This window comes from Muntiacus reevesi, chromosome 12 (genome assembly GCF_963930625.1).
Source record: "Muntiacus reevesi chromosome 12, mMunRee1.1, whole genome shotgun sequence".
NCBI lineage: Eukaryota > Metazoa > Chordata > Mammalia > Artiodactyla > Cervidae > Muntiacus > Muntiacus reevesi.
Genome location: NC_089260.1, coordinates 67,880,935 through 67,953,023, shown reverse-complemented (window position 1 = coordinate 67,953,023; position 72,089 = coordinate 67,880,935). Strand labels below are relative to the sequence as shown.

General features: G+C 43.2%; 1 long non-coding RNA gene and 1 pseudogene across 3 annotated transcripts; both read right to left on the bottom strand.

Moving 5' to 3' along the window:
* Positions 1-30,032: 30,032 nt before the first annotated feature.
* On the bottom strand, positions 30,033-30,438 carry LOC136144690 (small ribosomal subunit protein eS25 pseudogene; annotated as a pseudogene).
* A 9,600-nt stretch (positions 30,439-40,038) lies between these two features.
* Positions 40,039-62,837, bottom strand: LOC136145173 (uncharacterized). Of its 3 annotated transcripts, XR_010658713.1 has the most exons (4): positions 62,759-62,837; positions 59,230-59,396; positions 41,981-42,099; positions 40,039-40,162 (listed from the first exon to the last, which is right to left on the bottom strand). It is a non-coding gene; the product is annotated as an uncharacterized lncRNA (long non-coding RNA). The 3 variants fall into 3 exon arrangements; XR_010658711.1 differs by lacking the exons at positions 40,039-40,162; positions 41,981-42,099 and adding an exon at positions 56,622-57,639; XR_010658712.1 differs by lacking the exons at positions 40,039-40,162; positions 41,981-42,099; positions 62,759-62,837 and adding exons at positions 56,622-57,639; positions 61,469-61,581.
* Positions 62,838-72,089: the final 9,252 nt, after the last annotated feature.

Here is a 72,089-nt window from a genome sequence, read left to right as displayed (position 1 = left end):
GCCTCGGAAGATTCCACATGCCATGGAGCAGCTGCACCTGAGAGCCACAACTACTGAGCCTGCACACTCTAGAGCCGATTCTCTGCAACAAGTCAAGTCACTGCAATGAGAAGGCTGCAAACCACAACCAGAGAGTAGCCCCAGCTAGCCACAACTAGAGAAAGCCCGAGTACAGCCACGAAGACCCAGCACAGCCAAAAATAAATAATAAATAAATCAAAATCAAAATCTTTCCACCACAGTACTTTGGGGAAATGACAAGGGCACCCAAGGATTAAAAGGGATCTTGGGTTGGGGGAAGGAAGAAGGAGTCTTCTGATTGATCCATCTGCTTTTTGCAAGGACCCAAATTATGCCCTAAACTCAGAGGTTCTAGCAAGTTTCCTTTTCCCTAAAGGAAAAGCATTGCTCTTTAACATTCTGGCCCCCCAACACCTCCTGGGTAATGAGTAATTGCACTGTAGTCCAACGCCAAACTCATGACAACGTGCAAAGTGCTTTGAAGCAGACAGAACTGGGTCCAAATCTAAGCATCATCCCTGACAAGCTGAGGGACTCTGGGCAAGTAAGTTATTTAAGTTCTTACTTCATTGTCAGCCAGGAGACTCTCTCCAGTTCTGTCCCTGTAACTGTAGTCGCAGCCTATCGAAGGGGTGCTGTGAGGATAGTTTCAGCACAGCATTTGGCACAGGATCTCAGTAGATGGTGGCTATTATAGTTTAACTATGTAAATGAGTAAGTAGTGAATGTATTCCCCACCCCTCCCTGCTGCTAAGAGAGACTCGGGGATCACCAAGTTTAAATAGAAGGCACATAAGGGACTTCCCTGGCGGCCCACTGGCTAAGACTCTGAGCTCCCAATGCAGGGAGCCCAGGTTCGATCCCTGGTCAAGGAACTAGACCCCACAAGCTGCAACTGAGAGTTTGCATGTCGCAACTAAGACCAGGCACAGTCAAATACGTAAATATTTTTAAAGAAAAGAAAAGGCACAGACATCTCCTCCCTGGTGGGGCCTGTCCCTGGGGTGCTTGTCCTGCACAAGGGAACTTGGCACCTTTTATTTGGAGGAAAAAGCAAATAACATTATGGGAACTGGAAAATGCTTGAGAGAAAGCAGGCTTGCCATGACTTTCATATTCTCCTGTTTCCACATGATGAGATCACAGGACTAGATGGGATCCAGTAAGATCTTCTTGTTTAGAATCTATGTCCAAGGAGATGAGACATAAACCATCTCTAGTGACCAATTATTACATACCTGCCATATGCCAGGCCCTGGGCTGAGAGAGAATCACAAACCCTCAGGATGAGGAAAAGAACAAGGGCTTTGGAGTCAGGGGGAGATTGATTGAAATCCTGGGTCAATATTTTCTCTCTATGTGATCTTGGGCAAGTTGTTCTTCCTCTCAGAATTTCTGTAGCAGGAAAATAACATCCTATGAACTATTTCAATTAGATCAAATACAGCACCTAGGACACTCTTTGACACAGATGAGAGTCACAAGGAGTGTTAATTCTCCTTTTTATTCACTCTGCAAAGCTGTTATCCTCCTACTTTGCAGGTGAGAATGTTGAGAACTCTGGGGACTTGCCCAAAATCACAGAGAGAAGGCACAGAAACAGAATTAACCCGCTTCTCTTGCATCCAGTCTATTTCTGTTTCAAGGTGCGATAAAGCTTCCCTAAGCACTTAATTGGGGCTTCCCAGGTGGCGCTAGTGGTAAAGAACCTGCCTGCCAATGCAAGAGACTTTTGTATTTCATGCAATAGGGGAGAGGCTGGACACTTCTAGAAGAGCCAGGATCCCAAGGGGCTCACATTTCAGTAGGAGAAACATTTACTTGGCAGATTTTCATCTACACTGCATTTTTAGAACTATGGTTAGATGGGAGAAATGCAGCAGTGGACTTGAGAAGCACAGCTTTGTCCTCACCGAGCACAGAGTATCGAGCACAGACATGACACATGTAATGAATGAAAGGTGATAAGTGTCTCTATAGGGTTTCCATCCTGCAGCACAAGGACTCACAAAGGATGCAGCACATCAGTATTGCTGATGTCGGTCAGGGAGGGAGCAGGAATTTCCAGGATTTCCTAGGCTAAGAGCTTGAGGAGAGAAACCATGGAGCCTCTGAAGAACTGGAAGAAGTTAACTGTGGATGGAGTAGCAGGTGGGACGGGGCAGTGGTCTTAGGTAAGACAGGACAATTAGGGCTGAGTCAGAGAGAGTCTTGCAGGACTGGTTGAAGAGTCTGGATGACTTCCTAGGTGGTGCTAGTGGTATAGAATCCACCTGCCAATGCAAGAGATACAGGTTTGATCCCTGGGTTGGGAAGATCCCCTGGAATAGGAAATGGCAAACTACTCCAGTATTCTTGCCTGGAAAATCCCACAGACAGAGGAGCCTGGCAGGCTGCAGTCCATGGGGCTACAAAGAGACACGCCTAAGCGACTAAACCACCACCACCACCAGTGCAAAACCTTCAAAGGAGTAAGATTCACATTTCAGAAAGATTACTCAGTTGCAATTTGGAAAAAGGATTTGGATGAGAGACACAAAAGCAATCACTGGTAAAGTAAGGCAATTGATGTGATTGCCTTGGAGGTGGGAGGCTATTCAAAATATTTAGCAATAGGTACCAAATGGCCATCAACCAAATAGAATGGAAGGTCACTGAAGAAAGTCATGCCATGTCCAGCACCATCTCTAAGGGTCCTAGTAAAGGGCTGGGCTGCTGGGTGTCAAGAAGGGAGCATTCATGGGAAAGGCCTTGATGACGAGGACAGTGGCTCCTGACCCATTAACCTAGATTTTTTTCCATTATTTCAGCCATTGTGGATGTCAACTGGGTGAGGGTAAAAGCCAAGTGTTTCCAGAACCTGGAAGACTCAACAGGGTCCACACATTTCACCTGTGAGCTGGTAACCAAGGAAAGGACTTTCCCATGCTCCTGATCTGAACATCTTGAATCTGGGAATTCCCGGTGAAAAAAGTATGAGTTCGGAGAAGGAGTGTCATATAGAAGAATGGGGACACTGCCACTTTAAGAGATGGGGTCTCATTGTGAACGGATGGCAACCACAGCTGGAGAACGTGTTCCAAACCACCCGCTGTGGCCAACCAGAATTTGTCTTGGATTCACCCAGACAACTCCCCCTCCTGAGATTCTTGGCGTCCTACCCTTTGTCCTGACCCTAATGAGGTTCTCCGTGAACATGACCATGTTATTAATTTTTTTATTCTTCTTGATTCTTCTGTTCTTGTTTTGTATTCCCCGCAAACACCAGACCTTCCCAGCTCCTTTTCCACCTCTGTCCGTTTCTTGTAGTTCCTTCTGCTTAACCATCCAGTTCTGTGCCTACTCCTCACTCTCTGCTGGTACCCTGACTTTATAGTGGGAGAAGCCGTGCTCCAAGGAGATACCAGAATTGAGTGTGGTGTTTGCTGCTTTGCAAACTAAGATAGTCACTTCAGCAAAGCAATGCACTTCCTCATTCACTCAACCATTCAAGTTTTCTTACTCTGCCAGGGCAGAGTAAATGCATGTGTCCATAGCCCCAAGACACTGCCTGGACCTACTGTGCACTTAGGAATGACTGATGAATGGCTGACTGTGTGAATTCCTTGAGCAGCTGCTACATGCCTGTACTGAGCTAGGAATGCTGAGGATTCAAGAATGAGAGAAATACAACCCTGCTCTCAGTGACTTTTAGTCTATTAATTCATTCATCAGCAGGCATTTAGGAGCACCCACTTTGTGGAGCAGTTTCTGAATTCAAGCAAATCATGGTTTAAAGGGGGAGACAGCTGGGGGGAACAACTACAGTGAGAGAGGTATCGCGAACTGAAAGACTGTGTCACCCATTAAAAATGAAGTTGGGAAATACAACCAAAGTTCCTGATGCTCTTTTGGAATTAAGTATTGACTTTGGCAAGAGGATGGGGAGTGGGTGGTCCAATTTGAATGATGAGGCCCTAAATTGTATGCAAGGGTTTTCCAAATCCACCTCACCTCAAAGATTTAAGTCTAACGGGGGGGGGGGGGGGAATGCACTTGGATAGCTCACTGCGAGCTGAGCTCAAGTTCATATGTGAGACTCACATTCCATAAAGGGAGTGGCCAGACCCTTGGCGGTTCACTGCATCAGTGCTCTTCTCTGGAGAAACACAAAACTCTGAACAAGAGAAGGTTTTCCCCCAGCACAGTCCTGCCTGAACAGGCAAAAGGATGAAGCATTAGCTTTCAGGAAGCATGAATGAGCATCAAACCCCTGCATTCCTCTTTCATTCCAAAAATATTTATTGAACACCTGTGAGCACCAAATACTGTGTTAAACACTTGATGCATGGTAGTGAGATCAGTCCCTGCTGCCACAGACTTCACAGATGGATGGGAACCTCAGAATGTGCCAAGCAGTGTCCTGAATAAATCATTTACAGGTACATGGAACTGAGGCCTGCATGTGTGCGTGCGTGCATGCTCAATTGCTTCAGTCCTGTCTGACTCTTTGCGACCCCATGGACTGTAGCCCACAAGGCTCCTCTGTCCATGGGATTCTCCAGGCAAAAAGACTGGAGTGGGATGCCATGCCCTTCTCCAGGGGATCTTCGCAACCCCAGAATCGAACCCACGTCTCCTGTGTCTCCTGCATTGCAGAAGGATTCTTTACCCACTGAGTCACCTGGGAAGCCCAGAAAACTGAGGCACAGAAAATTTAATTAGCTTGCTGTGAGAAAATAAAGAATAGATACTGGTCTCTGCCCCCTGGTTCCTGGCACAGAGTTCCTTGTCATTTCCTAAGTTATCACTTAGGAAATATAAGATAAGTGTTCTTATCAGAACACTGGGAGCATCTTTTGTCCTGACAAGATGACTCTGGGTGAGATGCAGGTTGGTCATCAGAAAGACCAAGCCTTGATTAGGAGCTTGGAAGTTTCAACCCCACATCACCCCCATCCTCCAGAGAGGGAAGGGCTGAAGGTTGAGTTAATGATGGATCATGCCTTTGTGAGAACACCTCCATAAAATTCCAAGAGCACTGGGGTTTGGAGAGTTTCCAGAAGGTTGATCACTTCCACACTGGAAGGGTGACGCACCCCAACTCCATGAGGACAGAAGATCCTGTACTCAGAACCCTCCCAGACCACAGCCTACCTACGCTTCCCTTCATCTGGCTGCTCATCTGTATCCTTCATCACACCCTTTAAAGAACTTGTGAGCTGTTTCCCTGAGCTCTGTGAGCCTCTCCAGCATATGAATCAGGTCCAAGGAGAGGATTGTTGGAATCGCTGATCGATAGTTGTGTGGTCAGAAGCATGGGTGACAACCTGGGCTTGCCAGTGGCATCTGAAGGGGGCCGGGTCCTGTAGGATGGGACCCCTCACCCGTGAGCTCTGACACCAGCTCTGGGTAGATCGCTGAGTGGAACTGTAGAGCAGACAGCTGGTGAATTACTTGGTGTGGGGGGGAACCTCCACACGCCTGCTGACGTGAAGGGTCAGAAGTCAAGGGTTCTGTGTGAGCCGAAGAGGAGACACAGGCGGAGAAAAGAGAGACACAAGGTGGCAAACGCTGTTTCCTTTACGCTCGCTCAGCGGAGCATTATCGGGAAAGGAAGAGCTAGGACTTGAGAGCACACGTGAGCCAGGGGAGCAGAGGAGACTTTACGAGGTGCCGAGAGCCACAGGCGAACAGAACTGGGAGGATGCCCGTGCTGGGAGAGCAGGGAAGAGAAACGCTGAGAGCGGCCGGGCAGGCATCTCGAGAAGGGAACCAGGGTGGGGTGGAGGCCGTCAGCCACACGCCAAGCTGAAAAATAGCACCCTCCAGCAAGATGGGAAAGGTGGGGATGGAGGTTTCAAGGGTGGAAGACGACATTGAGAACCGAAGGACAGGCGCGCAGAGCATGGGATGAGTGATGCGAAGGGACGCTGTCAATGGAGGCAGGGGCAGGTCACCGGGACCTTGGCAGTGAAACAGGAGTCTGGAGTTTGGATGAAGAGGAGACGTTCAAGGCTGACCGGACCTAACTTGTAACTGAGGATACGGTAAAGACAGGGACAGGGAGCGGATCAGAAGCTCGGAGCAGCCTGGGTTCACACCTGGATTCCCCCCACCATGAGCATGTGCTTTATCCTTCCCGACTCTCAGTTTCCTCCATCGATGAGAAAAAAATCACAACACCTTCCCCAAAAGACTGCATGGAGGATATAAGGAGAAATTAAACGTGACGTTCTCAAAACAGCAACAGCCACCTAGTCAGCATTTTACTTTTATCTCTCGGTCCCCCTCAACCTTCGCTTCCTGCTAAATATGGCTTATGGCAAGAGCCTTCCGGCAAGCCCTGTAATTAAAAGTAATACGTGCTCAGTACAGGGAACTGTAGTCAATATCCTGTGACAAGCCATAATGAAAAAGAATGTGTATGCCTAACTGAATCACTTTGCCGTACAGCAGAAATTAACACACCACTGTAAATTAACTACACTTCAGTAACATTTTTTTTTCAAAGTACTATATGTTCAAAGCAGGAAACTCAGCAGAGAAAAGCACAGAAAGACAATTATTCATATTTACATCACCAGGACGGAGAAGGCAATGGCACCCCACTCCAGTACTCTTGCCTGGAAAATCCCATGGACGGAGGAGCCTGGTGGGCTGCAGTCCATGGGGTCGCTAAGAGTCGGACACGACTGAGCAACTTCACTTTCACTTTTCACTTTCATGCATTGGAGAAGGACATGGGAACCCACTCCAGTGTTCTTGCCTGGAGAATCCCAGGGACGGGGGAGCCTGGTGGGCTGCCGTTTGTGGGGTTGCACAGAGTCAGACACGACTGAGGTGACTTAGCAGCAGCAGCACATCACCAGAAGAAAGTCATCGTGTATATTCTGTGGCTTCATCCTGTCTCTTTTCCCACATGGCCTCACATAAAAGAAGCAAATACTGAGACAGGGGGGTGGGGAGGATGTTTATCAAGGATCCACAGGTGTGGTGGGGGTGCAGGGGTAGGAAGCAGAGGGGGGCAAACTTTAATACAGGTGCTAAGTTTATATATATATATACAACATACAAACATACATACATGTATGCATATATTTGTAGATGGATATTGATGTAGAATGAAGATGTATAAAGAGAGATTCTAGTAGGAAACATAGAATGTCTGGTTGAGAGAACAGACTGCTGCTCTGCTGCTAAGTCACGTCAGTCGTGTCCGACTCTGTGCGACCCCATAGACGGCAGCCCACCAGGCTCCCCTGTCCCTGGGATTCTCCAGGCAAGAACACTGGAGTGGGTTGCCATTTCCTTCTCCAGTGCATGAAAGTGAAAAGGGAAAGTGAGATCACTCAGTCGTGTCCAACTCTTAGTGACCCCATGGACTCCAGCCTACCAGGCTTCTCCATCCATGGGATTTTCCAGGCAAGAGTACTGGAGTGGAGTGCCACTACCTTCTCCGAGAGAACAAACTGTTTTTTTTAAAAAATGGAAGTACCATGGATTTATAATATTGTGTTAGTTTCAAGTGTACAGCAAAGTGATTCTAATATACATATATATATACACACCTCTTTTATTCAATTCTTTTCCATTATACTTTATTATAAGATATCGAGTGTAGTTCTCTGTGCTCTACAGTGAATCCTTGTGGCTTATTTATTTTATATACAATCATGTGCATCTATTGGTCCCATACTCCCCATTCATCCCTACTCCTTCTTCCCCTTTGGTAACTATACATTTGTTTTCTATGTCTGTGAACCTGTGTCTGTTTTGTAAATAAATTATTTTGTACTATATTTTAGATTCCACATGTAAGTGATATTGTATGTGTGTCTTTCTCTGTCCAACTTATTTTGCTTAGTATGACATTCTCTGGGCCCATCCATGTTGCTGTAAATGGCATTATTTCATTCTTTTTTGTGGCTAAGTAATATTCTATTGTAAGTGTGTGTGTGTGTGTGTGTGTGTGTGTGTGTGTGTATTTATCACACTTTATCCATTTATCTGTGGATAGGCACTTACATTGCATCCATGTATTAGCTACTATATAAACAGAGCTACTATGAACATAGGAGGGTGTGAATCTTTTCAAATTAGAGTTTTTGCTTTTTCCAGATATATGCCCAGGAGTGGGATTGCTGGATCATTTGGTAGCTCTAATTTTAGTGTTTTTAGGAACTTCCATGCTGTCCTCTGTAGTAGCTGTACCAATTGACATTCCCACCAACAGTTTAAGTTCTCTCTTCTCTATACCCTTTCCAGCATTTATTATTTGTAAAATTTTTGATGACACTCATTCTGACTGGTAAGAGGTGGTACCTCTTGTAGTTTTCATTTGCATTTCTCTAATAATTAGCGGTGAAGAGCATCTTCGTATGGGCCTGAGAACAGACTGCTTTATAGTCACAGAGCATATTAGCACCAGTTTCCCACACCCCAGTCCCCCCAGGACAAAGCAATGAGGGCCAGATGTTACTCAGTGCATTCATTAGGACCGCACCATAGGCTGCAACTCCAAAATTATGAAACTAGAGCTTAAATAGGGTGGCCAGCCCATCTGCCCATCCTCTCCTCTGGACAAAACGATATCTTTACTCTAGAATATAAATATATATCACTGCAGGAGAAATGAAAGCATCTCCAAGCTTTTTACCCTAGAATGTAAGAACATGGCTTTAGGAAGCTCAAACCCTAAATCACATTGGAACAATACACTATCTCTAACTTGCAGGGCACGTTAGCAATTCTTTGTTAAAAGTCATCTTTAACCAATTGTGCCAGCACTCTTTGCTGAAAAATCTCAGACTAAGAGGAAAATATGAAAATATTTATGAAGAATTATTTCCCAACAGCAGGTTTCCCTGGTGGCGCAGTGATAAAGAATCTGCCTGCCAAAGCAGGAGATGCAGGTTTGACCCCTGGGCTGTGAAGGTCCCCTGGAGGAGGAAACGGCAACCCACTCCACTTTCTTGCCTGAAAAATCCTGTGAACAGAGGAGCCTGGTGGGCTAAAGTCCATGGGGTCACAGAGAGTCAGACACAACTGAGCCACTAAGTGTGTATGCATCTCCTAACAACAGCCTTGACACAACCGGGGCCAACTTCATGGGGGGCTCTGGAGCATAAATGGTGTACCATGATGTTCTGTGCTGGGTGGAAACGGGGTTTATACCCCTGCTCCAAACAGTCACTGGAGGTGGGCCAGCTGAGAAGGACGTGTCTTTGGCTCTCCAAAGGAGACACATACCCTGAAGGAGCTAACGTGGGAGCAAGCCCTTTCTGCGACTTGGACCTAAGGACTCCATCTCCCTGTGCACCATACCAACACGCTGGGAACGTTCTCTCCCATCAGTGATTCCCAACAGTTACAAGGAGTTCATGGTTTTGATTTATAAATACCCCATGGTTGAACATTGGATTGTTATGAACTTTCTTCTCTTCTAAATCATGTTGTTGTGGGTTGTTGTTGTTGCTAAGTCGTGTCCTACTCTTTTGTGACCCCATGGACTGTAGCCCGCCAGATTCCTCAGCCCACAGGATTTCCTAGGCAAGAATACTGGAGTGGGTTGCCATTCATTTCCTCCTCCAGGGGATCTCCCCGACCCAGGGATCAAACCCGAATCTCCTCCATTGGCAGGCAGATTCTTTATCACCGAGTCACCTGGGAAGCTCTTATGCCCTTATGCTCTTATCTGTGACTTCTTCCCTGATTTTTCTCTTCTTAGGATAAATTCCTTAAAGTGGAGCCCCAGGGCAAGGTATTTGGATATTTTTCAGACTTTTGATACATACTACCAATCTGGCCTCCGTTAAGTCTGTCCTGATTTATGCTCCACTCCATTGGCTGAGCCTGTGTGCTTCTCCTGAGGCCTCCTGACACTATCTATCATTGGTCCTTTAAATCACTGTTAATCTGGTAGGCGCACAAAAAAGTACTCCACTTTTATTTTTATCTGTAATTTTAAATACTGTGGGTAAACATTTTTCACATGCTCTTTGACCATTTTGATTCCTTATTTTCTTAACTGCCTGTTTACATTCATTCTTCATCTTTCGAATGGAGCATTTTTCTTCTCCTTAATGATTTGAAAGATCTCTTAAACATATCAACTCGCTTCCATGATCATATATGTTGTCATTATTTTTCCCAGTTTACTGTTTGCCTTTTCATCTTGTTTATAGTGTTTTTGGCCTGCACATGTTTTATAGTTTGTTGGAGCCAATTAGTCAATCTTTTTCATCTTAGATTCTGTCTTTGTCACTGTGTTTGCAAAAACTTGATTCTTTTTATAATCTAGATGCAGGGCCTTGATTTTTCCTATTAAATTTGACCCAGTTAATTTCAATTCATTGTTCCTTCCTGCCTAGATCTTTTAGAATCTTGATTATGTCACCCAGCCTTTCAGCTCGCTCTCCCAGCTTCGAGTCAGAGGCAAATTTGATCAGCGCTCTTTCTGTGACTTCATCCAAGTCGTCCATCACCCTTTTACATTTCTCTAATGATGTTCATTCAACTTGTCTGAAAGGGAGCCAAATGGAGCTTTCTCTGTCACCAACAGGCAGCCAACTGGCACCAGGCACTGACGTGGGAGAGGAGACAGTTCCTGCCAACTGGACCCCTGGCCTGGTCCAAGACGGGCATTTGGATCAGTGTTTCCCCAGCACCTGTCACCCTTAGAACCATCACTTCAGGGTCACAGTCGTTTATTTACATTTTCTCCTCCCTTCAGCATATCTTTTTCTTTGTGGAATGACAAGGGACATAAACATGGAAAATCATCATCAAGTGTTAGATGAACATGACGAGGCATGGAGGGCAGTGCAAACTGTCCAGGGTCACATCAGAAAAGTTCAATTCATTTCCTTGGAATCTTGGACAAGACATTAAAGACTATCTGGTTCCCATCTTCTCACCTGAACCCATCTGATGCTAAGATCCTTTCTGTAGCATTAGGGTTAGTTAGAGCCATCATTTATAAAAAAAAAATTTTTTTTTTTTTTTTTTTTGGTTTTTATTGGCCACACCTCACAGCATGTGGGATCCTGGTTCCCTGACCAGGGAATGAACCTGCCCCCTTGCAGTGGAAGCAGGAACTGTTAACCACTGGACTGCCAGGAAGTCCCTATAAAATCTATCTTGAAATATACAGTTTTCTTACATGGTCTCTAATTCTAAAAAAAAAAAAAAAACTTGCAAGACAGGTGTTCTCTCTTTTCAAACAGGAGGAAATAGACATTCAGAGAACTCAAGACATTAGTCCAAAATCACAGTTTGAAAATTTTGCAAACAAACTTATCCACAAAACAGAAAAAGATTTATAGACATAGAGAAGAGACTTGTGATTGTCAAGGGAAGTGGGGGCAGGGGAAAGTTGGATTGAGAGTTTGGGACTGGCAGATGCAAAATACTGTATATACAGAATGAATAAACAACAAGGTCCTACTGTTGTTTAGCACAGGGAACTATATTCAGTACCCTGTAATAAGCCATATTAAACCATAATGGAATAGAATGCCAAAAAGAATGTATTTGTGCTTAGATATGTGTGTGTGCTTAGTCACTCAGTCATATCCAACTCTTTGCAACACTCTGGGCTGTAGCCCACCAGGCTCCTCTGTACTTGGGTGTTTCAAGCAAGCAGACTGGAGTGGGTTGCCATTTCCTCCTCCAGGAGTTTTTCCCAACCCAGGGACTGAACCCATGTCTCCTATGTCTCCTGCATTGCAAGTGGATTCTTTGCCCACTGAGTCATTGGGAAAGCCCTATATATACGCAAAACTGAGTCACTTTGCTGTACACGGAAACTAACACAACATTGTAAATCAACTCTACTTCAATTTTTAAAAAGAAAGGAAGTGCTGCAGCCTGGATTTGACCTTGTATCTATCTGGATACAAACCCCACACCAGTTGCCTCCGCAGCTAATGTTGGGGCTCCCACATTCTCTGAACACCATCGGGGATGGGAACTCCCTCCTGAAGATGATGCCAGGAATGCTCTGAGGGGAACAAGTCTGGATAGTGTCCAAAATTTCCCTTTCTGTATCTTCTCCTCCTAGAAGACACAAAAAACTGATCTTCTCACCATTCCTCAAGATGGGTCTTCTTAAGGTCCTATTCTCCCTGTCTCCTCTCTCTTCTCAGATCTGTCACCAGTCCCTCAAATGACAGAGCTGGGAGACCCTTCATCTGACCCTGCCCGAGGGTAGCCACATCATCCACATTGCACAACTGACCTCCATGCTCCAGATGGGCTCTGCTGACAGCAGGACTTGACTCCCTGGGGGCCCACCAGGTTCGCTCCTCCCCTTCCAGGAAGCCAAGGAAAGAGGAAACGCCTTCTTCTCCCACTGCTTACTCACTACTTTCTTTGACTCCATTCCCAAGGGGGGAGTTTGGGAGCAGATGTCTGCCTCTTCTGTTCCTGCTGGCCTGGTCACTGAACCCCCTCTCCCACTGGCTGACTTTGTCATCCCTGCTTTTGAATCGAGCTCCTGCCCTTCCCTGACCACTCTCTCCCCTTTAGTATTTACTTATCTGGCTGTACCGTGTCTTAGCTGCAGCCACACAGCATCTTCATTGTTGCCTGTGGGATCCTTCAGTTTTGGCACACGGGATCTATTATTGATTGTTCCCAGGCCAGGGATTGAACCCAGGCCCCCTGCAAGTGGAAGCATGGAGTCTTAACCACTGGACCACCAGGGAAGTCACCCCCTAACCATTCTTTTCTCACCTCCTACTCTTACCTGTCATTCCTTCCTGCCTTCCTTGAACTTTTATTTGTGGAGATGCAGTCTCTGGCCTTTGGAGCCTCAAAGGATAAAGGGAGAGACAGGTGAGCAGAACAAGGAAGCAGACTTCCTGATCAGGGCTCCTAAGGTGAGGAGTCATTCAGCATAGAACCAGGAAGAGCTCTTTGAAGAGTGGCCAACCTTTTCTATTAGTGCATAGTGGATGGAGTCAGGAAAGTAAGGTTGGGAGGGTGACACCCAAAAAAGGTAGTAGGAGTAGGGAAAGGCTCTTCCGAGTCCTTCCATGGTTCTGTCCCAGCTCCTCACCACTGAATTACATCTTCTTTTTGTGTTCTGAGACCCACAGGCTTATATTCCTCATTCCTAACATGAGGATAATAATATTATCCTCCTCATGGGCTTACTATGAGAATTAGTGATAATAACAGTAAAGTGCTTACAATAATGTGTCCTACAAATGGTGGCTATGATTATTTTTAGCCTAGCCCTAGATTTAATTATCTTAATTAACAGAGAATCAGACAGTGTGAGAGAATAACATCCTCACTTTGTCACCTCTTGACTTTGTTGTTGCTGTTCAGTAGCTCAGACCTGTTTGACTCTCTGTGACCCCATGGACTGTAGCACTCCAGGCTTCCCTGTCCTTCACCATCTCCCAGAGCTTGCTCAAACTCACGTCCATCAAGTCGGTGATGCCACCCAACCATCTCATCCTCTGTCACCCCCTTCTCCTCTTGCCTTCAATCTTTCCCAGCATCAGGGTCTTTTCCAATGAGTTGGCTCTTCACATCAGGTGGCCAAAGTATTGGAGCTTCAGTTTCAGTATCAGTTCTTCAATGAATATTCAGGATTGAGTTCTTTTAGGATTGACTAGTTTGATCTCCAGTCCAAGGGACTCTCAAGAGTCTCCAACACCACAGTTCAAAAGCGTTGATTCTTCAGTACTCAGCCTTCTTTATGGTCCAGCTCTCACATCTGTACATGACTACGGGAAAAACCATAGCTTTGACTATACAAGCCTCTTGACTTTAGCCCTCTATCATACACTGAATCCTCTGAGCTCTGCTGCAGCCCTGAACAAGGGTGCACCACAGGCCCTTACTGACCTTTGCATAGTGAGGATGCAGTGAAGACTAGCTGAGTGGACAGGCAGTACCAGTTTATCTGTCACTCTCCATCACCATATTTCCCCCACCATGCTATTTTGATTTTAATACAGGTTGTTAACCAGCAATAAGAACTGACTGAATTGAGTCTTTAACTTTTGTCTAGCAGCCCCTACCTCCATTTTATTCTTCCTTTGTCTCCCTAGGGCTTCCCTGGTGGCTCAGTTGGTAAAGAATATGCTTGTAATGAAGGAGACGCAAGTTCAATCCCTGGGTCAGGAAGATCTCCTGGAGAAGGGAATGGCAACCCACTCCAGTATTTTTGCCTGGAGAATCCCATGGACAGAGAGGCCTCGCAGGCTACAGTCCATGTGGTCGCAAAGAGTCAGACACGACTGAGTGACTAACATGCGTGTTTGTCTCCCTCAGGCCCTTATGGCAGGACTCAGCAATGACCCCTAGGTTTGAGGCTGAAGTTTATCCCAGTGCCTGAATGCTGAGGAAAACGGCAGGAAGTTACTCAGCCCTGTAGGTTGTGTCATTATTTTGACCTTCACTAGCAATTCTGAATTCAGCCTAGCCCTCAGCTCTGGACTCCCACCTTGCAATAAGAACTGTGCAAGGTCTACAGACATGGGGAACAGACTTGTGGTTACTAAGGTGCCGGGGTGGCGGATAGCATTGAGGAGGGATGTATTGGGAGCTCAGGATTAGCAAATGCAAACGATTATATGGAGAATGGATGAACAAGATTCTACTGTATGGCTTCTCTGGTGGTTAAGGGACACCGGTTCTATCTGTGGTCTGGGAAGATCCCACATGCCATGGAGCAATTAAACCCGTGTGCTACAACTACAGAGTCTGCACCCTAGCGCCTAAGAGCTGCAACTACTGAGACCATGCATTGCAGCTACTTCATCCTGAGCACTTAGAGTTCATGCTCCACAACAAGAGAAGCCACTGCAATGAGAAGCCCACACACAATGAAGAGTAGGCCCCACTCACTGCAACTAGAGAAAGTCAGCATGAAGCAACAAAGACCCGCCACAGCCAAAAAATAAAATAAAAACAAATGAATGTCTTTTTTAAAAAGCTAGCTGATCCGTTTTTTTTTTTCTAAAGGTCCTCTTGTATAGCACAGGGAACTATATTCAATATCCTGTGATAAATGAAAATAGAAAAGAACATGTAAAAGAAATAAAACTGAATCACTTTGCTATACAGCAGAAATTAAATCAACCTTCCAAATCAACTATATTTCAATAAAATTAAAAAAAAAATAATAACTGTGAAGGGTCTGGAATTTTACCCTACCTGAAATCTAACAAGTTACCCTACCAAAATTCATGGATGCTGGCAGAAGACAGAAAACTCCTGGTGAGAGACCAAAGACAGCTTATGACTCATAGTAGCCACAATATCATCACTGATACTGGCTCCGATGCCCAGTTCCCACCAGACAATGCAGGGAAGGGCAGGCAACTCTTGCAAACATAGTGGGTTGTATTAGAGGAGAGGAATCATGACCTTAAGAAAGTCAAATCTTTTAAAGAGGCTATAAGCAAACCTGCCTAACACTGGCCCTGGAGAGAGACATGAAAGGTCAGCAAACAAACCTGCCTTCTGCTCCAGAGACAGACACCAGCTGTGTGTTCCAGGGCTATTTGCTTTACCAACACCTTTGGAAATATAACTGCAAAGTGAACCCTCTGTGACTCTATTCACAAGATGTGCAGAAATTTGAAAGACTCTTGGGTAACTGATTCCCAAGACGTTCTTCCTCTAATCTGTGGTCTGTCCAGTTATTCGGCTCATGTGTTCTGGGACACTCTTAACAGGCATGACCTTCCTGGGCCCATCAAATCAAAGTGATGCTATAATGTCATCAGCCAGGAGATTTTCAGAACCTTAATGTTCTTTGTGCTGCATGCTGGCATCGTGGATACAGGCAGTGCATCTTAGATACTTCTAGAGGAAAGATGAAGTGTGATCCAGGACTTCAAAACCAGTATGGACACGAGTACGAAATCAGATAAACAAGGGGAGACTCTGATATGAATCTATACTGATGTCATCACCCATTTCTCTAATGATGAAGGCAATTAACTGCTTGTGATTATTTAACCAACGTGGATTCTCTTGATGGTTGTGGTTTTCACTTGAAGTTTATTAAGACAGGTGAACAAACACAGAGCTGGCTCAAATCCAGAGAAGTTCACACCAGTTGAGCTAACCTCTGGCTTCTGTGGCTCATCTAAACATTCTTTCATCCTTTTAGCCCTCAGACAAAGATTTATTGTAGTGCTACCTGGGGGCTGGGTTTTTAAGCTTGCACACTGGATGCCAAGGTGTAGACTGTGCAACACTGTTAGTCTGGCTGCTCTGAAATAACCTGGCATGAAGTTTCTATCTGGCTGCCAAAGCTTTACAAACACGCACACCCTTTTCTCTCTCACTTTCATGTCCAGTGATTTATCCTAGACAGAGAATCAGAGATTAACAAACTGATTTTCTGAGTGTTAAGTAAGCTAATACAAAGTGCTAGGAACAGTATCTTGTTCAATATACTCCATGCTCAGTACTACTTAACAGCGAATAGAATTTGTGTGTTGGTCACTCGGTCAAGTCTAACTCTTCACAACCCCATGGACTGTAGCCTGCCAAGCTCCTCCACCCATGGAATTCTCCAGGCAAGAATACTGGAGTGGGCAGCCATTCCTTCTCTAAATAACCAAAATTCCCAACAGTAAGAGGTTCTTTAAGTAAATTATAAAGTCACCTACAATGAATTGCATAGCATGTTAAAACCATATTGCATTTGGGTTCTGTTTATATTTAGGATGTGGAAGGTAATGAAAAATGAGTGTACTAGTTATAACAATAAGAAAACATTGATAAACTAAAAAATATGATAAATATCTAGAAATAACAACAGATGTGAAGACTACTACAGTGAAAACTATGAAACATTGCTAATATAAATGAAATATGATAACAAAGAGATTAAAAAAAAGAAAGACATACTATATTAATAGACCCAAATATTTAATTTTGTTAAATTAATTATGGATCCCCAAATTATCTGTAGATTCTATGAATTCTAGTCCAAATCTTCAAAGACTTTCTCTGTAAATATTAGTAAACTGATCTAAGATATATATGGAAATGGAAAGAACCTAGAATAGCTAAAATAATTTTAAGAACAAAGCTGGAGGATGTACATTAACATATTTCAAACTTTACTATGAAGCTATAGTAATTAAATAATGGTTAATTACAAGTACACAAAGAAATCAATGGAAATGAATGGAGTCTAGAAATGAGCATATATATATATACACCTCACCATACATATATACATCATATATATATATATGCATATATATATGTGTGTGTGTGTGTGTATGTGTGATGATGTGTGTTTTGACAAAGATACCAGTGCAAGTCAAGGGGAAAAGGAAAAGAAAGTCTTTCAGTAAATGGTGGTGGAACAACTAAATATACACAGGAAAAAAATAAACTTTGATCTCTGTCTTATACCATAAACAAACATTAATTCAAGATGAATCATAGATCTAGATGTGAAAACTACACTATAAATCTTCTTAACGAAAACATAAGAAAATATCTTAAACTTGTGGAAGGCAAGGTATGTACATGCGTGCACACACACACACATACACTCTCAATGGAATATTATTCAGCCTTAAAAAAGAGGGAATTCTGCTATTTGCATCAACATGAATCAACATAGTACTATCCTAAGTGAAATAAGCCAGACAGAGAAAGACAAATAATACATGCTATCATTTACACGTGGAATTTTTTTTTAAGTCAAATTTATAGAAACAGAGGAGGAGAAAGGTTTACTAGGGTTGGAAGGTAGGGGAAGTAGAGGCTGGTAAAAGGATACAAACTTTCAGCTCTGAAATGAATAACGTCTGAGTATCTAATGTAAAGCATGGTGACAATGGATGGTAACACTGTATCATATAATTGAAATTTGCTAAGAGAGTAGAAAGTGTGTTCTCACACATACACAAAAAAAGGTTAATGTGTGAGATGATGTACCTACTAACTATGTGGATGGTGGGAATGTTTCCACACTGTATACATATATTAAGTTATTACCTAGTGCACTTTAAATATGCTACAATTTTATTTGCCAGTTATATCTCAATAAAGCTAAAAAATAAATGAAGTGAGCAAGTCATTTCAAGAAAAACATTTGTTGTCTATAATAACATTCAGTTTTCAAAGTGAAAATTAGAATTTCAAACAGCTTCCTAATGCTGGGAATAATCATGAATGTGACACTTTGATACTGTATTACAAAAAATGTCAATAATTAGGAGATCTATATAGCTCATGGAGGCAGTATTTTCTAAATAACCAATGTGTGTTGTTTAAAACAAAGCTGTGGTACATATACACCATGGAATATTACTCAGCCGTTAAAAAGAATTCATTTGAATCAGTTCTAATGAGATGGATGAAACTGGAGCCCATTATACAGAGTGAAGTAAGCCAGAAAGATAAAGAACATTACAGTATACTAACACATATATACGGAATTTAGATAGATGGTGGCGATAACCCTATATGCAAAACAGAAAAAGAGACACAGAAGTACAGAACAGACTATTGAACTCTGGGGGAGAACGTGAGGGTGGGATGTTTTGAAAGAACAGCATGTATATTATCTATGGTGAAACGGACCACCAGCCCAGGTGGGATACATGAGTCAGGTGCTCGGGCCTGGTGCACTGGGAGGACCCTGAGGAGTCGGGTGGGGAGGGAGGTGGGAGGGGGGATCGGGATGGGGAATACGTGTAACTATATGGCTGATTCATGTCAATGTATGACAAAACCCACTGAAATGTTGTAAAGTGATTGGCCTCCAACTAATAAAATAATATTAAAAAAATAAAATAAAATAAAATAAAATAATCTCAAAAAAAAAAAAAATAAATAAAACCACAGATGGGTAAAAGATCTATTCAAGGTGCAAGACACACCCATAGATTTCAAGGGAACAGAAAACAAAAACACTTAACGGCGAGGTAGCTGAGTTTTCTATCTTTTGAGCACTGGTAAGAATCTGGCTTTAAATCATTAAATCCTGACAGCGCTAAATCGATCGTCCCAAATTTTATGCTTTGTTCAAGACCAAGGTGGCAATTTTGGAGGGGCTAAATTTGGATTCATGTAAATTGTTCACAAACTCAAGTCATGCTCTGTGATGTGGCCCCAAGTTGAATCTAGACTGTTTAAGTATATATGAGGGATAAACCGTCACTGAGTTACTTTCTTTGGCCAAAGTAACTCTACAGCAAGATTCCATTGAAACAGTGACTGGGGAGAAGGACCATGCCAATAGTCAGCTGGTTCTCATCAGGATGGCGTACTGGTTGTTTATGGTGAGCCTCTGTTTCAGTTGGTAAGAATCACACAAGTTAGTTGCTCAGTCATGTCCAATTCATTGCAACCCCATGGACTATACAGTCCATGGAATTCTCTAGGCCAGAATACTGGAGTGGGTAGCCATTCCCTTCTCCAGGGGATCTTCCCAACACAGGGATCGAACCCAGGTCTCCCGCATTGCAGCAGATTCTTTACCAGCTGAGCCACAAGGGAAACCCAATTTATTCATTCAATAAACATTTATTGAGCTTCCTACCAGTTGCCAGGCAAGGGCAGATTTACTATGAACTAATCAAGCAGATAATCACAATGGTGTGATCACTCACCTAGAGCCAGACATCCTGGAAAGTGAAGTCAAGTGGGCCTTTTGGAAGTATCACTATGAACAAAGCTAGTGGAGATGATGGAATTCCAGTTGAGCTATTTCAAATCCTGAAAGATATGCTGTGAAAGTGCTGCACTCAATATGCCAGCAAATTTGGAAAGCTCAGCAGTGGCCACAGGACTGGAAAAGGTCAGTTTTCATTCCAATCCCAAAGAAAGGCATACCCAAAGAATGCTCAAACTACTGCACAATTGCACTCATCTCACATGTTAGTTAAGTAACGCTCAAAATTCTCTAAGCCAGGCTTCAGCAATACATGAACTGTGAACTTCCAGATGTTCAAGCTGGTTTTAGAAAAGGCAGAGGAACCAGAGATCAAATTGCCAACATCTGCTGGATCATCAAAAAAGCAAGAGAGTTCCAGAAATACATCTATTTCTGCTTTATTGACTATGCCAAAGCCTTTGACTGTTTGGATCACAATAAACTGTGGAAAATTCTGAAAGAGATGGGAATACCAGACCACCTAACCTGCCTCTTGAGAAACCTGTATGCAGGTCAGGAGGCAACAGTTAGAACTGGACATGGAACAACAGACTGGTTCCAAATAGGGAAAGGGGTACATCAAGGCTGCATATTGTTACCCTGCTTATTTAACTTCTATGCAGAGTACATCATGAGAAACGTTGGGTTGGAGGAAGCACAAGCTTGAATCAAGATTGCCAGGAGAAATATCAATAATCTCAGATATTCAGATGACATCACCCTTATGGCAGAAAGTGAAGAAGAACTGAAGAGCCTCTTGATGAAAGTGAAAGACAAGAGTGAAAATGTTGGCTGAAAGCTCAACATTCAGAAAACTAAGATCATGGCATCCAGCCCCATCACTTCATGGCAAATAGATGGAAAAACAGTGGAAACAGTGGCTGACTATATTTTTCTGGGCTCCAAAATCACTGCAGATGGTGACTGCTGCCATGAAATTAAAAGACGCTTACTCCTTGCAAGGAAAGTTATGACCAACCTGGATAGCATATTAAAAAGCAGAGACATTACTTTGTCAACAAAGGTCCGTCTAGTCAAGGCTATGGTTTTTCCAGTGGTCATGTATGGATGTGAGAGTTGGACTATAAAGAAAGCTGAGCACGGAAGAATTGATGCTTTTGAACTGTGGTGTTGGAGAAGACTCTTGAGAGTCCCTGGACTGCAAGGAGATCCAACCAGTTCATCCTAAAAGAGATCAGTCCTGGGTGTTCATTGGTAGGACTGATGTTGAAGCTCCAATACTTTGGCCACCTGATGCGAAGAGGTGACTCATTTGAAAAGACCCTGATGCTGGGAAAGATTGAGGGCAGGAGGAGAAGGGGACAACAGCAGATGAGATGGTTGGATGGCATCACCGACTCGATGGACATGGGTTTGGGTGAACTCCTGGAGTTGGTGATGGACAGGGAGGCCTGGTGTGCTGCGGTTCATGGATTCGCAAAGAGTCAGACACTACTGAGCGACTGAACTGAACTGAACTGAATCAGGCAGAAACTTCAGGGTCTCTCACAACCAAAGTCCCCTTCTAAGGATCTCTGTGTATGTGTGTATGTGTGTGTGTGTGTGTGTGTGTGTGTGTGCGCTCAGTCACTCAGTAGTATCCAACTCTTTGTGGCACCATGGACTATAGCCTGACAGGCTCCTCTGCTCAGGGGATTTTCCAGGTAAGAATGCTGGAGTAGGGTACCATTTCCTACTCCAGGGAATCTTCCTAACCCAGGATCAAACCCACATCCCTTGTGTCTCCTGCATTGGCAGGCGTATTCTTTACCACTAGCACCACTTGGGAAACCCAAGGATCTGTATAGTCATGGGCTTTTATGAAGTGTATCAAGTAAGATGTTTTACCCATAATTGGTTAGGACCACTGTCTGTTTACACTTTAGCCTTCTCTCTGTCATACTTTCTCTCATGTTGATTGATGTGGGAGTAGTTGCATCATTTGGGGAATTCAGCTTAAGAAGTAGATTTACTAGATGGAGAAATATACCATGTTCATGGATTGGAAGAATCAATATAGTGAAAATGAGTATACCACCCAATGCAATCTATAGATTCAATGTAATCCCTATCAAGCTACCAATGATATTTTTCAGAGAACTAGAACAAATAATTTCACAATTTGTATGGAAATACAAAAAACCTCGAATAGCCAAAGCAACCTTGAGAAAGAAGAATGGAAGTGGAGGAATCAACCTGCCTGACTTCAGATTATACTACAAAGCTACAGTCATCAAAACAGTATGGTACTGTACAAAGACAGAAAAATAGATCAATGGAACAAAATAGAAAGCCCAGAGATAAATCCATGCACCTGTGGACAACTTATCTTTGACAAAGGAGGCAAGAATATACAATGGAGAAAAGACAATCTCTTTAACAAATGGTGCTGGGAAAACTGGACAACCACTTGTAAAAGAATGAAACTAGAACAACTTCTAACACCATAAACAAAAATAAACTCAAAATGGATTAAAGATCTAAATGTCAGACCAGAAACTATTAAACTCCTAGAGGAAAACACAGGCAAAACACTCTCTGACATAAATCACAGTAGGATCCTCTATGACCCACCTCCCAGAGTAATGGAAATAAAAGCAAAAATAAACAAATGGGACCTAATGAAACTTAAAAGCTTTTGCACAATGGAGGAAACTATAAGCAAGGTGAAAAGGCAGCCTTCAGAATGGGAGAAAATAAATGTAAATGAAGCAACTGACATCAAATTCATCTCAAAAATATACAAGTAGCTCCTGAAGCTTAATTCCAGAAAAATAAACAACCCAATCAAAAAACAGGCCAAAGAACTAAACAGACATTTCTCCAAAGAAGACATACAGATGGCTAACAGACACATGAAAAGATGCTCACCATCACTCATTATCAGAGAAATGCAAATCAAAACAACAATGAGGTACCATCTCAAGCCGGTCAGAGTGGCTGCTATCCAAAAGTCTACAAACAATAAATGCTGGAGAGGGTGTGGAGAAAAGGGAACCCTCTTACACTTTTGGTGGGAATGCAAACTAGTACAGCCACTATGGAGAACAGTGTGGAGATTCCTTAAAAAACTGGAAATAGAACTGCCATATGACCCAGCAATCCCACTGCTGGGCATACACACCGAAGAAACCAGAATTGAAAGAGACATGTGTACCCCAATGTTCATCACAGCACTGTTTACAATAGCCAGGACATGGAAGCAACCTAGATGTCCATAGCAAGATGAATGGATAATAAAGCTGTGGTACATATACACAATGGAATATTACTCAACTATTAAAAAGAATGCATTTGAATCAGTTCTAATGAGGTGGATAAAACTGGAGCCTATTATACAGAGTGAATTAAGTCAGAAAGAAATACACCAATACAGTATATTAACGCATATATATGGAATTTAGAAATATGGTAACAATGACCCTGTATGCAAGTTAGCAAAAGAGACACAGATGTAAAGAACAGACTTTTGGACTCTGTGGGAGAAGGTGAGGGTGGGATAATTTGAGAGAATAGCATTGAAACATGTATATTATCATATGTGAAATAGATCACCAGTCCAGGTTCAATGCATGAGACGGGGTGCTCAGGGCAGTGCACTGGGATGACCCTGAGGGATGGGATGGGGAGGGAGGTGTGAGGGGGGTTCATGATGGGGAACACGTGTACACCTGTGGTGGATTCATGTCAATGTATGGCAAAACCAATACAATATTGTAAATTAATTAGCCTCCAATTAAAATAAATAAATTTTTTAAAAAAGAAGTAGATTTATCCAGTGTGAGTTTAGTGGGATATGTTTGTGTGGCTCCAATCACTTCCATGTACAGTGACATTATTGTTAGCTCAGGCAGAAAGGAATGACTTTCAGAAATACTATTCCTGCCCACTATGGCAACCCACTTAGAGTCAGGATGCAAATAATAGCCAGAGTCAGACATTGCTTATCAAGATATAACTGGTTTCTATAGAGTCTGGAAACAAAAATACAGGGTAGTAGAGAAAAAATGGGGTACAAAACCAAGTGTGTGGAAATTCTTCCTAATTTTATAACTCATACATGAAAGAAGTTTGATAGAGATCATCCCAATTTTGACATTACCAAGAGTGGCCTGCAAAGTTGAAAGAAATCTTCCTGAAATAACATCAGTTAAAAAATCAAATTTCAATTAACCATACTAAAGAAAAGACTAAATCGTCTTTATAGTCTCTCTACAGAAAATATTATAATTTTTCCATTTATTATTAGTTACTGAGAAATATGTTGAAGTCTCTCACTCTGGCAGCAAATTCGTGTATTTTTCCTTGCAGCTCCATCAAATTTAACTTTTTATGTATTTGAGACTATCTTTTCAAGTGTACAGAAATTTAGAACTGTTATATCTTCCTGGCAAAAGGAACCTATTTTTATTACAAAATGTCGTTTTTTGTATCTTGTGATTCTTGGCCCTTAAGCCTGTTAGGTGTGACATATATATGACACACCACCTTTCTTTTCATTTACCATTCTTTTGTTATAATCGTTTTTCTGTCTTATGTTTTAGCTGTGATTCATAAGCCAGAATTTTTGAAAATCCATTCTAGCAATCTATGTTTCTTGCAGGAGCATTTATACTATTAACATTTAATGTGATTACTGATGCTTTGGGTTTTAATTACCATCTTACTAAGTACATTCTATTCATTTACCTATTTTATTCTTTTTATTTCTCTTGACTTCATCAAGATTGATAGAAAATTTTTTATGATCTCATATCCTTCATATCTTCATGTATTTGCATAGACATTATATACTGATTTATAGGTATTTCAGTAGTTATTCTAGTGATCACAATATGCACCCTTGAATTATCTAACTCTAATATTACCCATTTCCTAGATAATGCAAAATTCTTAGAACACTGTAACATATTTCTAACTTATAAGCCATTGCTATTGTGTATTTCATTTTATTATTTATTTATGGCTGTGCTGGGTCTTTGCTGTGGCACATGAACTTTCTCAGGTTGCGGTGACCAGAGTTACTCTCTAGTTGTGATGTGCAGGCTTCTCACTGCAGTGGCTTCTCTTATTGCGGAGCTCGGGCTTGAGAGCATAGGCTCACTACTTGTGGTGAATGGGCTTAGTCGACATGTGGCATGTGGGATCTTAGTCCTCTGCACTGGCAGACATACTCTCAACCAATGGACCACCATGGAAATCCCTGTTATTGTTTATTTTAAATATGTATGTGTGGGTGTATAATTTTAATTAATCATAGCAGGGGTAATTTTCCTTCTATCTGAAGAATATTCTTTCGTATTTCTTTTAGTATGAGTATTACATTCTCTCAATTTTTCTGAAAATGTCTCTATTTTGCCTCCCTTGTTACAAGATATTTTTCACCGGTATAGTACTTTGGTTGGAAGATTGATTTTTATTTTTTCAGCACTTTAAAACTATTGTTCCTTAGTGTCTACCATCCAGTGTTTCTGTTGATAGCTGTCAGCCTTGTTTTTGAAGTTTTCAGAGTCCTTTTTGTCTAGCTTCCTTTGATTTAATCTTTGGTTTTATTATCAGCATTAACAAGATATCTAGGTATATTTTTCTTTATAGCTATCCTATTTATGTTTTTCAGGGCTTCTTGATTTTATGGGTTGATGTCTCATAAATTTTGAAATATCTGTCATTGTTTCTTCAAATATCACTCCCCATTCTCTGGTTCTATTTAGGCTGCAATTTATTATAAACGAAGCCTTCACACAGTTTGATGTATAGGTCTTAATCTTATTCTTTTCATCCTCTGCTTCCCCTTGTTTCATTCAGTATTTTCTTCTGAGGTACCTTCCAGCTTACTATTTCTCTTACTGTCTGAGCCACCCGGGAAGCCCCAGAATACTGGAGTGGGTAGCCTATCCCTTCTCCAGGGGAACTTTCTGACCCAGGAATCGAACCAGGGTCTCCTGAATTGCAGGTAGATTCCTTACCAGCTGAGCTACTAGGGAAGCATTTCTTTCTCTCTTTAGTTGTCCAAATTCCTTCCATGTAGTTCTTAATTTTATTTGTTGAATTTCTGAGTTTTAGAATTTTCATTTGGTTGCTTCTTGATCTGTGCATTTGATAATTATCTTTGTATCAGCAACACATGACTAAGCCTAGTACACAAGTGCCAGTGAATGTATGCTACATAACTATCTGAACGAAGCCTGACACAAAAATGTTAAATCCTTTCCTTGCTTTTATAAAAGTTCTTTTTTTATCCTAATGGCTTGTTTAATCACCATAATCTCCCCAGCCTTAAGCACATCCTTGCTACATAAAAGATGGCATTCGGTGAAGTTGGGAATCACTGAGGAAATGTCCATGTTCCCTTTGGGTTTCCTAGATAGGTCAATGTATGAAGATGTTAGTAATTAAGTTAAGGAGGATTTGAAGGGTGGGTTTTGTTTTGTTTTGTTGTTGTTGGGTTTTTTTTGTCTTTCTCTTCCCTTTTGTTACAATGTCTCAATAAGAAATTACAGGGATCCTCTGTAGGCATTCCCAGACTTGAAGCTGTAATTATAGTTTTAGAAGGGAAACTCTCACACCAAAAAACTGAACTGATGAAAGCTGCAACTAGAAAATGTTTCTTAAGTAGGAAAATTATTTTCTCAGGATGGGGGGTTGATTAATGCCACTAACGCTCATGGGGCTGTGCAGTCATTAGTCATTGGATAACGGGAGAGGACAGCCTTCAACCCTGATCTGCTTGCTCCAGGTTCATGGAACGAAACAGGATAACTTAATGCACTTATGTGGTTCTACTTAACTGAGCCTTTAATCACCAAGTGCCTGGTGCTTTTGCTGAACTGTCTCCTGCAAGCCTTTTCTCCCAGGCTGGATAGTAAGCTTGCGTGGGCAGAGGTACCAGGACTTGCATTGCTTTTGTGTCCCTTGCTAATAATTAGCAAGGCACTGCCATCTATCAATGTGTGCTTCCCTCTGTGTCCATCTATCCATCCAGTAGCTGTTCATCCATCAATTGCTTTAACCTGTCACTCTATTTAGTTAATCATTTCAATGGCATCTGCTATTTGCTAAGCATTGAAGATAGCATGTTGAAAAAGATTTGGGAAGCTCTTAGTAGAGCATTTTATTTTGTGTGTGTGCTCAGTCACGTCCAACTCTTTGTGAACCTATGGACTATAGACCACCAGGCTCCTCTGTCCATGGGATTTCCCAGGCAAGAATACTGGAGTGGGTTGCCATTTCCTGCTCCAGGGAATCTTCCCGACCCAGGGATCAACACAGTCTCTTGAGTCTCCTGTATTCGCAAGCAGATTCTTTACCCTCTGAGCCATCTGGGAATCCCTTAGTAGAGCACAGCAGGTTCCAAACTTTCTTGTTTGTGTATAGGAAAATATACGTATGTTTGAACAGGCATCTTCAATACATGTGTTTTTATTTCTATTACATATAAGTATATAAGTTAAGAATAAGTTAGTTTTACTTCTTATTAATGATACAAAGATTTCATTCTCACCAAAATAATAATAATAATAATGAATTTTTAGTTAGAGGAATGTGATTGAACATATTTTCTTGCTTTTCAAATGCTGCTTCCCGAAGCAACAGACAAAGGATTAATCTCAAAAATATACAGGCAAGTGGGCACCCTTGTCTTGTTCCTGATTTCAGGGGAAATGCTTTCAATATTTCACCATTGAGGGTAATGCTTGCTGTGGGTTTGTCATATATAGTTTTTATTATGTTGAAGTATGTTCCTTCTATTCCTGCTTTCTGGAGAGTTTTAATCATAAATGGATGTTGAATTTTGTCAAAGGCTTTTTCTGCATCTATTGAGATAATCATATGGTTTTTATCTTTCAATTTGTTAATGTGATGTATTACATTGATTGATTTGCGGATATTAAAGAATCCTTGCATTCCTGGGATAAAGCCCACTTGGTCATGATGTATGATCTTTTTAATATGTTGTTGGATTCTGTTTGCTAGAATTTTGTTAAGGATTTTTGCATCTATGTTCATCAGTGATATTGGCCTGTAGTTTTCTTTTTTTTGTGGCATCTTTGTCTGGTTTTGGAATTGGGGTGATGTGGCCTCATACAATGAATTTGGAAGTTTACCTTCTTCTGAAATTTTCTGGAAAAGTTTGAGTACGATAGGTGCTAGCTCTTCTCTAAATTTTTGGTAGAATTCAGCTGTAAAGCCATCTGGTCCTGGGCTTTTGTTTCCTGGAAGTTTAACAAGTGATGCTGGGAAAACTGGTCAACCACTTGTAAAAGAATGAAACTAGAACACTTTCTAACACCATACACAAAAATAAACTCAAAATGGATTAAAGATCTAAATGTAAGACCAGAAACTATAAAACTCCTAGAGAAGAACATAGGCAAAACACTCTCCGACATAAATCACAGCAGGATCCTCTATGACCCACCTCCCAGAATATTGGAAATAAAAGCAAAAATAAACAAATGGGACCTAATGAAACTTAAAAGCTTTTGCACAACAAAGGAAACTATAAGCAAGGTGAAAAGACAGCCCTCAGATTGGGAGAAAATAATAGCAAATGAAGCAACAGACAAAGGATTAATCTCAAAAATATACAAGCAACTCCTGCAGCTCAATTCCAGAAAAATAAACAACCCAATCAAAGAATGGGCCAAAGAACTAAACAGACATTTCTCCAGAGGAGACATACAGATGGCTAACAGACACATGAAAAGATGCTCAACATCACTCATTATCAGAGAAATGCAAATCAAAACAACAATGAGGTACCATTACATGCCAGTCAGGATGGCTACTATCCAAAGGTCTACAAACAATAAATGCTGGAGAGGGTGTGGAGAAAAGGGAACCCTCTTACACTGTTGGTGGGAATGCAAACTAGTACAGCCACTATGGAGAATAGTGTGGAGAGTCCTTAAAAAACTGGAAATAGAACTGCCATATGACCCAGCAATCCCACTCCTGGGCATACACACCAAGGAAACCAGATCTGAAAGAGACACGTGTACCCCCAATGTTCATCACAGCACTCTTCATAATAGCCAGGACATGGAAGCAACCTAGATGCCCATTAGCAGACGAATGGATAATAAAGCTGTGGTACATATACACAATGGAATACCACTCAGCCATTAAAAAGAATACATTTGAATCAGTTCTAATGAGATGGATGAAACTGGAGCCCATTATACAGAGTGAAGTAAGCCAGGAAGATAAACACCAATATAGTATACTAACGCATATATATGGAATTTAGAAAGATGGTAAAGATAACCCTATATGAAAGACAGAAATAGAGACACAGATGTATAGAACAGACTTTTGGACTCTATGGGAGAAGGCGAGGGTGGGATGATCTGAGAGAATCGCATTAGTGTGAAACAGATCGCCAGTCCAGGTTGGTTGCATGAGACATGTGCTCAGGGCTGGTACACTGGGATGACCCAGAGGGATGGGATGGGGAGAGAGGTGGGAGGGTGGTTCAGGATGGGGAATACATGTAAATCCATGGCTGATTCATGTCAATGTATGGCAAAAACCACTACAATATTGTAAAGTAATTAGCCTCCAACTAATAAAAATAAATGAAAATAAATAAATAAATAAATAAGATGCTGCTTCCATTTTGTAACATGGCACATATTGGTTTTAAGTCCAAAGATTTCAGTACTTGGTTTCAATGACCCTTACAACTAACCAAGATAGCTCCTGAAGACTCATTAGTCCAATCAAAGGACTACAATGTTTTCCACGCTGGCTACATTATGATATTCATTTTCAATTCTGCCTCCAATTTTGCAAAGATTTTTGAGATAGTAAAATTTGACTAGTAAAATTTCATCTTTCCTGATCAACCAGTGATTCCTGCAGCAAACTAACCAGAAGATGTTTCTATTAATATCATCATTTTATATTTGAGGGCAAAAATTGATTTAAAAATCCATGCGGCTCAGCAGTAAAGAATCCATCTGCAGTGCAGGAGACCCAGGTTAGATTCCTGGATCAGGAAGATCCTTTTCTGGAGAAGGAAATGGCAACCTGCTTTAGTATTCTTGCCTCGGAAATCCTATGGATAGAGGAGCCTGGCAGGCTACGGTCCATGGGGTTGCAAAGAATCTGACACAATTTAGTGACTAAACCACCACCACCACCAAACCTCTTTATATTTAAGATTTTTAAAAAGATTATGAAATATTGTTTATAAGCTTAAGCACACAGATAAGGGTTTTTTAAAATAAGTTTCACACTTTATACGCAGAGGCCAAAAAATTCAAGTTCTGATGGTATTGTCTCTAAACACCATTTTCAAAATATTTCCCCCAAAGCATGAGTTCCTTTGAAAATGGGAGTTATTTTCTCAAACATTGTTAAATATTTCCCCTTTTTATTTAATAAAGTTTTATTTTTCAAAATGTACAGCTGGTGGGACCTGTTCATGCACGTCCACCCTTGGTGATTCTGGTGTAAATTACTTAAGCTCCGTGCTTTGAAACTAGTTTAATAAACTGTTTACTAAGGAGTTCCTGAAGGGCTGCCCTAGCCAGAGAACCACGGATCTTCAGTCTCTCAGAGACGACAACTGGAGTTATAAGCTTATAGCTGGGAACCTCTTTACAGAGTTTGTAATACGTTGCTTTGTCAAACAAGACTAGATTATTGAGCTTGTCCAGAACTCTGCCTTTGGACCATTTCTTCATTTTGGCCTTTGCCCCAGATTTGCTTACTGGATCTCTGTCTTTCTTAACTGACTTTCCAGCATCTTTCTTCTTGTCGTCCTTGGGCAGCATAGTGAAGCTGGGATAGGATCTGCAACCAATGCCACCTCACTAAGATGCTGGACAATAAGGCAAATTTCCCCCTTTTAATCAAAGGGTAGACTGAACAGCTTTTGGTTTTTATTTTTTAATATTGGGTGAGCAGTATGCTGCTGACAGACACGTTATCCCAGGAACATCAGTAAACACAGCACACTTGCTTTTCGTAAAGGAAAAACACAAAACTCCTCTTTTGCTTTTGACTGTTCATGATTTGCCATCAGATGACTGGTGAACCACCATGCCACTGTCACACTATGAAATATTGGAGAGATCTCATTCTAGTTTAATATAATCTATAGAGCCACTTAAGGAAATCAAACCAGTCGATCCTAAAGGAAATTAATCCTGAATATTCATTGGAAGGACTGATGCTGAAGCTGGAGCTCCAATACTTTGGCCACCAGATACAAAGAGCCTACTCATTGGAAAAGACCCTGATGTGTGGAAACATTTAAGGCAGAAAAAAAGAGGGTGACATAGGATGAGATGGCTGGATGGCATCACTGATTCAATGGACATGAACTTGGGCAAACTCCAGGAGATGGTGAGGGACAAAGAGGCCTAGCATGCTGCAGTTCACAGGGTCACAAAGAGTTAGATATAACTCAGTGACTACAGAACAATAGAGTCACTTACCTGGGGACATATTCATAGTAAAAGGTCCCAGGATGCTAAAAGTGAAAAAATCACCAATCTACTTTGGCAACTCCCGTTTTCCAGATATAAACATATAAATAGAAGTTCTAATTTCTCCTTTGGCCTCCAGTAGGTACTGTGTACATTACCTGAGGTATATACCTTCTACTTGGGGAAACCTTAGTCTAGTGGGTAAAGCAACTCAGGATCAATACCCATGGAGACAGTGATGACAACACATGGGACAAAGGCCAATGTTGTTTCCAGAGTCTCAGCCAACCTCATGGGGAAATCTGGGGTCAGGACAGACCATCAGAGCTACCCCAAGTGGAGGCCATGGAGCCAGGCCTCTACGCTCCTACTTCACAACACTTGCAACGACCAGTCACTGGGAATGAGTTGCCCCCTCAGGGAGGGGGAATGGGTTTGAGCAGCTCTCTTCAGCTGAGGGTAATGCCTGGGAAGGAACCCAGCTGTGAGCCATCAGCAGACAACATCAGCACCCGCTGGAGGAATGAATGCATTGGTCCCAAAGGGAGATGAGGCAACACCCCAGAGCACTCACCATATACACTCAACCTCCAATTCAAGTTGCAGTGTGAATACCAGCAGGTGTTTCTACTCTCTGGTGAAAGGAATTCCATAAACACAGCCCTTTAAGAAAGTTAATAGGTTAAGTTGGTAGGACTCTTTTTCCCTGCTGCTGCTGCTGCTAAGTTGCTTCAGTCATGTCCGACTCTGTGCGACCCCATAGATGGCAGCCCACCAGGCTCCCCGTCCCTGGGATTCTCCAGGCAAGAACACTGGAGTAGGTTGCCATTTCCTTCTCCAATGCATGAAACTGAAAAGTGAAAGTGAAGTCGCTCAGTCATGTCCGACTCTTAGCGACCCCGTGGACTGCAGCCCACCAGGCTCCTCCATCCATGGGATTTTCCAGGCAAGAGTACTGAAGTGGGGTGCCATTGCCTTCTCTGCTTTTCCCCAATCAAAAATACGACATTAACACTTGATGGATGACTTCCCTGGTGGCTCAGTGGGTAAAAGTCTGCCTGACAATGTAAAAGACATGGTTTTGATCCTTGGTCCGGGGAGAGTCCACATGACGCAGAGCAACCAAGCCTGTGTACCACAACTACTGAGCCTGAGCTCTAGAGCCCGCAAGCCACAACTACTAAGCCCACATGCTACAACTACTGAAGCCTGCACGCCCAAAGCCAGTGCTCCACAAGAGAAGTCACCATAATGAGAAGCCTGCACACTGCAAAGAAGAGTAGCCCCCACTCACCGCAACTAGAGAAGACCCAGCACAGCCAAAAATAAATAATTTATGAAAAAAAAATACTTGATGGAAGATTTCTCCTAAATGGGCTTTAGCTAAAAGTCATAGACCTTGGGCAGCTTACACAGACTGACAAGCATGCTCATTATCTTGACACTCGGGCTTTCCAGAGTCCCTGCTATCCTCTTTGTCAATTAACTACTGGGATAAAATTTATCCTGGATTAAAAAAAAATTGCAGTGTAAACAGACAGACGCTCACAAGAGAGGTATGTGATAGTTGGATCTGCTTCCTATAACCAAAACCTAAAAATATGTTGAATCAGGAAAGGGTATTGCCACTTTGGTTCCCAGAATCTTTGAGTTGGAAGGCACCTTGGAGGTTCTGGAACTCACCCTCCTCATTTCACAAATGAGGAAACTAAAGTCAATTCCCTCGTGTAGTCAACTCACTTTCCCAGGGTCACAGACACGTTCTGTGACTCTGGTAGCACCAGATTCAAAAGTTTGCTCTTTTGACTCATAATTCATCGCATGACTCCAGCCCTGCATTTATTTGGCAGGCATCTGTGGCTGGCAGCATATTATGCAAAAGTCATATAATCTATATTTATGATGTCTTAAATAATTCTGAAAAAGTACTCTCAAGAGTCTCTTAGTTGTCAAGATTTTCACATATACATTTCCAATTAGCATAATTGATTAAACTATAAATGTCTCTATAAAATTACACATACTCTTTTGTTATCCAAGTGTATTTAAGCCCCTGACAACAGAGAGATCAGAAATTTATGCAACCCAACATTTGTTCAGTTCCAAGGAAGATAACTAGTTCTAATAAAAGCTTCATCTGGGTAATCCATTTATGTTCATTAGTACATCATAATCTCATAGCTATAGCTTCTGAACATTATCTCATTTAATCTTCCCAGAAAGTGTGACATGTCAGTTCAGTTGCTCAGTCGTGTCCTACTCTTTCCAACCTAGACTACAGCACACCAGGCTTCCCTGTCCATCACCAACTCCCGGAGCTTGCTCAAACTCATGTCCATCACGTCAGTGATGCCATCCAACCATCTCATCCACTGTCGTCCCCTTCTCCTCCCACCTTCAATCTTTTCCAGCATCAGGGTCTTTTCACATGAGTCAGTTCTTCTCATCAGGTGGCCAAAGTACTGGAGTTTCAGCTTCAGTATCAGTCCTTCCAATGAATATTCAGGACTGATTTTCTTCAAGGTGGACTGGTTGGATCTCCTTGCAGTCCAAGGGACTCTGAAGAGTCTTCTCCAACACCACAGTTCAAAAGCATCAATTCTTCCATGCTCAGCTTTCTTTATAGTCCAACTCTCATATCCACACATGACTCCTGGAAAACCATAGCTTTGACCAGATGGAACTTTGTTGATAAAGTAATATCTCTGCTTTTTAATATGCTGTCTAGGTTGGTCATAGCTTTTCTTCCAAGGAGCAAGTGTCTTTTAATTTAATGGCTGCAGTCACCATCTGCAGTGATTTTGGAGCCCCCCAAAACAAAATCTCTCACTGTTTCCATTGTTTCCCCATCTATTTGCCATGAAGTGATGGGACTGGATGCTATGATCTTAGTTTTCTGAATGTTGAGCTTTAAGCCAACTTTTTCACTCTCCTTTTTCACTTTCATCAAGAGGCTCTTTAGTTCTTTACTTTCTGCCATAAGGGTGGTGTTATCTGCCTATGTGAAGTTATTGATATTTCTCCCGGCAATCTTGATTCAAGCTTGTGCTTCATCCAGCAAGGTATTTCACATGATATACTCTGCATATAAGTTAAATAAGCAGGGTGACAATATACAGCCTTGATGTAACTCCTTTCCCAATCTGGAACCAGTCTGTTGTCCCATGTCCAGTTCTAACTGTTGCTTCTTGACCTGCATACAGATTTCTCAGGAGGCAGGTCAGGCGGTCTGGTATTCCCACCTCTTTCAGAATTTTCCACAGTTTATTGACAGTTTGTCACAGTTTGTTGACAGTGTGACAAGAGCAGAGAGCAAATGATTAGCTCCAATTCAAAGATGAAATGACATATCAAACAAAAAGAAGTGGCTCACTGAGAGACATACATCCAGTAAATCGTGGAGTCAAAGAAAAGTTCAGGTTTATTGTTGTTCAGTTGCTCAGTCGTGTCCGACTCTGCAACCCCATGAACGGCAGCATGCCCCACTTCCCTGTCCTTCACTCTCTCCCAGAGTTTGCTTAAACTCATGCCCATTGAATCAGTGATGCCATCCAACCATCTCATCCTCTGTCGCCCCCTTCTCCTCCTGCCCTCAATCTTTCCTGGCATCAGGGTCTTTTCCAATGAGCCAGCTCTTTATCAGCCTCATAATCCAGTATGGTAAATATACCCTAAGGTGACAATCCCCTCCCCCTTGAGTTATTGTACAATCTCCTCCCTATGACTTGCTTAAAACATGGCAAAGAGGATGGGATGTGATGATCTTTTATTTATTTTTGGCTGCACTGGGTTTTCCTTGTGGCACACAGTCTTCATTGCTATGTGGGCTTTCTCTAGTTGTGGCAAGCAGGGGCTACTCTCAAGTTGCGATGCACAGGCTCCTCATGAGAGCACAGGCTCTAGGGTACGGGCTCAGTAAATGTGACCCATGGGCTTAGTTGCCCCGAGGCATATGGGATCTTAGTTCCTGGACCAGGGATCAAACCCATGTCCCTCTGCATTGGTAGGCGGATTCTTAACCACTGGGCCACCAGGGAAGTCCCATAACTATCTTTATTTAAATTTTATTTTATTGAAATACACTTGATCTACCATGTTGTGTTAATTTCTGCTGTGAGCACTCACTTGTGAGCCAGTTCCTTATTCAGAAGTCCTTCATGTACATCATCTCCTGGCTGGAGGCCTGGGTTGGTATTGAGTCCAGTGTGGTCTTGGCAGCTCACACTCAGGATGAAAAGGAATTGGAATAGACATGTGTCTTGGACAAAGATAGTAATACGTCCTCCAAGGGTTGGAGCCATCACAAGCTGTCCCCTGATGGTGTTATCTGGTTTGCAGCCCCACAGTCTTTTGAATTGTAGCCCTCATAATCATCCTGACAATTGGAAGGGCCCCAGGCCGCTTGAGGCCTGTTTCGTTGTTGCAGCTGACTTCACCCACTAATAGAGATGTGGAACAGAGCAAACTGCCGAGATTCTTGCTTGTGACCTTCTTTATAAATGTTAATATCACTTCTTCTTTTTTTGGCTGTACCACACAGCTTATGAGATCTTAGTTCCCCAGTGTTTAAACCCATATCCTCAGCAGTGAGAGCACAGAGTCCTAACTACTGGATCACCAGGGAATTTCCCTGAATGTTAATATATCATTTCTTCTATAACTTCAGCAGGAGAGCAATCAGTTAGCCCACATTCTTGGGAGGGATCACTCTGTGTGTATGTGCTTGTGTGTGTTAGTCGCCCATCTGTGTCCGACTTCATGACTGCATGGATTGTAGCCCACCAGGCTCCTCTGTCCATGGAATTTTCCAGGCAAGAATGCTGGAGTGGGTTGCCATTCCCTTCTCCAGAGGATCATCCTGACCCAGGGACTGAACCTGCATCTCCTGCATTGCAGGCGGATTCTTTACCATCTGAGTCACCATTACCTAATTCTTTTATTACAAAAGTATGAGGCTCCACCCTAGTAGATAAACTCCCTGATGTACAAATGTCTTTCTTCCTATAGCCTAAGATTTTTAAAATCAGTGATTGTTTTGCTCCGAATATTTGTGTACCCCCCAAATCCATAAGTTGAATGCCTAATGCCCAACGTGACAGAGCAGGCCAGTGTATCAGGAGGCAGGCCCTTGGGAGGTGACTAGGTCATAAGGGCAGATCCCTGATGGCTGGGATTAGTGCTCTTATCAAAGAGAAGTCAGAGGACTCCCTCGTCCCTTCCACCATGTAAAGATATAACAAGAAGTCTGCAACCGTCTACAACAATGCTGGAACCCTGATCGTGGACTTCCAACTACCAGAACTATAAGAAATAAATGTCTGTTGTTTAAAAGTGACTCAGAGGGACTGCCCTGGCTGTCCAGTGGTTGAGACTTTGCCTTCCAATGCAGGGGTTGTGGGTTCAATACCATTTGGTGAGCTCAGATCCCACATGCTTTGTGGCCAAAAACCAAAATGTAGAACAGAAGCAATATTGTAACAAATTCAACAGACTTTAAAAATGGTCCACATTAAAAAAAAAAAAAACTTTTTAAAAATAGTGACCCAGATAGTTTGTTATAGCTGCCCAAATGATAGGCTAAGAAATGTAATTTCTAAAACTTTGAGATTGGATGGAATTTTTCATTCTTCTGTATTTTTAGGACTATAACTCTTAGAAGATACTTGATATTACATCCAATTGAGTTCTTGATGTTTTATGTGGATTCATCAAGCTTGTACCCTCAATGCACAGGGTCCTTCTTTTTTTTTTCATTTATTTTTATTAGTTGGAGGCTAATTACTTTACAATATTGTAGTGGTTTTTACCATACATTGACATGAATCAGCCATGGATTTACATGTGTTCCCCACCCGATCCCCACTCCTGCCTCCCTCTCCATCCCATCCCTCTGGGTCTTCCCAGTGCACCAGCCCTGAGCACTTGTCTCATGCATCCAACCTGGGCTGGTGATCTGTCTTACCCTTGATAGCATACTTGTTTCAATGCTGTTCTCTCAGAACATCTCAATGCACAGGGTCCTTCTTATATATATCTTGTGCCAAAAAAAAAAATGCTTTCAAATCCATGACTTCCATACCCAGATACGTCACAAACTGCCCAAAAAAAGTCTTGAAAGATGACGGCCAGAGAAAAATGACACATTACTTACATGTCTATTTTTCTCTTCTCAGGTTCTTTAAGATATGTATGATAGTTAAAAGCAAAAATGATAACATTGTTGGTGGGATTTTCAGAATATGTACTATGAAATACATACAACAACTACAAAATAAACCTGTTGCTGTTGTTGTTCAGTCATAGGGGTAAAAGACAACGCTCCAGCTCGGCTCTGCCCAGGCCCCCACATCCACCCTCTTTGGACACTCTAAGCTTCAAAAGTCTCACCACACCTCCAAGAAGGCATAAGCCACTGGCCTCAGCATGAAAGACACTGGTGCCCTTAATCAGAAATCAGAGGCAGAAATCAGATTGCCAACAGGCTTACTGCTCCCAACATCCAAACCCCTGGGCTTCTGTAACTTAGCTCATCCCCCAGTTCTTAACTGGGAAGAGAAACACCCCTAAAGGCTAGCCTTTGGAAGAGGGAGAGGGCAGACTCAGTCCAAGAAGCATGCTGTAGATAGAGCAGCCTCTAAAAGTCTCGGGCCAGAGCCAAAATGCCATCAGCTCAATAGCTGAGCCACCTGGCAGTTCTAATGCATGTCATCAAGGTTTATCCACAAGGTCTCAATAGAACTTCACAGACATGGAGTTTTCCAAGCACAAAGTTTTCTTTTAAACACTCTCACTCCATCCCCTGCAATTCCAAATGCTGTCCTGGTCTCTCTGCATCCCTTTGAGTTTCCAGAAGAAAAGATCCCAAAGCTCCTGCGTAAGGGCTTCTGCAGAGCACCATGCTGTGTTTTGCCCAAAAGAAGCGAGCTGCCCCGAGAATGTTCCTGACCTTTAAAGGGCTCCCTTTCAACGCTCTGCCTCTTCTAGGTGGCACAGCAGTAAAGAACTCGCCTGCCAGTGCAGGAGACTCAGGAGACGTGGGTTCGATCATGGGTCATGAAGATCCCCTGGAGTAGGAAGTCAACCCACTCCAGTATTCTTGCTGGAATAACCCCATGAACAGAGGAGCCTGGTGAGCTACAGTCTGTGGGGTTGCAAAGAGCTGGACACGACTGAGCATCTGAGCACACATGCATGGTTTCAATGCTCTCCCAGGCTGAGTCCAACCAGAACTGTTCATTTTAACGTCTCCCACCAGAAAACCCGAGCAAGAACCTTCCCAGCAACAGATCCCGCTTCCCTGCATCCTCAGAGAGCAGCTTCCTGCCAACCCCTCCCAGAGTCATCACAATAAAACCACAAGCATTCCTTCATCATAATAGTAACATTAATACAGCTTCCATCTGTCAAGCATCTCATTGCCAATCAAGACAGTTTTTATTATCCTCGTGGTAATGCTAATAATGGCTAACAATTAGAAAATACTTATTTTGTGCCAGGTCCTACACTAAGTCCTTTTAATGCATTATTTCATTCTCTCCTCACATTAAGCCTGTGAGCAGAAAATATTATTCCCATTTCCCAGAACTTGAGACTCAAAGAGGATCATCATTACAGTCAGGATGGAGAGTAGCCTGCCATGGAAACTATTTCTGTCTCACTCCAAAGATCAACATTCTTCTCGGGATACAAATGTAAAAGAGCAATAATATGTTATAAAAATTTCTTAAGTATTTAAAAAAAAACAAATTTAGGGGGGCCATGCCACACAGCATGTGGGGTCTTAGCTTCCCAACCAGGGACCAATCCCACGCCCCCTGCATTGGAAGCGTGGAGTCCTAACCACTGCTGACTGCCAGGGAAGTCCTGTAATGTTTAATATTAGTAAATAACATTGTAACATTGTCACCGGGATCTCCCTGTAAAGTCGGGTCGTAAGGAGGACCAACCACAGTGAAGAAATTCTATCTTCTAGTAATACGGATATCCAAGTCAAGTTATGTCATCTGCAGTCATTATGATACTGTGTTGGACACAGCTTTCATTTTACACTCCTGTATTAAACAAGCATCTATTGTCTCAGGTATTAGTAACTAGCACAGTGAGTAAAACAAGTTCCACACCCTCGCAATCTAGTGGCAGAAACAAATAAAGGGATAATGACTTAAGAGCAGAGGATGATACTTAATGAGATAAAGAATGTATACACCTGAGACAGCCCTGGAGGGTGTGGGAGAGAGGACTTCCTAGAATGAGCAATGCCTTGGTCAAGACCTAAGATTTGCTGAAAAGCCTGACAAACGTCAAGAAGAACATTCTCAGCAAAGAGGAAAGCACATGGGCCGGCCAAGCAGCAAGAGAGAAGGCTTTGAGAAACAGAAAGGACTTTGTAGAGCACAGGGTCTGGTGGGCAGAGCAGTAAGAGATGCGTGGGAACAGGGGCCAGCGTGTGCAGGGCTTTGTTAAGGATTTTGGCCTCCATCCTGTGAACAGTGGGGAGCCATCAAAGGCATTTGGTGTGACTTTTCAACTCTGCCCCTTACCAGCTCTGTGGCTGTGGTCATGCCAGGGGTCACAGGGGGGCTAGGTCTTTTCATGGGCAGAGCCAAGATGGAGATGTATCACCTTTGTCAGGACGTCTGGCTCCAGGATGTGGGGAGCAAGGCGAGGTTGCCCAGGAGCTGGTAGATGGCAGCAAGAACAAAATAAAGGGCAGACCCAGACGGCAGATCTGGAGCACGTTGGCCAGCCCTGCAAGTCTGGGCAAAGGAGACTGTTAGCACAGGAGTCTGAGAGCCCCAGGGGCACAGAAAGGCAAAGATAAGAGGCTCGACACAAGAAAGTGAAAGTGTTTGGTCGTTCAGTCATGTCCGATTCTCTGTGACCTCATGAACTGTATGTAGCCCACCAGGCTCCTCTGTCCATGGGATTTCTCGGGCAAGAACACTGGAGCAGGTTGTCAGTTCATCCTCCAGGGGATCTTCCCAGCCCAGGGGTCGAACCCAGGTCTCCTGCATTGCTGGCAGATTCTTTACCATCTGAGCCACCAGGAAACCCAGAGCTAAGGAGCCTGTGAAAACAGGAAGGGAGGTAGAACAGCGTTAGAGGACGACGGGCTACAAGGTTTGAGGAACTGAACATGGGCAGCATAGAGAAAGGTGGTTAATCCAAAAACGGCTCAAAGTCACAGGAACGTTCTGCGGTCAAGCCACCAGCACCTTTCTCTTGCGTTCTGTGTTTTTATAACACCTGTATTGAGACCCGATTCACATGCCATACAGTTCACCCACTTAAGAGTATACAACTCAGTGATGGTTAGTATACTCACAGAGCCGCACAACAACCTCTACAGTAAACTGAGGAATATTTTTTCAACTCCCCAGAAGAAAAGCCATACCTCAAGCCCCCATCTCACCCAGTGCCAGGCAACTACTAATCTACCCTCTGTGTCCGTGGGTGACATCTCATATAAACGGAACCACACTGTGCGGTCCTGTGTGACTGGCTTCTTTCACTCAGCATGTTGTCTAGGTTCACCCATGTTGTAGCATGGTCCAGTAAGCCATTCCTTTTTACTGATGAATAATATTCCCTTCCCTGATGGCTCAGTAGTAAAGAATCCACCTGCCAATGCAGGAGATGAAGGAGACATGGGTTCTCTCCCTGGATGGGGAAGATCCCCTGGAGAAGGAAATGGCAACCCACTCCAGTATTCTTGCCTAGAAAATCCCACGGGCATAGAAGCCTGGCAGGCTACAGTCCATGGAGTCGCAAAGAATCGGACACGCGGAGCAACTGAGCACACACGTACACACGGATGTACACACTCATGGATACACCACATTTTGTCAGGCAGCCTAAGCTTTCCAAGAAAACAAAAGCAACTGAAGAGCAACCGAATATTCCAAATATCTCTGAGGACGTCTCTGGGGCTTTCAGACACAGCCGGGGATAATCACGACATGGACCCCGGGTGGTGGCACTGGTGGTGGGCACCGAGCTCCTCAAGACTGAGATGAGCCAGCCCCAAACATGCCTGGTCACCACTCACCCAGGGAAGCTGCCGCCCACGCATCCTTTGTCCCCTTCCGTCCTCAGCTTGGGCCCTCACAGGTGACCGCATTCACTCTCCAGTTTGAGGGGCCGGCACGGAACCCAAAAGGGATGGCAGGAAGGCCATCCTCTGAGCTGCTCCCCAGAACCCAGAAGAACCAAATTCCCTCCTCCCGACCTCAGGTCTGTTCCGTGTTCCTTCTGGTAGCACAAGGGCAAAGCAGGGGCCTGGGTGTGTAAGACAGATACAGGCAGACAAAGGTTAATAATGGTGAAGAGGGGAGGCTTATAGCAGAGGTGGGGCGGGCAGGCGGGCAGGCAGCATGCAGTGGAAGGAACCAGAAGGCTTTTCTCCTGACCGAACCTGGATTTCTGGAAGTAGATTTTAATATCTCATTGGATTCAAATCCGGACTGCATGACTTCACCTGATTGAATCTGGGTTTCCTTACGCATAACGTGAGGACAAGGGCTCCTCCCTCACTGGGTTGCTGGGAGGACTAAATTAGATATTGTAGATAGGGGGCTTGACACAGCAGCAGACGCATAGTGACCTACAAAAGCACAGTAGCTATTATTGATTATTGTTGCCTGTTCTTTGCGAGCATGTGCCAGCAGAGATAATTACAATGATCTTCCATATTGGAGCAGTATTTTATAATTTCCAACCCAGGTCATACACATTTTCTCCCTAAGTTCTGAGCCCTCTGAGGGAGATTTTATTGCTATTACTGTTTCCACTTTATTAAAGAAAAAACTGAGAGGAGAGAGAGAAGTAGAGACAGGCAGGGGTGGGTGAGAAAAGGGATGGGACGAAATGGCTAACTGGTTGTTACCTCCTCAGGGGTGGGCCAGGGAAAGTGAACCACACCCTCAAAGAATTCAGGCTGTGTGTGCCAACGTCTGTCCGATCCCAGGAAAAACAAGCCAGAAAAACATACCCAGGGAGGGTAGGCTATGAAAAAGGAATAACAGACACTGGAATCAGAAGCTCTAGACTCACATACCAGTTTTGCTTCTTTTTCTTCAGACCTCAGTTTTCTCATCTGCAAAATGGGAGGAACATTCATACCTAACAGATGGTAGTTTTCTGAATATCAAATGGAACACTAGAGGTGAAAGGACCTTCTAACCACAGAACAATATCTATTTTTATTATTACTGAAAGCTTCTCTCCAGCTTCTATTCCCATCTTGCAAACACCCAGATCACGGATTTCTCTGTTCTTATGATTTCCACAGTATTCCATACTTCTACCAAACAGCTGAACACATTGCACTGTTATTATCTATTTACATAACAGCTTCAATCCCCAGGTCGGGAAGATCTCCTAGAGAAGGAAATGGCAACCCACTCCAGTATTCTTGCCTGGAGAATTCCACGGACAGAGGAGACTGGTGGGTTACAGTCCTCGGGGTCGCAAAGAGTAGGACCTGACTGAGCACTAACACTTTCACTTTGGGGGTCCTTAATTTCTTAATGCAAACTCTGAATCGCTGGCAGGATAATACTCCACAGTTTCCAAAATTATTTGACCACGAAAGCCTTTCCATGGGGCATGACACAGGACTAGAGTTCATCCAAGAGTTTTGAAGATGCACAGAAATGAGCTGGAGGCCCCACCCCATCCTAGCTAGTAGACTTGGGCAAGCTCCTTTCATCTGCAAGAAATGGGGGAAACAAGAAGAATTCTCAGCGGCATGGAGCAGGTTACATGAGACCACACCAGGTGCCTTCTTCGTTTTTCCCTTTCTCCTCTCTCTGATCACCTTCTTTTTCCCCTCTCTCCTTTCCTCCAACACTCCCATCTTCTTCCCTGCTGCAGCCAGCTTCCAAAATGAGCCCCAGTTAGGACTCTGTGAAGAGAACAAATGAGCAGGCCAGCCCGCCTGAAAGCAATTAGCTTTGTGGAACTCTATGGCCTTTTCTTTCCTCCTGAAGCTGGTTCTGTCTGGACCCAGCACCTGGGTGACAAGTTGGGTTTGATTTTAAGCAGCCAAAAGAAAAGGGAAAGAAAAATAAAGAAGTGGAAAGCAACGAGCTTGAAGAAAATGATAAGCTCCTATTCTGATCTTAAGAAGGTAGGCGATGGGCCAGGGAGAGGTCAGGAGCACCTGCCCCTGATGCTGTTCTCACTCTGGGGCAAAGAGCTGCTCTCTCTTGGTTTAGCTTAGACTCAGCCGGAGGGATCTGGGTCAGACTGAGCAGGCAGCTCGGATTAGGTGGGAAACCCCCAACCAATTTGAAATGAAATTAAAGTGAGTCAGACCCAGAGGAGCCCGTGCATTCTGAGAGGTGGTAGCATAGTTGGAGAAGGGAGGGTGGACATGAGTCCACTGTGATTTCTGATCATTTTATGGCCCCACCTGCAGGCTCAGGCTCCAAGGTCAGGGAATTCCCACGTGGGGATGAGAAATCACTAGTCGGTCCCTTGGCAGTAGGACAAATGGAAAAGGAACAGATTCATCCGAGGGGCCAGGCAGAGCAGTTTTTGTGACAAAGGACGAGTCCATCAGGCCTCCCATAAGCTATCCCTCACAATGGTAATTATAATAATGGACAATAATGCTAATAACAAGTAATAATGGTAATAATAAATAATAATGGTAAAAACAAGGCCAAGCATCTGTTGGTGCCTTCTGTATGTCTGACACTGCTCGGAGAACTACTGTATATTGATATATATTTATTATATTGTCCCATTTTAATCCACATAACAACCCTGCAAAAAAAACCATTCATTTACTTGACCAGTATTTAACCTATCAAATGCACTCTATGTACCACAAATTGTGCTATAAGTGCTGGCAATATAATAATGAATTTATAACTGTGGAGGAGTTTCTGCCCCATTCTATGGATAAGGAAACTGAGGCTTAGAGAGGTAAAGTAAGGATGCTCCCATAAACAGCAGCAGTTACTGAGGACAGCACAGACCCCCACCCCACACCTTAAGACCGCACACTGAAAAGTGGAAACGTTCAACAGCAAACAGACAGCACTGCAAATATGAGCCTTTACAGGAAGTTCTCTTCTTTCGGCAAGAAATTAAATGTCTTTTTAATCTTCAGGACATATTCTCTTGTTAAACAAACAACCATGTGTCTTGTTACACAACGATGTGTCTTGTTACTTCATTAGTAAAGCTGGTCTGCAAGTTTTCTGAGCAAGAGTTTTATAGAGCAAATGCAAGCAGTCCACCTCAGCATCTAGGGGAAGCCCAGCGGATGTGGGAAGAAAAGACAAACGGAGGTACAAATGCATTAAGTAATTATCCTCATTTGATCAGAATCACGTCTAGGATTTCATCCATCCAGAATCACAAAGTATTAGAACCAGAAAGGGAACCACCCAGTGGGTGTCTCGCCTGCATTCACCGCTTTGGTAAGAAACCTCTTGAGACTTTCCTGGGGGTCCAGTGGCTAAGACTCTGTGCTCCTGATGCAGGGGCATGGGTTCAATCCCTGGTCAGAGAACTAGATCCCACATGCTGCAACTAAAGATCTCATATGCCACAACTAAGACCTGGCACAGCCAAAAAAATAAATAATTTTTTTTTTAATTTTATAGAGATCTCTGCTTTCAAATGGATGGCCACACCTCCCTCTCACAGCCCCTTTACTACAGAAAAGCTGCTGCTGCTCCAGCTCCAATCAGGCATTCCATTCCCTGATCCCAGGTACCAGTGCAGAGGTGGGATGTTGTCAATGGACCAGTGCCGTTCAATGAGGGGCAGGCAGAGATTCCTTGAGCTTCTGGGAAAAAAGCATCTTCACTCTTCAGTGACAGCGTCTGCCCTCTGCTTTGACACTGAAGCTCTGCAGGAGGTAAAGCAGACAGCCTGGAAGAAACTGAGTCTCAGGCCCATCTCTGAAGCACTGAATCATACCAACCTGGAAGTATACACTGACTTTGGGTTTTCCAATAAATCTGCCCACTCTGTTATGAGTTAATTCTAGGTGAGTGGGGTTAATGCCACAGAGGAACAGTGGCCAACAGGAAGCCAAACTTGTCCTCTCACAGGCAGAGAAACTGAGGCCCAGAAAGGTCCAATGATATGTTCAAGGTCACACTTCCAGGGGAAAGAAGGGGTCAAACTCTTTCTGGAAGCCTCCAGAAGAAAGACTAAGAAGATTCCAGTTTGGAATTCCTAGTTTAAAAATGGACTGCTATCCCTGATTTTCTACTAGATAGAAGCTACTAAAGTTGCTAAAGTGTTAGTTGCTCAGTTGTGTCCGACTCTTTGTGACCCCATGGACTATAGCCTGCCAAGCTCCTCTGTCCATGGGATTCCTCTGGCAAGAACACTGGAGTGGGTTGCCATTTCCTTCTCCAGGGGATCTTCCAACTGAAGCTAGTCAGTAACAAAATTGAGTGCCAGTGAGGAAGCTGGGCTCCCTACCAGGAAGCATTCAAGCAGAAAGACACAGGCTCGACGGCAGATTGCAGAGGGAGATTGGGTCTCCTGGATGGTGGACCTAAACATCCCCAACCGCACAGCTGGAAGGGACCCAAGAAGCCACCGTGTTAGTGCCTAAGAGTCTTTTCAACCTGGAGACTGTTTTCAGAACGAGGATCAGAGCTCTCCAACATGCCTACCATGTCACCTTCATTCCCCTAAGGAAGCCTGGTGTAGGGGTGTCAAGGTAATGGGAGGCAGCCTGGCGTCATGGCTAAGAGAACTGGCATAGGAAAAGGGATTGAACCTTAAACATATGAAAAGATGCCCAATCTCATGTATAAGAAAAAAATACATATTGAAACTGCAGTTAGATACCATTAAAAAAAAATCTATCAGATAAGGAAAACCCTCAAGTTGACAAGCTCTTCAGCTGATGAGGCTGAGTAGAAAGAGACACTCTGAACCTTGCTGGTGGAGTGTCTTATTGGTATAAGCCCCATGGAAGATGGTTCAACACCATCTGTCAAAATTATAAATGCATATAGCCTGTAACTTAGCAATCCCATTTTATCCTACAGATGTACTTGCATGTGTATAAAATTAGGTATATACAAATATAATCAATGTATTGGAGTAACAAAAGATACAACAATTCTAAATATCCACAATAGAGGACTGGGAAAATGCCATGAATCATCAATATGAAGGAATACTATACAAACATGAGGGGAAAAAATGAGGACACTCTATGAATCACTCTGGAAAGAATTTATGTTGTTAAGGCGAGAAATTCCTGGAAAAAGGAAAAATGCATAGGATGTAACATATATTAGGATATTACACAGGATGTTACATGTAACATATAATAGGATGTAACATATATTAGCTTTCGATCTTAAAAAACAAGGGTACAAAAGAACTTACCCACAAAACAAAAATAGGGTTTCTACAGATTTAGAAAATGAACTCATGGTTACCAAGGTTAAGGGCAAGGGGAGGGATACACTGGGAGACTGGGACTGATACCTACACACTACTACATAAAATGGGCTTCCCAGGTGGCTCAGCGGTAAAGAATCCACTGCCAATGCAGGAGCCACGGGTGCGATCCCTGGGGCAGGAAGACCCCCTGGACAAGGAAATGGCAACCCACCCCAGTATTCTGGCCTGGGAGATCCCATGGACAGAGGAGCCTGGCGGGGCTACAGTGCATAGGGGGGCAAAAGAGTCAGACGTGACCGAGAGACTAAACAACAACAATATACAAAGTACATAAATACTAAGGACCTACGGTATAGCACAGGGAACTCTAAGCGGTACTCTGTAATGGCCTGTATGGGCAAAGAATCTAAAAGAGAGTGGACATACGGATAAGTATAATTGAGTCACACTGCTTTACAGAAGAAATTAACGCAACATTATAAATCAACTATACCTCAATAAAAATTTTAATAAATATATTAATTAAACATATTAGCTTTTAGTAAAAGGGAAGAAAATATTATATATTCACATTTCTTATATTTGCATAAACCCTAAAAGGAAACCAATAAAAGTGATGATGGCTGTTTGGAGATGGGTGTGCTGGGTGGCTGGGGGATGGGGTGGGTGGGTATTAAACTTTACACTATTTACTCTTTCATATTGTTTGAAAATATATTCAAAAAGGAAAATCTGTAGTGCTTGAAGTCTGAAGGACCTGGATTTAAATTCTAACTACACAGACTGTTACATGTAAGCTAAGTAATGCTTATTTCATATATTTTCCCTAAATTATGAATAAAAGTTTTCATTTTAAAAGCTCACAGATAAACCATATGGGGGGTCACCCAGATTTTTTTTTTTAATGTGGTGGCAAAAACACAGGTGAATCTTGGCTCGACTTATTCCTCTAAATGCCAGTTTTCTCAAAGGAACATAATGAGACCATTTGGAAGATGTTGTGAAAGTTAAGTGAAGTAATACTTAGCACAGGACCTGGTGCATATAAATGGTTAATAAATGCAGATTTTAATACTCCTAAAATAGACAACTTTTAAACAAAACCATAGAGGAAAGTGTTTTGAGATTAAGTAATAATGGCATTGGAGCTACCGCCCTCTGTCAGCTAAACCCTATAGCACAAACAAACAGCACAGGAAGAAGGAACAGCTTACTAAGCTAAGAAATACCAAAACATTGATGAGGTTCTCCTCCTTGCATGAGTAGATCAGGAGGGATGGACTAACAAAGACCCAGCACAACCAAAAATAAAAAATAAATAAATAAAATTATATATATGTGTGTGTGTGTGTGTGTATGTGTGCATGTGTGTGTGTATACATATATATATATATACATATATATATACATAAAAGAAAAGACATGGGTTTTGCCTGCTTATCACCTCCTTGGGAAATTACTTGCCCTAGCCTTCAGTCCTTGGATCCAGGGAGACATGTGATCTACACCTGTCTAATCAGACAATTTTAATTCCCTGGCCAAAGGAATTATTCAGGGTGGGCATACCCAAACATGGGCAAGGAGAGGCAGTTCTGGGAGTCAGGGCCAAATTACCAGAAAGTCAACAATCTATTCCCAATGAGTTTATCTCTCTGAAAACTGTAAGTTTGGAATGGCTAGTAGCCATCGCCACCACTTCGTGGGGGAGGCTGTGCTGGATGGTTCCGTGAGGGCTCTGCTGCAGCCCATAGCATTGGTCCCCAGAGCTTCTCTGATGCCAATAAACACCAACAGGAACCTTCTCATCAAACTCGCACGACAGCTCAGAAATGCCAAGGAGGTAACAGTCCCAGGTGCAGCCTCAACCACTGGGGGCTGAACCCAGGGACAAACGTCAATACTTCTGGGGTAAATTCTCAGCAGACAAATGTGAGAGGCTTTCTGATGATGAGCCAGAGTTGCCTATAGCAGTGACTTCAACAGCCTGCCTGTATTAGTCAGGGTTCCCTAGAGAAACAGAACCAACAGAATAGATACAAAGGGAGGTTTCATTTTAGGAATTGGCTCCTGCAGTTGTAGGGGCTGGCAAGTCCAAAATCTGTAGAGCAAGCCAGCAGGCTAGAGATTGTGATAAGAGCTGATGTTGCAGTCTTGAGTCTGAAATTCACAGACTGAAACCCAGCCAGGGGTTCTGTGTTGCATTCTGGAGGCAGAGTTGCTCCTGCTTTGGAAAACTTCAGTCTTTATTCTTAAGGTCTTCAACCGATTGCATGAGGCCCACCCACAGGATGGAGGGTAATCTGCTTTACTGATTTAAATGTTAATCACATCTAAAGAATACTTTTACAGCAACATCTAGACTGGTGTTTGAACTAGCGATTGGGCACAATAGCCTAGCCAAGATGATTAATAAAATTGGTCATCACAATGCTCTTAAATCAGCTTTTCCTCCTTCATTCTCCTCACTCCCTCACTCCTACTCTGTGAAATCACTTCCCAAATAAACAGGCTGCATTCAAGTCCTTCAGGCAGGCTCTGCTTTCAGGGGAACCCAGCACTCACCCTGTAGAACATAAGCAGTCATTCCCCCCATCTCCAACTCCTCATAGATCTCACACTATTTTAATCATTTCATACCTCTTTCCAATGGCTTTCAAAAGCACTTTGGTTATATACATGTAGCATAGCTATCTGTAATATACAATACAAATTAGTACTAAATGAGTGCTACAGTCAAATGCTATGACTGTTTCGAGAAGAGGATGGCCAGAAAAGGTTTTAATGAGAAGAGAAATTTCCATCTGGGACTTATAAGATGTGGGCAATTCAGACAGGTGGAGAAGAGAAGGCAGGTGCTTCCAGGAGTAGAGGGGCCACATAGCTGACATTTAGTGAACATCAACTACATACCAACCATTCTTCTTAAACCCTGTATGTGGATATGTGGATTAACTCATTTAATACAACAACTTTGTAAAATATGTATATTATATATATATATATACTTTACAGACAAGGAAACAGACATAGAGAAGTTTAAGGAACTTGGTCAAGCTTCCATGGAGCTGGGATTAAAACTCAGCAGTGCAACACCAGGTCCCAGGTAAGCACTCCACCCCACCCCTCTCCCTAAGCTAGGGTGTGTCTCTTTTGAGCTGCTGAGATCAGAAGCCAGGGTTCTGATCGGCTGGTTGGGTTTTAGTTTGGGTTTGTTTTTTTTGGGGGGTGGGTGGGTGGTGGCAAGGCAGTGCCACACATGTAACATGTGGGATCTTAGCTCCCCAACCAGGGAGTGAGACCTCACCCCCTGCAGTGGAGCAGAGTCTTAACCACTGGACTGCCAGGGAAGTCCCTTCTTTCCTTCATAACGCTGAATGATATTCTGTTGTGTGCATACACCACAATTTATTTATCCTTCATCAGCCAATGGACAATTGGGTTGCTTCCACCTTTTGACTATTGTGAATAACCCTGCAATGAATATGGTTGTGCAAATATTTCTTCAAGACCCTCTTTCAGCTATTGTGGAAGTATGCCCAGATGTGGAATTGCTGGATCATATGGTAACTCTATTTTTAATTCTTTGAGGAACTGTCACACTCTGCCATAGTAGCTGCAATATTCTACATTCCCATCAAAAACACACCAGTGTTTCCATTCCTCTACATCCTCAAAGGAGCTTACCTTTCTGAATTTGATGTGAAGTTGGGACATTGAGTGGAACTCTCCAGGAAACAAAGATACTGACCAGGACTCAGGTGACAGGATAGTATTACAGACCAATTTGGAATTTATCCAACAAGAAATGGGAGAAGCCGTGAAAGATAAATGCATTTGCTGACAACAGAGCAGGCGGAGAACAGGAGGTAAGGACTAAACCTGGGGGAATAGCCCAGTTGGGTGGCACATTAATTCACAAATGGCAGCTGCTAATTGTTTTTCAAAGGTTCATTCTCTGAGTTAAACATTCCCCTGCAGTCCCTACATTTGCTTAGCAAACCTTTTGCATATTAAAATAAATACTAACTTCTCTCTGATGGAGTTACCCCAAATCAAAATTAGAGACGGCAGTGATGGTTAACATCTGGAGAGGTTTTCAGTTCTCACATATGTAATCCTTAACACAACCCTGCAGGGTCAACATTGTCAGTCTACTATAGTCTTATAATGAGCAGGCAAAGCAATGACTGGCCCTGAGACAAGAACAAACTCTCCTGACCTTACTGTGCAATCTTACCCAGGGTGGGAGGTTTAAAAGCAAAAAGTCAGATTTCCAGCATCCAAAACAATGCATTTGCTAGTTGGCAGGGACATTGTACACTTAAAAGTGTATGCATGGGACTTTGCTGGTGGTCCAGTGGTTAAGAATCTGCCTGCCAATGCAGAGGACATGGGTTTGATCCCTGATTCAGGAAGATCCCACATGCCTTGGAGCACCTAAGCCCCTGCTCCACAACCAGTGAGCCCTCGCTCCAGAGCCCGTGCTCGGCAATAGGAGAAGCCATCACAATGAGACGCGCTTGCACCTCAGCTGAAAGTAGCCCCCATTTGCTGTAAACAGAAAAAGCCCTCACACGGCAATGAAGACCCAGTACAGCCAAAAATAAATAAATTTTTTTTTTTAAGTATATGCACAAAGATCAGAGATTGTCAGGGGTTTGCAGGAGAGATGGGGATGAACAGGTGGAGAATCAGGGCAGAGAAATTATTCTGTATGATACTGTGTTGGTCAACACAAGTCATTACACATTTGTCTAAACCCACAGAACACACAACACGAAAAGTGGACACTCATGTAAACAATTCATTTTAGCTAGTAAGTAATAACTAACTTATACTTCTAAGTAGTGGAGCCTGGACCCAAACTCAGATTTTCTGCTGCTAGAGTCTATATTCCTTCTATTACTCTACCCCACTTCTCTAGAAGAATAAGGTTTTCTTTTATATTTAAATGTTTTTCTACCTTCTATGGGCTTCCCAGGTGTTGTTAGTGGTAAAGAACTCACCTGCCAATGCAGGACACATAAGAGACAAGGGTTCAATCCCTGGGTTGGGAAGATCCCCTGAAGAAGGAAATGGCAACCCACTCCAGTATTCTTGCCTGAAGAACTCCATGGACAGAGGAGCCTGGTGGGATATACAGTCCATGGGGTTGCAAAGAGTCAGACATAACTAAGCATCTAACACTTTCACACTTTCACTAGCTTCTAAAGATTCTAGATCTCTCACCGCTACACAGAAGTTGATTACAATGCACACAGCACAGGCACCTGCGTGATAACATCTGAGTTTCCTTCATCCAGATTCTGTGACTTTTCAGCTCCTCAGGTCATTTTTTCAAGGTGGGGAAGGACCCTCTGCTCAGGGCAAGCCCTACCCAGAATCATCCCAAGAAACACACCCAGATAATCAAGGCAAGGATGAGGACAGGGATATTAAATCACAAACGGATACCCAGGGCTTTATATCCTTCAAAGAATGATCTTTTTGTTTGTGGAGGAAAAATAAGATGGATTCAGTCATTCAATAAACATTTACTGGGGCCTTGGGAAACACAGATGAGTAAGACACAGCCCTTGCTCTCAAAGAGATCACTGTCATGGAGGTGGGGTGAGTAAGGGGAGTTAGCCTATAATTACATGCAGGGATAATACTCAAAATATTTTATACCTGGAAGAGCATGGAAGCCAAACAATCAGAATTGATGCTCAACTATTAGGAATACACCCCAAGCTGTAAATAAGCCCCCTGGACATACCCATGTGTATTAGTCAGCTCTGGCTGCTGTAACAAAATACCATAGCTTGAGTGGCTTAAACAACAGCAGTTCAGAGAGAGAACCAGGTAGGAGATACAGACTTTGCGAAAATGGAGAACTTAATCACAAGAACAGGAGCTCTGTAGACAGACTCCCTGACTTTAAATCCCAGCTCCCACCTGCTTTTTATAAAGAGATTTTTAAGAGGTTTTTTCAGAAAAATTGAAGTATATGTGATATACGATTTTATGTAACTTACAGGTGTACAATATAGTAATTAACAATATTTAAAGATTATGCTCATTTACAGTTGTAAAATATTGGCTAGATTCCTTCTGTTGTACAATATATCCTTGTAGCTTATTTTATTTTTTTCTCTTTCTTTTTTTTATTTTTTTTAAATTATGAAAGTATGATAACACATGTACAGACTTGGAAAATACAAAACAAAGTTACATATAGTTCCACTATATATTACAATTATTTTTTAAGTAGATAAATTAATATTTTTAGTTGGAGTTTCAATATCAAACTCTCAAAAATATTAATAGAATGAATATACAGAAAAGTGAAGGATATAGTACACCTGAAAAGCACCATGAACCAACTCAACATAATTAATATTTACACAATTTTCACACAACTCTGTAGCTTATTTGATACCTCATAGTTTGTACCTCTTACTCTCCTACCTCTATATTGCCCCCTCACTCCTTCCCTTTCCCCACTGGCAATGACCAATTTGTCCTCTGTATCTGTGAATCTTCTTCTTTTTTGTTATGTTTACTTCAATGATTGTATTGTTCATCTCTCTATGTTCATTAAGTCTTCCAGTTCTTTGTTAAATATTCCTTGTATCTTCTCCATCATCTTTACCATTATTCCTCTGAAGTCTTTTTCAGGCAGATTGCCTATCTCCACTTCACTTAGTTGTTGGGAGTTTATCTTGTTCCTTCATCTGGAACATATTTCTCTGCTGTCCCATCTTGTCTAACTTTCCATGTTTGTGGTCTCTGTCTGTCAGGCTGCAGATGTGTGGTCCTTCTTGCTTCTAGGGTCTGTCCCCTGGTGGGTGAGGTTGGTCCAGGGTTTGTGCAGACTTCCTGCTGGGAGAGACTGGTGCCTGCTCACTGGTGGGTGGAGCTGGCTCTCACCCCAGTGGTGGGCAGAGCTGTGTCATGGGGTATGTTTAGAGGCGGCTGTGCACTCAGGACAACTTTAGGCAGCTGTTCTGCTGATGGGTGGGGCTGTGTTCCCACCTGTTGGCTGTCTGGTCTGAGGAATTCCAGTGCTGGAGGCTGCAGACTGTTGGGTGAGACCAGGTCTGAATGTTCACCAAGATGGCGACCTCTGAAAGAGCTCACACCAATGAATATTCTCTGGGGCCTCCACTAGCAATGTCCTTGCCCCCAGAGTGAGCCACAACTGACCCCCACCTCCCCAGAAGATCCTCCAAGGCCTGCAGGTATGTCTGGCCCAGGGTCCTATGGAGTCTCTAGGTCCCAGTGCACACAAAACCTTGTGTGTGCCCTCCAAGCGTGGAGTCTCTGTTTTCCCCAGTCCTTTGCAGCCCCTGCACTCAGGCCCTGCAGGCCTTCAAAGTTAAATGCTCTGGGGCTCCTCCTCCCAATGCCAGACCCTCAGGCTGAAGAGCCTGATGTGGGGCTCAGAACTCTCATCCTGTGGGAGCACTTGTGCAATAAAATTATTTTCTAGTTTGTGGGTCACCTACCTGGTGGGTATGGGGTTTGGTTATATCACAAAAGCACCCCCCCTACTGTTTCACTGTGGCTTCTTCTATGTTTTTGGACGTAGACTATCAGCAGCTTCCATTCTATTTAGTCGATGGTTGCTCAGAAGTTAGTTGTGACTTTTGGTATATTCGTGAGAGGGGGTGAGCTCAAGTCCTTCTGCTCCACCACCTTGTCTCGAAGGGCAAGAAACCACATTTCAAAAGAAGGCAGTGCTCAGAGATACTTGGGCACCCACGTCCATAGCAGCGGCATTCACAATAGCCAAAAGGAGGAAGCAACCCAAGCATCATCCATCAATGGACAGAGGGATAAACAAAATGCAATGTATACACACATAGAAATAATATTCAGTGTTACAAAGGAAGAAAATTCTGACACAGGCTGCTACATAGATGATCCTTGAGGACATTATGCTAAGTGAAATAAGCCAGTCACAAAAAGATGACCATTACATGATTCCACCTAAATGAGGTCACTAGAGTAGTAGTCAAATTCTAGAGAGAGCAAAAGCAGAATGATGGCTGCCTGGGGTGGTGGAGGAGGAGAATGAGGAATTGTTGTTTCAGAGGTATAGAGTTTCAGTTTTGCAAGATGAAGAAAGCTCTGGAGACTCGTTATCTAACAGTGAAAATATATGTGACACTACTGAATTATACACTTGTAAATGGTTAATATGGTATATTTTGTTATGTGTATTTTGCCACAATTAATTTTGCTTTGATTTTAATAAGGGAGTAGTCAACAGTAGTGAATTCTGCTAAGTTGAGAAACCAGGACCAGAAAAGGGGCCCTGGGTCTAATCAAAAGGAAGTCACTGGTAAGGCTTCAAGAGCAGCAATGGGACCGAGAAACACAATGGTGGTGGGTTTTGGAGGAAGTGGGGGATGAGGAAGAGAAAGACTGCCAAGAAGCTTGCCTGTAAAGGGACCCAAGACATGTGTCCACATCCACATTTAAATTCAAATTCCTCTTTAAAAACTGCAACTTTAAGGCACGCTCATCAAAACCACTCACACAGCACGTCGACCCACAGAGAGTCTGCACTAACTCTGGTTAACTGCCCGGAACTAGGGGACACTCAGCTGGTGTCAGAGAACTGCTGGGAGTGGAAAACCCACACATCTGGTGTCAGAAGTGTTGTGAGTGTGACAGTAATGGAGAAACGCAGAGGTGGTTTTTCCTCTTCATCATCCTTCCTGCCTCATTGTGAGTAGATGACTTAGTATTTTTAAAAGTGCTTAAAATAGTACCCAGCACAGAGGAAACACTTCATAAATGCTAGCCATGGTTACTGCAGAGGTCAGGCTCTTAGCCATCAGCTGCTGGGCCTCAGTTTTCACTTCCCATCTTGATGATGCACGTTAGCAGCGCCCTTTCTTCCTCTGTTCAGCCCAACTGAGAAAGCAATGGGGTCCGATGGCAACTGACTCTGTAGACAGCAGAGATTATCAATAATAGCAATAATAATAATAAACATTGATATCCATAAACTAGAAAAACTACCATATGGCAATTAATTAGAAAAAAGGTCATTTGTTATATATGCCTCAGCATACATGTGCATTGAAACAGAATGATAAAAGATAAGCCCCAAAATGATGACACTTCTTGGTAGGGCTGTGATGGGACAAAGGGTAATACTTGATTTTTCTTCTTTGGGTTGTTTTTTTTTTTTAAGTTCTCCATAATGAGACTGAATTCATTTCCTAACCATAAAAGTTACATTTTAAAGTGATAATCTGGGCAAAGGATCTGTAAAGCCCAAAGGAAACGGGAATGCACCGACATCCCTTCCCTTCGCTTTCATCTCAGGATGTGCCCCAAAACAAGAAAAGACACCAACTATTCGCTATTGTCCCAAGGTGAGATCACAGACGATGACTCAGAACCGGCTTCTGACACTGGGCCGCTCCGCTCCTGAGCCGGGAAAGAACAAGAGAGCTGGCAGCAGCCAGCCAGCTCCACAGAGAGTCCTCACTCTCTGAAGGAACTGGGTATGCAGGGCAGCAGGGTCACTGACAGCTTGTTCTCACCCTAAACCATACAAGGCCAGACTCACTTAATTAATTGTGTGAATTGCAGAGGGAGCTTTAAGTAAACAGGCAGACCCCAAACGCTGTAGAATTAAAGAATATCCAAGTCTAGAAACCCCCAGGCTGACTCCCTCCACCTGCAATAAAAATCAAAAACTCTCAGCATCAAGGCTTGTTTTGGTTCGGCTCCCCATGTAGCCTTGCACTAGACCAAGTACACAGGAAATGCTCTGGTTATTTTAATCAGTGTCTTTTGTTTTCCCTACCCAGCACCTAATGGCTCCTTTTCCTGGTAAAATGTTTCCATTGGAGGAAATGTCCATGCCTCTCCCCACCTTGGTGGACCTGTCAATCAAGGAGATCTTCCTCACCCAGCCCAGGAGGTGGGCACTGAGCCCAAGCCAAGCCAGTCAGAAGCTCTCTTCCTTGAATAGAGGCGGAGTGGATTCCTGCAACAAGCCTATTGCGGTTTGCCATTCCCTTCTCCAGGGGTTCTTCCCAACCCAGGGATCGAACCCCTGTCTCCTGCATTGCAGGCAGATTCTTTACAGTCTGAGCCACCAGGGAAGCCCCGTTTCATGGTCTCAACTGTTACCCAAGTCCCTGGAGCTAAGATAGTCTGTATCCTTTAAGAGACTGGTTCTGCAGCTTTTCGCCACTTCTGAGAACTCCTCAGTATCCTTGCCATAAAACGCTTTTTAAACTAAGGAAGCCAGAGTTCTGTTTCTGTTCCTTGCACCCAAAGAACCCAAACTCTGCCATTCAGCATCAAGAAGAAACTAAGATAAAAAACAATGAAAATCATTAGCATTGATCTGCTTATTATGAACAAATTATTTGCACACCCATTGTCTCTTTGGGACTTACAGCAACAGGCAGCTCAGAGAAAGTTAATGTCTTCTTCTAGGCCACACAGCTAGCAAGTGACTGAAATATAGCCTCAGTCCAGCTCGTTAGCTCCCTGGACCAGGAGCGATGCGGCCTGGATGGGAACCTCTGTTGCATCACCCCTCCCCACCTGAGTCAGTCCTTTTCCAGCTTTGAATTTTTCTCTACTTGCAAGTTGCTTGTGTGTAGCTAGTTTACAAATTCCTTCCATGGGATGGGAAGAAGCTCTTTCTCCTGTTCCTCCTTTTCAGGGCCAGGCCTCCACAAGGAATCGAAATGTCCAGGTCCCAGGCACGTTTTCCATCCCAGGACCTCTCATGAAAAATGGGGTCAGCAAATGAGCAAACCTCAGACCTTGGCAGTGTTCATGCCAGAAATATCTATTCTTAGTCCTCAGGGCACAGTGGTGCAGAACGCGGAACAAAAGCTTCCATTCTAATGAAAAAGATATTCGACGGAGGAAGAAACAATATAATAATTACCATATCTACAATATACAGTCATTTGTATTTATATATCCAGTTAACCCTCAAACAACATGACTTTGAACTGCACAGGGTCACTTATACACAGATTTTTTTTCAATAAATAAAGTTGGCCTTCTGTATCTGCTGATGCCAAATCTACCGATTTGGAGGGCCAACGATGGGACTTCAGAATCTTGTGGATTTCAGTGTCTGCAACTTGTCCTGGAACCAATCCCCAATGATACCTAAAACTGATAATAACATAATACCACATTGTGATAGATCCTCTGAAGAGATAAAGCAAGATAAAGAACCGGAGGTAGAGTTTTCTAATACATGGTAGGTGGAGGCATACATTTTAGTAGAAATTGGAGCAGGGGAATGTCTGGGGAAGAGTGTAAACCAAGCAAGCACAAAGGGGCAGAAGGGGCTTCTGGTGTGCACAAGCAGCTTCCCAGAGGCTGGTGCTGCCCTCATGGGGGCAGCAGGGATCGGGGGGGGCCGGGGGGCAGGGAGGCAAGCCGAGGCCAAACTTGTATTTGGTCGCAAGTATGATCAGGAGCTGTGCGGAGCTGAGAAGACAACAACACATCCTCTGATAAGTCATTCTGGCTGTGGCAACCACCCAAATGTCCACCACGACGTGATGGAGAAGTAAAATGGCATATCCATGGAATGGAACACTGTTCGGCCGTCAACAGGAAAGAAGTACTGATACACACGTGGCACACACCAAAAAGCACACAGCGGGTGACTTCATTCCTAGGAAAGACCTTGAACAGGCAAGTCCATAGAGATGGGGAGCCGGTTAGTGGTTGCCAGGGTCTGAGGGCAGGGGAGAGCGGGAGTGACTGGGGATTCAGGGCTTCCTTTTAGGGTGATGGAAATGTTCTGGGGCTATAGAGTGAACATGGTTGCACAACACTGTGAATGGACTAAATGTCCCTAAATTAGAAACTTTCAAATTAGTATGGGGGGGAGGATGGGGGGAGGGAGGCTCAAGAGGGAGCCTTGGGGCTGATTTGTACAGTTGTTCAGCAGAAACCAACATAATACTGTAAAGCAATTATTCTCCAATTAAAATTTTTTTAAAATAAAATTATTAAAATGAAGTCTTTCACATTCTATCCATTTAAATAATTTAAACAATCTAAAAATAATTTAAAGGGATTCTCTGGTGGTCCAGTGGTGAAGATTTCGTGCTCCCAATGCAGGGGGCCTGGGTTCAATCCCTAGTCAGGGAATGAGATCCCACATGCCACAACTATGAGTTCACATGCCGCAACAAAGACCCAGTGAAGCCAAAGAAATGAATGTTGTTTAAAAATAAAACTCTCATTCTCTCTCACGTATGCAGAGAAGGGATGGTGAAAGAAGGAAACAGAGACCAACAGGAAAGTTCATCCAGCTCGGCCCCAGGCTTCGTCACGTTTCTTCCCTTCTCCAAGCCTCAAATCCTCCATCCATGAAAGTGGAAATGCTCACAGGCCCCAACTCTTGGGTCTACTGAGAAGACTAGAATACTTTTGAAGGGACCCAGGGTGCAGCCCATGGATCTTTCCTCTTTCTGACTCAGACTCACTCCCTGGAAAACTCACCGAGGTTCATGGCTTTGAATTCTGTCTCCCAACCTAACTCTAGCCAGACATCTCGTGTATACTCCCGCTGGCCAACTCAGTATCTCTACTTGAGTTTCTAACAGGCATCTCCAAACTTACTGCGTCCAAAACAGACTGTCGAGCTCTGCCCCGCCCCTAATGTTCAACCATGCTCCGTATCTCTGTGAATAAAAACTCTATCCTTCCAGGCAGAGGGTAAATATCTAGAAGTTCTGGACTTACCTCTCTCACTCCTATCCAATCAGTAAATGCAGCCGACTCTGTCTTCAGAATACATCTAGAATTCAGCCCCTTCTGGTCTAAGCCACCATCACTTCTAGCCTGGATTACTGCAACAGCTTCTGCTGTTGGCCCCTTCAATCCATCCTCACTGTGGCAGCTCCGAGATCCTATTCAAATACAAGTGACATCAAGTCAGTCCTCTGCTCAACCAAAAATGTTCTCACTGAAGACCCTTGCATTTGTCCCTTCCACCTACTCTCCCAGATAACCATGTGACTCACACCCTCACCTCCCCCATGTCTACATTCAGAGAGACCTTCTCAGTGAAGTCTCTGCTGGCCACCTATTTAGACACACCCAGTTAAATGTGCATCTCAGATAAACAAGGAATAACTTCTTAGTAAAAGAATACCCCCGCAACATTTGGGACATTTTTGCCTAGGGCAGACTTACACTTTAAAATGTTCTGTTGCTAGATGAACAGATAAAGAAGATGTGGTAGGGACTTCCCTGGTGGTCCAGCAGTTAAGATTCTGCCTTCCAAGGCAGAGGTCATGGGTTCGATCCCTGGTGGGAGAGCTAAGATCCCACCTACTGCAGAGTATGGCCAAAAAATTAAGTAAAATTTGTTTGGAAAAAAAAAAAAGATGGGTGTATATAAATATATATATATGTGTGTGTGTATAAATATAAATAATATATATAATGGAATATTACTCAGCCATAAAAAAGAATGCTACTTTGCCATTTATAACAACATGGATGAGTCTGGAGGGTATTTACACTTAGCGAAGTAAGTCAGATAGAGAAATAGAGAAGAACAAATACTATATGTTATCACTTACATGTGGAATCTAAAGAAATAAAACTAGTGAGTATAACAAAACAGAAACAGACTCAGATACAGAGAACAAACTAGTGGCTACCAGTGAGGACAAGAGGGGGAGAAGCAATATAGGAGTAGGGAATTAAAAAGGCATGAACTACCAGGTATAAAATAAATAAGCTACAAGGACATATTGTAAAGCATGGGGAATACAGCCATTACTTTATAATACTTAACTTTATATGAAAATCCATGGCTGATTCATGTCAATGTATGGCAAAAACCACTACAATATTGTGAAGTAATTAGCCTCCAACTAATAAAAATAAATGAAAAGATAAATAAATGGATTATAATTTATAAAAATACTGAATCAATGTTGTCCACCTGAAAACAATAGCTTAAATCAACTATACTTCAATTAAAAATAATAATAAAATAAAATTATGTTATCTGAAATGCTAATCTAATCAGATGTCCTGTATTTTTATTTGCTAAGTCTGACAACCCTGACTAAAACTGGTAACCATCACTCCAATACTAGTAAGCCCCCTTTCCAGAATTTATTTTTCTCCCTAGCACTTATCACTATATCATGTGTTACTCATTTATTTTGTTTATTGCCTGTCTATATAGTAGCCACATGTGGCCACTTAGCGTTTAAAATGAGGTTAGTATTACTGAGGATCTGAATATTTTATTTCAATTAATTCAATTTAGAAATGGAAACTTGATTTAGTTATTGGAAAACTTTGTGTATTTAGAAAAACTTGCATAAGGGAATATGCTTTTCAACTATAAATTTTATGAAACCAAAATACAGATCATGTATTTCCAATGAAACTTTAGCATTCAAATTGAGATGCACCATAAGTGTAAATTACACATGGAATTTTAAAGATTTACTACAGAAAAAAAATATAATTAATAAATATAATTAATAAATATAATTTAATAAATCAATAAATATAATTTTATATTGTTACATATTGAAATTTATTGCTAGTATATCAGATTAAATATAATAGACTATTAGAATCAACTTCACCTGGTTCTCTTTACCTTTATTAATGTGGCCACTAGAAGGGTTTTGATTGTGCATGTGGTTCACATTGTATTTCTTTTCAGCACTGCCCTAGAATGTAGGCTAAGGCAGGGCTTGGTTCCCCTGAAAGCAGAGCTGAGACCAGGGTGGCAACCCTATTGTTTATTCTAAAACGTGATACCAGGAAGCAAAAGCAAGGGGCTGAGGATACTGATAAAGAAAAAAAAGTCAATATAAGCATGCATTATCGAGGTGGCTTGGTAGCCAAGACTCTACTTCACAGGGACTTCCAGAAAAATTACAAGAAGGCCTCCCAGAACCACGTCCTGAGAGACAGGAAGCTACAGACTTTATCCACCAGCTCTCACCTCACTGTTGAGGGCTGCTCCCAGGGGTGTTAACACTTCTGGCTGCTTTTGTTCGTGGGGACAAAGAAGCTCCCACAGCATCGGGGAAAAAACAAAACAGAAAACCCCACGGTTGGAGTCATAGGAAAGACTGGCAGTCTGAGGCAAGCCTAGACTTGTGAGAGACTGTCCACCACACATACAGCTGAAATCAGAGGAGGACCACGGGAATGTGATGGTGCAATTCTTCATCCCATTCAGCTTTCCATCCCCAAAACCTAGACCAGTGCCTGGAACATAGCAGATGTTCAATAAGTAATTCTGAAGAAGAAAAAAAGAAAATACCTGCACTCGAAAAACACACTCAATAGCTACTATGGGCTCAGTTTACAAATGTTCAATTCAATAACAGAATTCCTGCCCTCAGATTTCACTGGTTTTCCTGATAGAAATTGTTCTTCTTCTTTTTAATAATTTTTTTTTTTTTTTTTAGAAATTGTTCTTCTTAATAAACAATAGTATCAAGCACCTTTTCTTGCATGTCATGGAGACAAGTCTTTTCCAAATCTCCCGTCACAAGACCTAGGATGGCTGTCAGGGTTGAGAATGTGGAATGTGGGTCTGGCAAGCAAGAAACCTGGTCTTCTCCTTCAGTCTATGGTCCTCAATGGGAATAAGACTGCTTGGGGTGTTTATTCACAACCCGTAAAACGTGTTCCGGTAAATGTAGTTTTCTCTTTCAACCTATTTCATTGTGCACACAGCAAGGGCTAATAAATGCTTGACCAACACGTTCCAAGCTCCATGGAAAGGATCCAGGGCTGTCCACCGCCACCGCAGCACCCATGAAGGACCAGCCCCTGGGAAAATGCTTCCACTGCCACATTCCCTGAAACACCGATGTGACTGCACTTGCTTAGAGGCATAAAAAGGGTAATCTGCTACTTGTATCCACAAGGTTTCCTTAATTTTTCTCTCTGAGGCAATAGGTGTCCACCCATAATCAAGACCCTTAATTATCCACACCTTACCACAGTTCACAGCATTCATCTCTGCAAGGCTGTGGTCTAGCTGTAATTACAAAAAAGCAATTCCTTTGACTGCATCGGGAGGCAGAACCTTTCGTCCCTTGGACTTCTCAGCCCTCCTGTCTCACATCCCGGGAAACCCAAGAGAAAAGAGTGATTCTGACTTTCCAAACCAGAAGCACGGTTGTAGGCAGAAAAGAGGAGGGAACACGATTAAAGAAGAAAAACAAAAGCCAAGTGTGAAAAGCAAGTTCACAATGGTGACTTATAAAAGCAAAATTACCTCAGAAAATAAGGCGTGAACACCTGGAGGCTGTGGCCGAGACAAAGCCAAACATCCTCCGAATCTTAGCTCCTTTTCCACTTCCTAGAAACGGAACTGTGGAAAGACTACAGTTCCCAGCAGCCTTTGCAGTTTAAGCGGCTGCCCATGTGACCAGCTCAGGCCTATGGGCTGTGAGTAGAAATTATAGCTGCATCTTGCTCTCCTCCGACCCTATCCTGCACCCCTACCCACCCCCACCTCCCCCCGCCCCGCATTGGAAAGCGTGGGTTGAGATGGTGGCACGGCTAGTTGGGGCAGCCTGGATCAGAGCATCACTGCAGCATAGCTGCTCTGGAGAGTGGCCAGACATGGCATGAGACCCAGACTGAGATACTGGGTCAGTGGCATAAGCCTGACCCATTCTGAACAAAACACAGACTTTCTGTCACTTCCCCACCCATATATAAAGGGTGTCAGAAAATGTTTAAGGAGACTTACTTGAATGAGACATTTTAAAATTATATATAGCCCAGGACGTTCCTGGTGCCACAGTGGATAAGAATCCGTCTGCCAATGCAGGCGACACAGGTGCAATCGCTGGTGTCCCTGAGCAACAAATCCTGTGGGCCACAGCTACTGAGTCCCTGTGCTGCAGCTACTGAAGCCTGGGGACCCTCGACCCTGTGCACAGCAACTGGAGAGTAGACCCCCCCCACCACAGCCCCCCACAACTGGAGAAAGCCAGGTGTGCATCAAGAAGACCCAGCGCAGCCAAAAACAAATGCAGCAGTGTGTACATGTCAAAAAAATCTATTAAAAAATTATATAGCCCAAGTAAATGGGGAAAAGGAGAATCTGAACTGGGAGTTGACTTTATTCATTTACATGCTTGAGCTAAAACTTCAGCTTCCTCCTGTTAGATGGGAATAAAAATAACACCTGCTTTAGGTAATTGCCATGAGGTTTTTAAACAATAACTCATTTATACAACATTGTAAATCAACTATACATCAATTTAAAATGATAATAATAGGACTTCCCTTGGCAGGCCAGTGATTAAGACTCCACCCTTTCTATACAGGGCATACAGGTTTGATCCTGAGTTCCTTGGTTGAGGAACTCAAATCCCACCTGCCGTGTAGTTTGGTCAGGAAAAAAAGAAAAATTTTTAATGATAATAAATTTTTTAAAATAAAATTTAAAATAGCTTAGCAAACACAGGTAATACTTGTTACGGCCATGCACTGTGCTAAGTCCTTTATCAATGTTAATATATTCAATTCTTGAACTGGTTTCTGAGGGTTCTATAACAAATTACCACAACTCAGGTTCTTAGGACCTGAGTCTTAAGACAACTTTCTATTCTTAAGCCCATAGAAATTTATTCTTTTGCAGTTCTAGAGGCTAAAAGTCTGAAATCCACGTGTCTCCAGGGCCAGACTCCCTCCAAAGACTCTTTAAGGAAGAATGTCGGGATTAATAAATAGGAAGGAGACTTATTTTTCCTTGAATCCCTCCGTGCTATTTGATTTTTTTTTTTACAAGTAACACGTATTACTTTTTTTTTTTTTTAAGCAACACTAGTTTAAAAAATAAACTAACAGTAAAAAGATAGACTATGTTTCAGGGAAAAGGAAGTTCAGGAATTAGTGAGTACTTGGGTGGGTGTATTTATTTACCTAAAAAGAAAGAGAGGAAGTGACCCAGGATTCCTTGCCGCTGAGTTATTACCACCTACCCAGAAGGTCATCCCAGCAAAGTCTGTCTAACTGGATGGACATCAATGGCCATTTTCTTTCTCTTCTTTTCTCTGTTTCTTTATTGTTATTGTATTTTTACAGATTTTAGAAATGATACATAATTAGAGATTGCTAGTTATTTGTCTCCGAATCGTCCCCTCTCCTTACTGTCCAAGTAGCTCCCTGGCCACAAAAGACCCATGTACTGTCACTCCTTACCCACCGATGTCAAGTTTTGTCTCCATAAAGTGCTTTTGATGGATTCAAAGCAATGGCAGTGTCCCCTTGAATTGTCACTCTCCATAGTGCCTTAGGAGAATCAAGGCCAGTCACTAAGGCAACAACTGGCCCAGTGTTTCTCCTTTCAGCATGGTTCCCTGGTTGGGGAGTAGGGTGGATAAAGTGGGAGATTGGGATTGACATATATGCACTACTACATACAGAATAACTAACAAATAAGGACCTACTGTATAGCACAGGGAACTCCACTCAATACTCTATAATGACCTATATAGGAAAAGAATCTAAAAAATAGTGTATATATGTGTGTGTATACATATATATGTACACATACATATATGTGTGTATACATATACACACACATATATATGATACACTTTGCTGTATAACAGAAACTAACACAACATTGTAAATCAGCTATACTCCAATAACAATTTTTTTAAAAAAGGACAAACATGGCGCCCTCATTTTATGCCAGGGGCAAAACTGACACTTCTGTTCTGTCCAGCTGATGGTCAATTTCAGCAGAGGCAAAAGCAGAGCAGAAAAATAACTGTGGGCACAGGGCTAAGAACACATTTCTCGGTGATTGTGATGATGGTTATTATTGTAATTGCTGATGTTGTTGTTTTTAAATTCCAATTAAGAGTTTTCCTGAATGGGGGAGAGACCCCCCCGTGGGCAGTATAGGGTGGTGAAGTGAATATCACCTGGACCCAAGCAATCCTGGGCCCAGTTCCAGATCAGCGACTTGCCAGTGGGGGAGTGGCCTTGGGCAAAATTGTTTAGTAATTCTGAGCTTCAGTTTCCTCATCTGTAAAACAGGCCTAATAATCACCAGCTCATCCAACTAATTTTTCTTCTTTTTGTGGCCATGCCACATATCTTGCATGTAAGGTCTTAGTTCCCCAAACTGATGCTCCCTGGAGGTGAAAGTACAGAATCTTAACAACTGGACCACCAGGGAAGTCCTTCAGCTAATTTCTGTTACATTTTCTTAGGTGCTAGACACTGTGCTGGGGATTCAAGAACAGAGAAGTTTTATCCTTAACTTGAAAAAGATCACCATCTGGAATCCTCTACTCCAGAGAACAGTGGTTAAAAGCATGGACTTTGTAATTAGACAGACCTGGGTTCAAATGTATACTATGAATTCACTAGCAGTGTGATCTTTAGCAAGTTGATCACCTTTTCTGATCTTTAGTTGCCCCATCTCAAAACAGATATGGTAATAATAGCACCTACCTCTTGGATGGTTTTGAGCCTCAGTTAAATCATGATGTAAAGCCCTGAGTTCAATGCTGGCACCCTGTAGACACTAGCAAGGGTTAGCTGCCGTGGTGAAGTGCATTCAAGTATTGCCAGCACCATGCAGGGAGTTTGTACTGGTTCCAGTGGATAATTACAGAGGGGACCAAGGATGCGGGTGGGAGTGAGGAAAGAATTCAAGGGGACTGTGATATTGGGACAGAGTTTTGGCAAAAGACTAGATGTCTGCCAAGAAGGGAAAGGAGAATCAATTAATGCATTTGGGAGCTACAGGAAGATCAGAATGGCAGGAATGACAGGGTCCAAGGCTGGGTTGTTGGTGGGGTTGGGGTTGGGGTGGTAACAGAGATAAAACGTGGCCAAAGTCAGAGCCCAGAGAGTCTTACATAAATTCCAAGGAGCTCAGGTTTATTCTAAGGGGGCTGGGGAGCCGTGATGGCCTCTTTAGAGAGGTGAATGATGCTATTAGATTATCATAGAAAGGGCTACGATCTATTTATTTATTCATCTATGTCCATGGACTACAGAGTGGAGGAGAGCCTGAAGGTGAGGATGACGTAGGAGATAGATGGGTTGCAGGTTAGACATTTACACTTCCTGAGACAAGAGTTAGGCAGGCTCCAATTAAGACATTTATAGTCAGCCTGATGGTTTGCCCTCTGAAATGGAAGTAACAACAGAAATAGGGTAAATAACCAGTCTTTGTCTCTTGTAAACACCTTAAGGTAATAGTCATGGCCAGGATGAAGTGGGGCAAAACCTTGTTTGGGTAAAGGATTAAGGGATCTCTACTCCCCACCCCACCCCACCCCCCATGCTTTTTGGCACTAGGGAGACACTACACATGTGCAGAAAGGCTCCTTGTGGGTCAAAAGTCAGGGGATAACGCCAGGCCATAATGAGCCTTGTTCCTCCCAGAAGCCTTCTCTTTGATATCCATCTTGACTGAGAGGTGCGTGCACACCCAAGGGAGGGTCCCAGGGTAAGTCAGGTGTGGAAAAAGAAACCAGATAATTGGCTAAAGATAAACAAAGACCCAGAAGAACTGACCTATAGAAACGACTTAACCACCTCTTTCCTCCTCACTAAGGGGGATGCCCACAATTTCTCTCTGGGTGTGAATCTCTGTCTTGCTTCTTTCTTAACCAAACAGTTTCTTTGTGTGCTCTCCCACTTGTTGTTAAGCTACTTCTTTTATCATAAAACTGCACCTGCATTTACAGTTTCTGCCTCCATGATAAATGCATTTTTCTCTGGGGGCAAAGATCCAGGGGGAAAAAATCTTCCAGCCTCTGGCCCTTAATGGTCTGCTGGCTAGGATTCCTGGTTCTCATCCAGGGTGAAAGTGAAAGAAAGTGTTAATCACTGAGTTGTGTCCGACTCTTTGCAATCCCATGGACTGTAGCATGCCAGGCTCCTCTGTCCATGGAATTCTCTAGGCAAGAGTACTGGAGTAGATTCCCATTCCCTTCTCCAGGGAATCTACCTGACCCAGGGATTGAACCCGGGTCTCCTGCATTGCAAGTAGATTCTTTAGCAACTGAGTCACCAGGGAATCTCATTAGGCTACCCAGGTTCATTCCTGGGCAGGGAATTAAGATCTCACTGCTCACTGCTACGTGAGATCAGGGAGCCGAGTGAGTTGATGTGAGCTGATGTCCCAACAGCCCCAGGAGAGGCAAGGCAGGACTTTACCCGGGTGGCAGCAGAGTGGAGAGAAGCCCTTTGGATCACCTGCCCGGGTGAGCTCTGCCTAAAGAGGCACCTGTGCTTCCCAGGTACCAGAGTGCATCGTCATCCTTCCTCCCTTCTTGTCCCCTTCCGGTACCTCCCTTTCCTCCCCTCCCACACCTCCTCACCCCTTCCCTCACCACCCTATCCCTTTTCCTTTCTTCTCTCTCACTTGGAGCTTCACTTGGGGCAGGGAACTGAAAACCCCAGCTCTGGTTTTGTCCTCATGTGCTCCATCTCAGAAAGCTGGAGCAGGAGAAAGGGAAAATAGAGGACCTGAAAATTCACTCCAGTCCCAGTACTTCTAAAATTAAAAAAAAAAAAAAAAAACAATCCTTCTGGCACCAGGACAAACCTCATGGGAAAGTTTAGCAGCCCTCATCTCTGTAGCCAAAGAGCTGATAACTCCTAGGTCTCCATCTTCCATCATGAGTGAGTGAGGGCTAGTTACTCAGTTGTGTCCGACTCTTTGTGACCCCATGGACTGTAGACAGCCAGGCTCTCCTGTCCATGGGATTTTTCCCAGGCAAGAATATTGGAGTGGGTTGCCATTTTCTTCTCCCGGGGGTCTTCTCGAACAGGGATAGAACCTGGGTCTCCTGCATTGCAGGCAGATTCTTTTATCTTCTGAGCTACCAGGGAAGCCTTATCTTCCATCATACCTTATGGCAATAAAATGTAATGGGAAGCTTATAGCAAGTCAGGAACTGGGCAGACACTGGGTATAAAGAGCCAAAAATGGTGCTGTACCCACATGAGCATGCTCACAGCCTGTGCAGAAGAAGCCACCTACAGAAAGAAAGCCAAGACAGTACAATACATCTTAGAGCAGAGGTCAATACAAAATCCTGCAGGACCTCCTTTATAAAAATTGATTTGAGTTCTAAGTTCCAGGAAGAGGGCTAAGTTCTTTATGTAAATAACTGCATCAAAGCCTCAGATGTTTGCAACTGTGTCCTTAGTACTTAGCACAGTTCTTGGTACACAGAAATATTCATCAGAGATAAAAACAGCCATGAAACAGGTCTCAGTATTGACTCCAGAGCACAGATGAGGAGACTGAGGCTCAGAGAACCGAGGTCCTTGGTCCAAGGTCACGGAACAAGTGGCAGAGCTGGGGACCACACCAGGTCTGGCTCAGTCCATGAGCTTGACTGCAGTGCCCTAGGGCTGGTCCTAGCAAGGGAAGCAATCAATTGTCTTGGGGAGGGATGCATTTGAAGAAAGAGATAGGTGGCTCTTGAGCAAGCCCTGGAAGAATGAGTTTGCCAGGTGGACCAGCAGAGCAAGAGAGTCTGGAGGCGAGATGGGGGATGGGGAGGCAGTTCTGTGACTGAACATCAGATACATCTGGACATGCAGGGAGCAGATAAGACTGGAAACACAGTGGGAGGCCGGATGAAGGGGGAAGGGACGGGCGGAGGGAGGCATTGAGATGTCCATCTTTCCCCCCTCCGCTTCCCTTCTGTGGCTCTGATTTGGAAGTTTCCTCTGAATGATGCAGGCGGTTCTCATGCCTGCTTTTGATTTATTTTATAGCTGGTGTTCTGGAGCATTTTGTGTTGGCTGCAACGTATAATACGCAATTTCCCTCCCAAGCAATTCTTCATCTTTGGCAACCCATTGGAGCGTGATTTTGGCACCCCTATGTGTCGTGGCAGGGGCTCAGCTGGTGCCAGCCTGGGACACCCCATGGCTACCGTGCCAGCTGCTCGGCCGAGGTTCGGGGGTCCTGCCAGAGGGTCCAAGTTCATCATCCTCATTCAGTGACGGGTCCTCTTCATTTCCCCGATTTGGCTTGTGGTCTCTTAGGTGCAGAGGAGGGAGAGAGCAGCAACAGCCACGTTCTTGTGTCTCTTTTCATCATTCCTGGTGTGGCTTCATCTCCCTTGGGACACATATCACCTTCTATGTCGAGGTCACCAAAAGGTCACAAGCGTCTGAATCAAAACTCAGCTGAGATTTAGTCCCAGAGCTCACAGACTGCCTTACTGTAGGATCTTGTGGAGGGCAGCATTTTAATCCCTCCTGAGTATCAAGTGCCTCATCTGCAAAATGAAAATGGTAGTGATATGTACCCAGAGAGACATCACGAGGTGTAACAATAGCCTGTGTAAAGCACCAGGGATAACCCCTGGGCACATAGCAGGTGCGGTGGACTGAATGTTTGTCCCGTCCAAATTCCTCTGTTAAAGCCCTATCCACCTATGTGATGGTATTTGGAGGTGGGGACTCTGAGAAGTGGATTAGGGTTAGATGAGGTTATGAGGGTGGGGCCCCTGGGTTAGGATTAGTACCCTTGTTAGTACAGATACCAGAGAGCTTGCCCACTTTCTCACTCTGCCATGCAAGGACACACCAAGAAGGCAGACTTCTGCAAGGTAGGAGTGTCTTCACCAGAAACTGAATCAGGTGACACCTTGATCTTGGACTTCCCGCCTCCAGAACTGTGAGAAATAAATTTCTGCTGTTTAACCACCCAATCTGTGGAATTCTGTTACAGCAGCCTGAGCTGCCTAAGACAGTAGTGTTGTGTTAGTCGCTTAGTCTTGTCTGACTCTTTGTGACCCCATAGACTGTAGCCCACCAGGCTCCTCTGTCCATGGAATTCTCCAGGCAAGAATACTGGAATGGGTTGCCATTTCCTTCTCCAGGGGATCAGGTACTCAATAAATACCAGATTATCTTACACATGTCTTACATTGTCTTACACAGGCTATTGTAACACCTTGGGACATCTCTCCAAGGTATACATCACTATTGTTTTCATTTTGCAGAAGAGCACTTGGTACTAAGAAAAGGTTAAAATGCTGCCCTCTGCAAGGTCATACAGTAAGTCAGTGTAAGTCAGTCAGCCGTTGCAGGCAAGGACCCATCTTAAACCTTTTTTGTTTCTCCCATTATGCCAAGCAGAGTGCCTTGTGCAAATTAGATGTCCCGTAAATAGTTGAAGAATTAGCAAGTGAGGAGAATGTGCAGGTGAGTAAATGCATGAAAAAGTGAGTGAATGTAAGAAGCAAAGAAGCAGCCCATGGAATCCCCTGATTGAAGCAGCAGATTCTCTTTCCCCCATATCTTCTCAGAGCGCAAATACAGATCTCCTGCATGGGCTGACTGCTACAAGCCTCTCCTTGCTCTTAGAAACCTTGCAGGATGCCCTGGCCTCAGCAGTCCCATGGTTCCTTGCCCTGGCATCAACCACAAGGCTCTGAAACTGCCAGCCTGCAGAGAGGGTCCCCACCCCAGGTGTGAGTAGACATGTATGTACCCCCCAGGCTCTCACTAGAAAGCAACTGTTTAAAGAAACCCCAGAGATTTTAGTTCTTACAAAGGCTCCCAGTTCCCCAGCCTACCTCACACCCTGTCAATCAGAACAATGGCAACATCAGGTCATCAAAAAGATGCCTTAACTTATAAAAGCCTTTGTTTCCCTGGCCCCAGATAGCACCTCCTTAACCCCCTCTTCCTCACCTCCCTTCCTTGAGTGTGCACAAAAACACCATTTGGAAGAGCAAGACTCTCAATCCTGGCATGGAGCCACAAAGTGAAGTAATTGTGCAATTAGAACTTAATTGCTGGATTTAATTTCGTTTTCCCTACCCCCTTCCTTTTGCATCTAAATTGTTGAAAATGTGCAGTTCCCGCCTTCGAACGTCTGATGAGTCCCCCATGTCTGCCCCAGAAAGGGATGGGGTGGGGAAGGGAGACCCAAAGACCTTTGGGTGGATTTTGCATCTCAAAGAGAATTTACAAAGTTAATCTTTCCCAGTGATTGGAGGCGAAGAAGGAGGGAGAGATTTAACCCAGATATTTGGTAGCAAAAGATTTTTTCCTTGAGGACAGATTTTCAGAGACATTCAGCAAAAGCTGTGCCTGAACTTGGCAGTGTGTGACATATTACTGCATTAACCACCATTCACAGAAACCTATGATATACAAGGCATGTTACATCATCCATCTAAATCCCCTCAACAACCCTACCATCAGAGAGAGGGTTGGTATCATAGATACCATCAGAGGGTATCTATGGTTTAAAATATTAGTAAACGGACACTCAGAGAGGTTCAGCAACTCTCCCAAGGTCACACAGCTAGTTAACGCTCGAGATGGAATGTGAAGGCAAGGAGCAAGCCTTTCTCTCCCTCTTCTTGACAGAGGGCCTCGCAAAGTGTCCACCATCCAGGGGTCCCTCCAGAAAAGATGGTGATTTGCATGAATCTGGAAAATGAAAAGAAAGATTGTCTCTTCCTGCTTACCTGCTTGAGAGCAGGGAGACTCTTACCCACACCCTCCATACCCACCCACTCACAAGGCCACACCTCATCTACCTAAACAGCATTAGGTACTGCCTTCCCTCAGCTTCTCAACAG